This window comes from Rhipicephalus microplus, unplaced genomic scaffold, assembly GCF_043290135.1.
Source record: "Rhipicephalus microplus isolate Deutch F79 unplaced genomic scaffold, USDA_Rmic scaffold_38, whole genome shotgun sequence".
NCBI classification, from domain to species: domain Eukaryota; kingdom Metazoa; phylum Arthropoda; class Arachnida; order Ixodida; family Ixodidae; genus Rhipicephalus; species Rhipicephalus microplus.
In genome coordinates, this window is record NW_027464611.1 from 3406050 (window position 1) to 3478138 (window position 72089).

The 72089-nt window shown below is 44.4% G+C and overlaps 1 long non-coding RNA gene across 1 annotated transcript; it reads left to right on the forward strand.

Moving 5' to 3' along the window:
• The first annotated feature begins 23588 nt into the window (after positions 1-23588).
• Positions 23589-25496, forward strand: LOC142786895 (uncharacterized). Its single transcript, XR_012889202.1, has 3 exons — positions 23589-23730; positions 24642-24771; positions 24901-25496. It is a non-coding gene; the product is annotated as an uncharacterized LOC142786895 (long non-coding RNA).
• The last annotated feature ends 46593 nt before the right edge of the window (positions 25497-72089 follow it).

Genomic DNA, 72089 nt, shown 5'->3' on the forward strand with positions numbered 1-72089 from the left:
TATTACTTGAAGCCACTCAAAATTTTCAACAAGAAGCACTCTGTTTGATAAATGCGAGGGCTTATTTACATATTATCAGTGTTGGTTTGCACATGTATGCCTCCTTTTGTGTGAAATGTGATCCCGGCTGCGGCGGCTGCATTTCCGATGGAGGCGGAAATGTTGTAGGCCCGTGTGCTCTGATTTGGGTGCACGTTAAAGAACCCGAGGTGGTCGAAATTTCCGGACCCCTCCACTACGGCGTCTCTCATAATCATATAGTGGTTTTGGGACGTTAAACCCCACATATCAATCAATGAATTGTGTGAAATGTGGATGAATCGGTGAAATAAATTCAATCCCAACCATTTCCAGATAGTGTGACCGCAAAATATTTCAGCTGTAATGCTTTTGGAGTGTAGTCACTGGTGCAGGCTTCGAACAGTTTTTGTGCATGTTATCAAGCATAAAGGCTTGTTTTTGTTACAATTAGCTCTTTAAAAAAGTCAACCCTCATGATTCTTTCTTAGAACACTATCCACACCATTTGTGGTAAAATATCTGCAAGTTAATGTGGAATTCCTTACAGGTAGTTTGGAGCTAAGCAGTGAAAGAGTGTTGATGTAGAACTATGGTTAAATGATGTCGTCTTTTGTCCGGCACGTGACAGGTTTGGAGAAAAATTTTTTGTTGTAAAACAGAAGCAGGACACTATAAGCGACCTTTATAAATTACAAAAGTCTTGAGTCCATGGCCAAAAGAAAGGTACATGCCACGGCAGTGCATGCAGTCGGTCACTTTCTGGAGAAATCAGTATTATCTCAAATGTACTAAAAGGGAACAAAAGAAAGGAGAATGTATTAGCATTATTGTTAACAGGTATGGTGCATATCATTATTTTTGTTTTTCACTACAGTATTTTTGGGAAAACCTTTCTGAAAGCAGTTCACCACTTAAGAGGCATGACCACCTTTGACATTTTATTGAACTTGCATATTTTGTGTGAACACTTAAATTGAATTTGTTTTGAATTGAACATTTATCTGAAATTGAATTACAAGTGATAAAGTGCATGCGGTGAATACAAATACAGTAGAAGGTCTCAAAGTCGCAAGACTGCGTATGAGACCATCTAACAAAACGTTCATAAGAGATTCAATGCAATAGTAAACAGTGGTAGGAATACAAAAATAAGGATATGTAAAAATACAGATCAGTACAAATTAGTAAATATAAGATATACAAACTAGTAGATAAGCTCAAAGAAACAAATACAAAAATGCAACAACAACAACAATATCAAGCATCATGACAGTAAGGAATCAATTGAGATATGTACAATATAGATAAGCATGATACATACAGAAAAGGCAGATATGCACGAAAAAAAAACCACGAAAAAATGCAGTAACATACGATGTATATTATTAACCACTACGAATTTAGTCAGTGTGAATGCAAGCGTTTTTACAAACTCTCTGCGTTGTGGACACCTTTCCGTGTGGTCCGGACACATGTCAATATTGAAAAGCGTGGACTAATTGCGCAAATGTTGTGCTATGTGCATATGTGTGGCCTTGTGTTTGCTACAAAATATGCGATTTTAACTTTCGTGCAAGAGGAGTGGCTGGCGCTGCGCATTGGCACCAACCTCTCCCTATATACATTCACTTAAATATTCATAAGTGGTTACTGCTACTGCCACGTGGAATTAACGTTCCACATTTCACTTTCATATATGCTGTTTCTGAAGAAAGGTTCGCTTTGGTTGTACACCCCTGCATGAAATTCCTTTCTATAATGTACGATGAAAAGAAAAGGAGCAGGGTTGCAATGGCACAGATCAGATGTCAAAAGCTTATCCTACAAAAAGTCAATGCGATTGAAAGAAATTTCTGAAATATAAAACTAAAGTTGTTATGACCCACTTAACCTTAAATACTCCTGTAATTTTAAATTATAGCTGGTGGGTGGTTAAGAAAAGTGAGAAAACTGAAGTTCTGCTGATTGATACAGTCACGTCATTCTCTTGTTAATTTATGAAATCACCACTGTTAGGATAAACTCTTTGAATTAGCAAATCAGGATATTGGCCTCGGTTATACGCCGACACAGTATTCAGCAGTTCCATACGCATGTGGTACTGCATGTGTTGTGGTGCCTCTTTCATTCCAGGCTCTAAAGAAAGCAAAAAGTGAGCTGTGTCCAATAGCGGCTGGAAGGCAGACAGGGCGTTCCTTACATATGCTAACTCTTTGTTGACCCCTTCGAGTTCTTTTTCTACTGTTTTCCTTTTCCTTGAGGTCTTTAGTTGCTGAGATGTGGCAGGTGTGACTGTATGTGAAGGTGCAAGCGTGGATGCAAAAGTGGGAGTGAGTGTTTGTGCAGTTTTAAGTATAGGAGCAGGTGTGGAAGCTGGTGTGGCAGTCAGTGTGGTAACAGACATGGCAGCAGGTTCCCTAACAATTTTCTGAAACAAGTCCTGTGAAGGTGGAACGCAGTCATCTTCTGTATACCCAATGGAGTTCTCCTCGCACAACTCCTGCTGTTCAGCTGTATAAAAGCTGGTGTGCGTCCTGCATAGTTAGTAGTTCTTGTTATGAGAAAGTTGTGGCATAAAGCATGCACTTTATTAAAGGGGTTCTTACAGCCGAGGTTCCAATATGTCAACCATGAATCGCATACGCTCCATGCAAAGCCATGCTCTTCCTCTGGGTTTGGCAGCAGAGCCACTCTTGCTCTGGCCTTTGTACTCCTTGAGTTTTTTGCGGTATGTGTCTTTGAGGTTCCTCCAGTGATTCTGGAGCTCTTCCTCAGTAACTGATAAGTGAAGGCAACAGGAAAAAGTTCGGGCATCAGAAATCTTTACGCTCGAATGGTTATGCTTACGTTGTTATAGGAAATAAGCTAACAGTTCACACAGATTTTGTGGCTGCTGAGAACAAGAGCTAGTTTCCTTTTTAGCTTTATAAACAATAGGCTAGCAAGTCTTCGTCACTGAAGAATGAAAGCGACCCAACATTACTGCAGCATATGTGCTGCGAAAAGGCATCGGCAAAGACACATCGTAAGCATTTCTTTAGATGAACTTTGTCGCAGTTTAGATTTGAAACATTTTCGCATTTGTTTCGTCCCAGATAGCACGGGCCGACGTTACCCCACACAAATTGGAGAAACCACTGACGGTGCTATGTTTCCGGCACCCTCGGGCATACTTAAAAAAGCCAGGAATTTTTTTTTATTGGGGTTTACCCATTTAGTGAAACAGTGACAATTATTTGCCGAAACGCGGGAATATGGGCCGGACGTGTTTTCATACAATTTATTTGGCGTATCATACTCAAACGTTTTGGCCCGCTACAACATTCGCTTCAATGTTTGGGTATCAAAATTTAGAGCACGGTAGGCAACCGTAAAGGAGATAATGGATGTTTCGAGCACTCGCGGAAGCACTCTAAAAGTAATAACGAAAAGTGTTGCTAAACTCGAAAACCGTTAACGCACTGATGGTGAGCGAAACATGCAATTGACCTAGCTGAACAGTTGGTATGATGCTATATAGAAGAAATGATTCCAAAAGGGAACATACCATTGGGTTCGACGATTTGCAGTGCTTCTTGTATCTCCTACCATAGCCCAATTTTTTTCGTCCTTTTTCTGTACTAGTTGAGAGTAATATTCCATATAACAGGCCACTTTGCCACCTCTTCAATAAGCAACTCGTTGAAGGACGTGCACGGCATGTGGACATGAAGGCGGCAGCGGGCGCTTTCTGGTAGCAGACGCCCCGCGCGGGCACAAGGTGTGAAAGCATAGTGAAAGTTTCGCATACTGGGAACGCAATAATTACTCCGAAATGAAAGGTCGCACATGACATTCTTGCTTGTAATATCAATTTTATGGATGCACTAGCGCTCACAGTTTAGGTTATGGTAGTGGCATTTTAATTTTTTTTCACTGCGTTTAGGCCGCATCTGCTGCCACCGGGTGGCACGAACCTTTGAAGAGCCAGAACGTTCGGTTCACCCAATAGCCGCTTAAAACCGGCTTGACTTGGCTTAAAATGTATGAATAGACGGCGACAGAATCGCCGTGTTGGACATTTTTCGGGGACGTTTAGGTGGTGGGAACGAAAGGTCTAAAGTTTCTCACTAACTTGTGAGGATCTTTACCGTGCGGTGGGAATTCATCCGTGGTCTTTGCTTGAGCGGGAGTTGTATGCATTCGCGAGAACCACCTCTGCGCATGAATACGTGGTCTCGTTCTGTAATATCGCCCCGCCGCGGTGGTCTAGTGGCTAAGGTACTCGGCTGCTGACCCGCAGGTCGCGGGTTCAATTCCCGGCTGCGGCGGCTGCATTTCCGATGGAGGCGGAAATGTTGTAGGCCCGTGTGCTCAGATTTGGGCGCACGTTAAAGAACCCCAGGTGGTCAAAATTTCCGGAGCCCTCCACTACGGCGTCTCTCATAATCATATAGTGGTTTTGGGACGTTAAACCCCACAAATCAATCAATCAATCGTTCTGTAATACTGTCTATAAGCAATGTGGTAACGACTTGCCCGAGCATGAACACCGTGTGTTATGCTATTTGTGGATGTATGCCGTACGTGTATTTCTGGTAAGTGCGTGCGTTGTGCAAGGATCGATGTGTCGCTTGGGTGAAGTGTATGCGTGTGCCAAAACTTTCATTGAAGCTTCTTCTTGCGTAACTGCGTGAGACAGATACGAAATGCACAAGTTGGAAGCGATGGAATATTACCAGACGTTCGCACGACGTTATTTTCCAAGTGTCTTAAATATGCTGTCGCCGATTACGATAATCGGTTTTCTAAGCTATGTCTGTTCTTGTGGGTGTATACAAAGAAAAAAAAAGAAGTAAAATTGAAGATATGCTGGGAGCACTATAAATATTCGGTCAAAATTACCACCTTAAGCGTCTTCTTGAAATTAAACAGTGCCACAAGGCAGTCGTGCCTTGCGGTGAAGTGCACGTCGTGTATTGCGGTAAAGCTTACATATTGCGCGCGCTCGTGTGTAAATTGGAAATGTAGCACTGACATTGGGCCTCGTGTGTGCACCTAAACTGTACACGCGCTATCCTCTGCCTCATCAGTGACGGTGCGGCAGTCAGCATCGTCATCATCTTCAGCTTGTGTAACAAGCGCAGAACAATTTACCTAGTAAAATACATTTTGTGGCAGGCAATTCGCAAGGCATTCATATTTTAGTTCATTGCAGGATTAATTCAAGATTGTTAAATGGCACCTTCAAATAAACGAAACATGCATATGAGAGGCTTCAGTCATACTTCAAAATTTGTGCCATGCCTCAAATTAAAAAAGATTATAAAGGAAATATATATTAGGGCTGGGTGTAAATTACCATTCACAATTCAATTACCACTCGTAAATTAGAAACTTAGAAAATTTGTAGCTCATGTTTTCCTATCGATTAAGCACGAAAATAACTGTTGAAGAATGGTCTACAATTACTCACACAGTTTGCAAGAAATAAATCTTTGAAACCTATATCGTGCCAGAACTAAGTGCACGTGGTTAGAGGAAACTGGTTATGACCCGACATAATAGCGCATGTTCGAACGTCTTACATGGGCTGCTTGTTGGCAAAATGGGGTGGTAATTAGGTAAGTGCCTGCAGGGATCTGCACCAAGAGACGGAACCTGCTGCATCTTTTTCAAAAGTTTCATTATTTGTGTCAAGCATGCGCGCACTCTTCGTTGTTGTGTTCTTTCAGGGAGCAAGTATATGGCATACGCTTGAAATCCATACGTCACCCCTGCGATTTGGAGATGTCATCACAGTGGACATGAACGTGCAATGTAGTTGAAAACGTTGCTGGGCACCAAATTTGTTAACAATTTGAACCCGCTTATACTACAAAAGTTACCACGTGACTTCAGCCAAATAGTTTCTAACTGTTGTGGTTATTATCAGATATAAGTAATAATGAGCTAGTTGTGCTTGGACAACAGTCTTGCTTTACTGTATTAAAATACAGTAATTTAGTATCTGCATATAAAACTGACCACTTAGTTACTTTTTTTATTTGTGGTCCTATTTGTAACAGTTTACTTTAAAAATATTTCATACAAGGTGGTTAAGTTTTAAGTCCATACAGTGGGCAAATTTTATCAGCAGTACCGCGTGCTGTACAATCACTGTTACTTCTCCTAGAAAGCATGGTGTTCCACTATTCCGGTATGTCTCGGCTGGGCTTCTCGACCTCGACGACTGTACATGTCAAACAGTTTGCCAAGTGTAACTACTTACTCCCCCATAACTCTAAATTTTGTCGAGCCATAATAAATAATTGGCAGTAAGGACCAGTTACAATACCCTTTTTTATGAAGCGCTCAATAATCAGGAACCTAACAATTCTGTACATAAACGATGACAGCAACCACTTCTACACACAATGAATGATTCGATTGTACTAATAAAAGCATTAATATAATCAGACTCTTTTTTTGGAAAGTAAATACAATGCATAAATAGTCTTAAAAGTCCGTGCTTCAATATTGTAGCTAAACTATCACTGAAAGCCGGAGTCATTTACAAATGCCATGAGAATTCCCGGAGAGCGCTAGGTAGCTTGATATAAATTCTGTGCTCAGGGCTGGGCAGAGATGCCCGAAAAAGTATTCTGGAATACAGATATCGAAATGCGTGGTTTGGAAGCATAAAATACAGATACTGAAATAAATTTGTAATTCATGTGACAGGATATTTCAGAGATACGTTTGCAGAAAGACAAAAAAGTATTCCAGAATACATATACTAAAATACTTTTGTCTATGTCGGGGATAGTTATACTCCATACAAACATTTGTTATGTGCAGCATATTTAAAATGTGCAGCACATTGAAACTGAATTGATTTATTATATTTTCGCCATTCTCCGAGTGTCATTAAGGCATTACAAGGGATGCTTACACTGCACATAATTGTTAATAACCACATATTTACAGATATCAGTTGCAATAAAAAACTATGCCATATGAGAGCATCAGTCACACGCATTGTACACTGAAATCCGGAACTCAACAGCAACAGTATTATTTATGCTAGAAGGAGCATAAATAAAGCGAAGTGCTGGAACCATAAACAAACGAACTTCCAGTTGAAGTTTTAGTGTTTTCTAGAAACATCTTAGAAAAGGCAGAAAGAATTAAGAACAGACAAAACAAGGAATGCGAAAGGAAACTAGAAAAGACCTCTTTCGAATCGCTGTTTGGCCATGCTGGCGTTTTTCAGAAATGCTCTGCAGAAAGAAGTATCGTAGATGGCACACGGCACCAAACTCTTTGGGTGGTTTGTGGCTTCCGCAATAAGCTCCAGTTTTTCAAACGGGTGCTGCAAAAGAAAAGTGAAAAAAAACGAGAAAAATAAACACTACTCGTTCAATTGGCATGAGGAAATACATTTAAAAAATGGCGCCCATTGTGCAGTATACAATACTCCTCACAATGAAAATATCTGCGCTGGAATTCAATATAGCAGTATAACATTGTTGTCACGCTGAAGCAGGCCATCATTCAAACACATTCCAGTTCTGCCTGAAGGAGCACAATGGGATGCGGGTAGCAAAGCAACTAGCTCACTTTCAAGAAGGTAGGAGTCAGTTTCGCCCTCAGCAGAAATGTAGAAATGGTGGGTGCATATCTTGCCGTGGACTGCCCAGTTCACAGCAGAAATTTTTTTCCACATTGTCAACACGTCTGAGCTCATTTACGAAAAAAAAAGTAACGGGATACCCGTGTCCTGGTTAGTATCGCGATACATGCGATACACCGTAAAAGTATTTCACTACTGAGATACAAACACATTTTTGAAAAGTGCCTCGATACAGCTATACAGGCACTCAAAAGTATCTCTTAAATACTATTGCGATACTACCCAGCCCTGTGTGTGCCCCACTTGTAGAAAACAAATATCAAATATTGACATGTTGATTAGAGCTTGTGTGAAGTAGCCGAAGCATTTTTCATTAGATCTAACAACAAGTGCAAAAGTATTTCATGTAACACTCGTCTAGATGAAGAACATAAGGTATTAGAGGAGACATGAATCATTCTGTGTTGTAACACATGTGTACATGTGCACAGTTTTTATGAGTCAATATTATCTATATATGTTCTTTCCTTTTCCAAGTAAATTTCAGCTGTGAAATCAGCGCTGTGACCCTCTCTGACTGCTTCTAGCGTGTTTCTTTGTGAAATGTTCTACGATGAACACTCACCAATTTGCGTAACTCACTATTCTGCATCTTTTATTTACCTATGGAATCGGGGAACCTGTTGCGGTCTGACAGATTCCTTTTTTCCACCCCATAATCAAACATCAGCGCTTCGAACGCTACCCTAGCTTTTATTGCAGACGTCTGAGTACTTTCATAGTGCTCCACGTGTCAGAACCCAGAGAAATAAAACACCAACAAGCATGTGTGCATTGTGTAAAAGAAAAGAGAGTGAAAGAAAGCATAAAGTAAATTTTGCTGTACGGTTTCGTTGTTGCGACATTGTTAGTCGTTGTCAAGACAAGGTTGCATAAAATACGTAAGTACTCCTTTTTGCTAAAAAGTATATTTTAGACATGTACAAATGAGACGAGTATGCAAATCATTAGTAAATACAGCATTCTAGGTCAAGGTAATCTAATCCTATCCTAAATGGCCTGCCGGCTATAGCCATTATAATGAACTAGAATGTGCTCCAGTAAGCCAACTGGCTGGGCTGCCACGTCCTTGTTTTATATGAATGCCGCGAGATAGCGCCACCTTTACGTTTCCTAGCAGCATTGGCTGCACTGTTGGACTATCGCAGGTTCCTTCAAACTTGCAGCTGCAGTTGATTTTATTTGTGTGGTTGTGTTCTGGTTGTTCCAAAAACCAAACAGCCAACTTCCTCAGTGCCTGGGTCACAAGTTTTGTTTTGACCAGATACACATATTTTTTTCATATTTATCACATACACTCACAACATTATGAGTGTCTGTGCAAAATGTGTTCGTTTGTTTTATATGAGTGCCTCATATTTTATTTTTTTGCCGCTAAAGTGTTCTTTCCACCGCACATTTTTCCAAGCAGACATTATGGTCATGGAGTTTGCTTTTAATCTATGTAAAAAACCTGAAAAAATCATTAAATTTGAAAAATTAAATTGATAAACACCCTGTTGTGGCTTTGCTAGCAAGTATGTTAGGAAACAGACACATGTGCAGTATGGAAGTGTGCAATGTCACAGTCATTTACTGTCAAGAAACGTCACATACCTACGCTTGAAATACTTTTCTGACCTTCCAAGTTTCAACAGATGTGCCAATGACACATCACTTCTTTCCTAGCATGAAATGCTTTCAAGAGTCCACATCTATCAGGACCCCTGCCTGTGATCTTTTTCAGGTATTTATTCTGAACTGACATGCCCTAGTGATTGCATACTTTCACAACAATCTGTCAAATTTCTCCATACACTCTTAACAGCCTGTAAATTCACTCCTAACAGCATCCCCTCCACTCTTTCAGTATAGGCCAAAAGTGTGATTACTCACAATACCATGCTTGTGGAACATTACTATCGATGAATCTTACAATTGTTTGATGAAAAAAAATTAGGGGACCCTCAAGGTTTGAGTAGAACACAACAGTGATATCCTATCCCTAGTGCATACTCCAACCACCTAGTGCATACTTTTTGCAGGGCAACATTACCTGAAAAGTTTATACTGCAGATTATTACTACGTAATTAATGTTTAAAGTGGCTTGTGCTAGTAAGGGTTTCGCATATAGTTGCAGTCTACGTAAAGGATTTTTAAATGGTGGCTAAACGAGCTTGTTGATACGTACACATAGTTACTTTGATGAGCGCCAAGATGGGACACAGGATAGACCACGCAATACAGGTAATGGGTAGTATGCTTTAAACCACGAGCAACTATGTGCATGAAATGTTTTTAAACTTGATATGCACCCAGTACATGGTCCTAAGAGAATACTCCAGTAGCATCTGTGCCTTTAGTTATTCGTGGCTGGCTTTAAACAACGAAGTCATTATGATAATCACACGTTCTGATGGCCAGTGGCAATGCACATTTGTACCATGAAATACTGCGATATTACATGTTTTATTGTGAAGCGTGTATACAAGGCGTGTGTATTTGTAAAGCATGAAGTTATTTTTGAGCAGACACGTGGCTTTGTGGTGGAACGCCTGCTTGCCACACAAGCAGCTTGGCTTCTATTCTCACTCAGACCTAGAAGGTATCATTTGTTATTCTTTTATTTCCATCTTTTTATATCATGGACCAGATGTAAAGTGAACATGGAGAATTTCTTGCACCAAAAAAAATGCGAACACTGCAGCTGTACCGGTGGAATCACACTTGTCCAGAGCAGCGGAGCGCATGGCTCTTGTTAGCGACGGCTTCTATGTCACCTTAGCTACATGCTTCTGTTCACGCTTAAATTATCGCACAAAGGCCTAGCACGCCGTATGCCATGTTAGATATTCATACGGCGTCGGCATTAACATATTTCTGCAGAAAACAGCAACTGGAGCGGTCGGCTGGGTGTTTTAGACATGTGTGATTCGATCTGTAGAAATATTAAGTGATTTAACACTCCAAATTTAATTTTGTTGTGTTTGATTCAACAGTCATGATTTGCAAAACTGTATATGTTCTAAAAGTTTACTAATGTTTTAAAATGTTAAGTACACCAAAATAAAAGGAAAACTTGTGCAACAGTATGATACACATTATCCGCCCTGGCACATTGAACGAAAAAACTTTAGAAGTTGTATAGCGCAGCTGGCTACTCAGCTCAAGGAATGTGCTTGTACCAATGAATACTTACCCTTTCTTAACGGTTCTGTGAATTCCGAGGGCCTGATTATTTCCTACGCCTAACCAATTTTTTCAATGTACATTACTTTTATGTCACTGGAAAGCTCGTAATTCAGAGTGTCTAATCACGCATTGGCAACACAAAAAAGGCAATGAAACAGTTTTCACCAAACGTTGTTGCTGATGGAGTCTTATATGCAACACATGTTGAAAACAGTGGCCTACAGCTGTTCGCTGCATTGGTATCAAATTCTGCCATGACAAAGTGCATGAGCGAAGTGCTGGAGAGATGGTATGTGCATGCACTGTGGTTCAATGCAGGTTTTTTGTTGCTGTGGAGGAAGCTCCACTGCTGAGCATCAATTTCTTAACATTTTGATGGTTAATGGGATGAATGCATCCAACGTTTTTCTCAGTAAAACTTTCTCTGCCACTTTACGTTGCCATCAGCACAGTGCCTTCAAGCTGTGGTGTACCAGAAACATTAGGGAAACTGAGAAACTATATATTGCACATTTACAATGCATGGTATCAGTGATACGTTGAGCTTAAAATCTTTTATTCTGTTAATATTTTTTTTCAGCCGGTGTCATGTTGCATACCAGGTAGCTAAAGTTTCAAATTTACGGTATTCTTCTGTTCAGATTTTTTAGAGAATTTCAGCGTGCAACTATATATTTTCTTTCTAAATTGCAAAAATTATATCTGCCTAAAATCATTGTGGAAGTGCACTCGAATAAAAAATGAAGCAGTTCCTTGCATAGCCTAACAACATAGCACACACGCATAACTGTTTTTTCATGTTTGGTGGATGTCACAAAACAGCACATTCTTTGATATTTTTATCATTATGAGGAGACGCATGAGACCAAAAGCTGTGGCTAAGACACTGTTGCTAAAAGTTTGGGCCAAAGGAAAAATATGGCAAAACTGCTGCTTCATACAGGCAGGAAGCCAAAGAGAACACGAATATTCAAGATCATCAAATCTTGCAAGATATATGAGAAAACCAAATATGTCACACCTGAATAGAGTTCACGAATATGATGCAGCGTTTGTAAACGCACTTACAGCGTTCAGTGCATTGACACCACGTCGAAGTGGCTTGCCATGATTCATTACCACAATTTTAATTATTTGGGAAAATGCAGGCTTAACTGAGATGTTCGCTCTTATCCATTGCAGATACAAGACAAGACATGCATAGACACAGCTTCGTTTAATGTGAATAAAAAGCAATATTCTCTTGTTTCTTTATGTTCATATGAATGCGTGCACTCATCTATGCCTGCTGTTTTCTCCTTGTTTTCGAAGAGTTTCAATATTATCGATACCTACCGACAAGACAGACACAAGCTGAGAGGGTACGTGTATGTGAAGACCTTGGGACAGAGCCGCTAGACTCAATGCCACAGGAAGAGGCGCAGAATTGTGTAGCAAATCTGAAATTAAGATTCACTGCAATTTTTTTCCCACAGTTTTAGAAGTGTTCCTCTGTACTGCTTCCATTGGGCATTTTTGAGCAAGAAATTTGGCAGCAGAATTACAGCTTAGTGCCCTTATGAGACGACGTGACACGTGTTGCTCCACTTATTCAAAGATGCTTCATGGGTCGATGAGCCACATGCGTCCCACTTTTTTCTCATAAATTGATGGCCATATTTTAGTGAAGATTGTGTCACACTATTTTTAGGCATGAAGTTCTGCAATTTTCTGTTATTATGTGAATAATATTGATGAGCTCACGAAGGGTAAGTTAAACTGCATATTAAGCAAAATTGAAAGTGAGAATGCAATATATATACTATATAATTTTAAGCCAGATTAACGATTGTCTGAGCTGCAGCAGGCAACGTGCAGAAATTCTCCAGAACTCGATACTAAGCTTTTGCCACCAAGCGGTGCAATGGCACAGCTGCTGTGATTTTCAGACACCATTTCAAAATACATATACAACTCAAATTCCTCAAGGGAAAGGGAACTTGACTTTATCATACTTCTGCATGTTTCCAAATAAAGAAAGATCTATTTACACTTCCTGGCCAGTTAATTGCTGTACCCCTAAATAGACATAAAAGTGAAAGCCATAACATTTGGTAGTCTAACAATAGATCTAGGGATTTCAACATCACACCAATGTGATTTAGCATAAGCTGTAAAAGCTTATTCAATCAGTCATACATTGTTACCCTTTATGCCAGTTTTGACGCGATAGTTTTAAAAATCTCGTGGGCATCGTTGATTGTGAGTGATAAACCTTGTGAGCAACCGGAAAAATCAAGAGAGATCCAAATATAATAAGTAATAAAAAATTTCCCAGTTTGCGGGAGGATCAAGCCCAGGCCGTTTGCATGGCAAGCAGGCCATCTACCGCACAGCCACATAACTGCTTGGAAATTAAGGAAAACAACTTCATCTGCTTGAAAATGCACTGAAAATAACGTTAGGCTTTGCGAACACATGTGTCCTGTATACTGCCTTCACAATTCAATATGTAATATCACAGTAATATTTCTTGATACAAGTGTGCATTGTAATCAGGCATCAGAACATGTGATTATCTTAAGGACTTCATAGTTAAAAGGTGGCCAGCCATAACAAAACGCACACATTTTGCTACACATATTTCCTTCAGACCAGATAGTGAGTGCAAACCAAGTTCGGAAAGATTTCATGCACCAAGTGTTTGAAGTACGCACTAGGGCCAGGGTATCGTTATCGTGTTCAATTCTTGAAAGTGAACCTTAAGGGTCACCCCATTTTTCTTTTTTAAGTGATGGAAACAAAGCATTATTCTAACCATGGATATTTTTATGCCAGCAATTAGACAAGTAGGTTAGCTCTGTGAGCCATTTTTTGCGTTTATATCAGGTTTATTTGACTCAAGGAAAGCAATATTATTTTCAAAAGACACTGTATGCCAAACACCTGACATGGTGTCTATTGTTGGACATTAATCTCCAGGTATCCTCGGCCCTCCCTCTTTCCCTCGTTGAAGGGCCTGTTTTTTGTTTGAGAAAAGGTGGCAACCCTGGTGACCGCAAAGTGTGAAAACAGTATAAAAATATTGAAGCAGGTTGTGTAGACAACAATCTACAGACAGTGAGTGGCATAGAGAATTGACTTGGCTGTCTTCAATGTGTGTGGGGGGGGGGGGGCATAAAAAAAGCTGCTACAGGGCCAAAACAGATGCCTTAATTGCAGTGGCAACTATGCAAAGGGCAGCTGGAAAGTTTACTTAAATCTTCCAAACATGAGCGTCTTGAATTCGCTGTAGTTTTATTTCGAACGAATTAGGACTTGAAAAAAAAAGAAAACCTGGTCTTCATATATTGGAAAGAGGCACATATTGCAAGAAGGCTGTTGATAAACCAGGAACAAGTTTAACCATGCCTTCATGTCAATTGTGAGCACACAATACATACAGCAGTTATACTTTTGATAAGCACACCTTGATGTGACCGAGGTTAGGGGCACAGGCTTTCAGCCAGGTGCCGGGGAAGGAGACACCTTTGAGAGGCTTCTTGACGACAGAAACACACGATTTATTTACATATTTACAGGCGTAAAAAACACAAGGCGTCGAGATGCGCTTTTACAGGAGACAGGACTGATCGTAACAAAGGCCACAGAGAGAGCCCTGAGCGCACACGCGACGCGCTTTCCATATCCTCGGTCCGTGCATGCGACTCTCCTCAAACACGAACTGTCTGTCCCAGCAATGCTGATGCGTGTTTCCTGCAGCACACCCAGACACCTCTTGCGTTTCTGCTGGACGCGTACCACATTTGGCTGGTGCGCCAATGAGCGTCTATTGCAGACTTGGTCCTTGCACTGCGACTCATAACATCTGAATGGATACTGGCAAGCTATCTGGCACCTCCAAACCTGTGCAGCTTTAAAAGACGGGTCCCATCTGCAATGAACCACTTCTTATCAGCAGAAGGAAAGAAAACAAGCATACTTCTTGGTCTTTTTTTTTGCTTACCCGAGGCAATATTCAAACCAGCGAACGTACAATTGAAAGCTGAGCATAATAACTCTTCAGCTATTTACGCACGGTGACAGAAGAAATCATAGCCCTAAATAGTAAATAGTATAGGGGGTGGGAAAGGCAAGGGAGGATGCAAAGGAGAGAGTAAAAAAGAAGATGGGAGAACCATTAGAAAGAGGAGAAAGAGACAAAGAGAAGGGGAGAAACCAATTGCGTAGAGAGAGCAAAATAGACAAATATATTAACTAAAACAAGCAGGCTTGTGCAAATATTCGAATGCTTCGAATATTTGAAGGAACAGTACTGTATTCAAACTCGCTTCGACTCGATTTTAAATTATTGAAAATATTGAAGTATTTGCAATGAAGAAATAGTTAACATTGATCTGCACAACGTTCTGTAAAGGTGATTTGACTGCAGCATGGAGTGCTATGCCGTGAAAGCACCTAACCAAGGGAATTCGCACTGCCGCAAAACCTCTGCAAAGTTTAAAGGGCACTGCACCACTTATTGAATATGGTCGGAAAATCCCGGCCAATCGGTAGTCAGGACTCCTGAGAACACGTGAGCCAAATATTGCTGCGCAGTACGAGGCCAGAATTTCTCGATAAATGTTCAAGTTCACCTGAAAATTGCTTTCCTTTAAGTTGACAAATTGCGCTACAAGCTCAAAAATTACCCATCACAGCCATTGTATCAGCGTTTGGCTGATTCGAGCTTGGCACGTTGGACGTTAATGGGGCCAGGCTCACTTGGACTATGATCGAGTCGTGAGTTTAAGTGAGCACAGCTGAGTAATATTACATGAGTTTGAGTTAGAGTGAGTGTGGCTAAAGAAAATTTTAATGAGCTTGAATCCGAGTGAGGAAAATATTTGCGAGGCTGAGGTGGTGAGCCCTAAGCTCCACGTGTATTTCTTGGGTCAGCCTTAGTGAGCACCACATTTTATTTCTGACCTATGTTCCTATATACGACGGGTCCCAACCAAAAATCGCTCCTGCCACTGCGATCAGAGCGAAAACTTTCCAACATGTTGGAAGCTTGCCGTGGACCGCTGCGGCGGGAGTGAACTCCCCTTTTTTTTTCGCTGCGAGCGAATTCGCAGCCTGAAAATCGCAACATTTTGTGTCATGTGAAACGGCCTTAACGCAACGGCACGAAATGCAGCTGGTCGTTTTTCGCGCCAGTTGCCGTCGGGCCGCGCCGACGGACGCTGATCGCGCCTGACGTCAGGTTATAGCCCGCTCGCGTTTTGCTAACGTAGCGTCACTGGGCACAGCATGCGCGCGAGTCAACGCTACATTGAAGTATATTATGCCCTTCATGATGCGCTCGCTTCCGTTGTGTTAGCTCCACATATACCAAATTTAGTGTTACATGACGTCAATAGATGACGAACTGTATGACTGGTGCAAACATAATAATACTGACACGCGTGTCATGTAAAAACATGACAACATACCACGCTCATAGCGTGCTCGCAGCCGTTTCGCTTGCTCCACATATACTAACTTTGGTGTCACGTGACGTTAATAGATTACGAAGGTAAACGAAACATCCAAACATGATAATCATGACACAGAAGTCATGTACAGCATCATTTTCCTCCACCTCGTAACGTTGTGCTGATTTTAAAGTGACATTTCAACATCGTGCTTCGCATATCACCGATCCCCACTGTGCGTGGGATCTGCCAATTTTTATTCTCCTTTTGTCCTCTTAGCAATTCCCTAAATATTGCATAAGATGAGCCCGTATTACTCTCGACGCCACCGCATAATAAAAAAGCAGTAAAATATAGAACGCCCGACAAACCAAAAAAGCGAAACATGGTCTTTTACGGTACAAAACTTATCTTGCGCTCTTACTGTCACATGTACGTATAAAAAGAACATGGGGTGGAACAGGCATTGTAACAAGAATGCAAATGGAAGAAGCCTTATCAATGCAATTAACCTGCACCTTAAGCAAGACGTTCGTGAAAGGCGCAGCCATAGAAGCGCCAGTTCCCTGCCCCAAAGGGAGACTGATGCTGGGCTCCTTATGTAGACTGTTGTAACCCGCTGTGATGCCCCATATTTGTTGGTCTGGCAGCGGGCACTGTCCTAAATTCGTTACTGCGCAAGACTCTCGACCAGAGTCGTAAAGGCTGTCATTTGAAGCTTTTGCTATCCACGTTGCGTGATGCAGCGTGGCATTCAGATGTGTAGATTAGCGATGCGCAGTGGCGTCCAGTGGTGTATTATCTTCCGAGTGACGATACCAGGAGCCTCAATATGCTGGACCTGTAAACACCTGCACTATAAGCAAAACATTCGTGAACGACGCAGCCGTAGCAGCGCCGGTTACACACCCAATGATGATCATAGAAACCAATTTACGTTCGTGGCAATCAACCACAAAGGGTTTACCATTGATACGGCGTAGGTTTGCGCCAAAACTGCTAATGCAGCCCAGCAGGTTGCCATTGCCTTGGCTCTCTGAGATCACCGTCATGTAAGTATATTTAGTGATTACAGAACTGCCATTCGTGCTTTAAGTGTCAGAGCTGTGTGCGAAGAAGCCAAAAACATTCTCGGTGAGAGGTCGCTTACAATCCTACCCTTACATGGTTCCTGGCTGATAAGGGATACATGGACGGAGGGAGTTGGCTCAATGAGTGTACCCACTCTTGGGTGCGAGAATTAGCTGTCCTCGGCCATGGAGGGCCTTTGGGCCAACCTGGAGATTTGATAAACAGGTATCAGCCATTCACATACAAAGAAATTGTCTAGCATTTTGCTATGGATGGGTGCAAATTTTCACCTCTCCACAGAAAGTTCCACACAGGCGCGGATATTGCGGGTGCTTAAAACGGAAACCTACACCAACCCTGCCTTTCTGTACAAGCTTTCTCCTGAGGTTTATTTTACTAAATCTTGTACAAAATGTGGCGGTTTAGCTCCCTTACACTACATACTCAGGGCGTGCCCTTTGGTACACGGAACCGATACAACATAGTCCAGCAAGGGGTAATCTGCTCTGCGGAGTACGGCCATCACATCACAACTTTGGGCTGTACAGAAGGCCAACGGTGCGGTGGTAGGTCTAAGCCTTACTTTGCCGCCGTGGGAGCGGTCCGCCGTGTGGTAGGGCGTGCGCCTTTGGACTTTCAGAATAAAGGTTTGCCTAACCCAAAGAGCACCAGTCAGGTATTGCAGTCGTACTGCATCTGTCACTTTCTACGTCATTGCGAATGACAAGATCCTCCTGGGTCATGATGCTATACGTGCATCGTTCATAAACATTGTCGGTGCTTCCATGACTTGTGCCCAAGTCGACGTGCAACCTGATCTTCCGGCCAAGGGGCCTTGTAAATTGCGTCAACTGTTCATTCATGAACTGGGTTGTGTGCGTGGCTGTGTGCATGAAGTGGTGCGTCGTAGTGATGTGTGGCCAGTTATTACTAAGCTTCAACGCTCTTGTGTTCTGTTCCTTGAGCAAGTTTCTGCAAGAGAGGGCCTATTATGAAATCATGGGGTACTCCAATATTGATATACATGGTTTTCGAATTAGGACCAGAAATGACATTACCTGCCTTCGGGTATTTATGTAGTTTCGCAGCAAAAGTAAGGCTGGTCCAGTTATTCCTAATGATTCAAGTTTTGAAACAACATGTTATGACCTAATTTCTCAAGAGTCTTTCTTAGGTCTATAAATGATGAAGCAGCGTACGCCCCTAATATTCGCAAATTTTAGTTGATGTTTTCGTGCATTAGGAGCGAGTTCAGCCAAAAACCCTGTGCGGAAGCCGTACTGAAATGGCGAGACATTACTAAGTTTTGTAAGGTGAAAAGTTTTTCAATAGGTTTTTGAATTACTTCCCTGAAAAATGGTAATACACAGCTACGGCGGTAGTCGGAGATTGAAGAGCAGTCACCCTTTCTGAAAGCTGGTGTGATCCTGCCTTGTTTGAGCTCAAGAAACTGCCAGATTTGAACAAGAAGTTCATTATTACCTCAAAGCTATCGAGAAAGGTGCGACTAACTTTCCGTGGTAGGGGTGCAATTTATCGATGCCAGCACCGGTTATCTTCGTGTTGCTTATAGCACCTAAAAGTTCTTGAGCAGTGGTTGAAAATAAGAAAGATTGGGGGACGTGGTTTCATATAGGGCTATCGTGAAGCGTAATGTTGTTCTTTGCTGAAGAAAACGTCCATGAACGCATTAGCAATTTCTTCGGCGTTTTTAGGCATTATTCCGTCAAGAATGATTTTGGATATTGCTTCACAATTACTTGTCCTTTACAAAAATGAATAAACGAATTTCGATGTCTTTTTGATGCCATTACCACAGTCAGAAATTTTGTTTTCTTACCAGGTCTTTTTTGCTCGTGTGAAGTTTGTAGAAATATTATTAAAGAATTTTTTTAGCCAAGAAGACCGATTCTTGTTGAATGATGGTTGACGATTGTTTTTTTTTTGCAAAGATTGTTTTTTTTTCGCAACAATGCCAGTAGTATATCCGTTATTCATGGATAACAAGGTTACGAATTTTCTTTTTTGCATTTGACAATAAGTGAAAGACGATATAAACAGCATTTGAGGATATAAATGAATAGTGGATGTGCCTTCTCAGCATCATGCGTACAAAACTTAGAATCACCATTAGACACGTCTTCAACTAATAATGGTTTATGCACGGCGTACTTGGTGTACGTCATTTTTTTGGGTGGCCGGGGTCTAGTGAAAGTTTAGAAATATGGGATAGTGGTTGGGGTTGTCAGTCATTAGAACACCTGACAATGATGAAAATGCCAAATTTGATAGAGCGTGATAAATCAAAATACGTATGCTGACTTTGGGAGGCCAGGTTAGTATTTCATTCAAGTATTCGTAATCAGAGCTGTTGTAACAGTTAGCATAATGCAGATCGCTAGAAGTACACGTGCAAGGAGGTTTATATTGATGTCGCTTATAATTATTACATTTTTTTTCATCCGCTAATATTCCCACGACATTAAAACAGGCGGAGCAGAAATCTTATTTTGATGAAGCAGGTGATCGATATATGCAACTAGTTATGAGGTTTATGTTGTCACTGTTGAGAAAGTCATACGTTAGTTCAATGCAAACATTGTCGCAAATAATCACGCTTAGAGTAGGATACATTCTTCTTCTGCAAGGAACATTCTATATTGAAATATACACATAGCAACAAGAAATTTTAGCAGCCTGTTGCGCGCTAGCGAATGTATTTGGACACTTGGGGTATGTAGGATTTCATTGCAGCTTGAGGAACCCTTGCTTGACTCATGAAGTTTAGACGTTTCAAAAGGACTGAGAAAAGCGTAATGTCGAACGGTGCAAAGGTTTCCTGTAAACGAAACAAAACTCGCATGAAATACAGCAGCACTCCAAAACCAATGCAAGTTAGGATGTTCTGACCAAAACTCGCGATATTGTCAGTTGATATCTTTAGTTGAAAGCGTGTCCAGGGATGCTAACTTATGCGAAGAAGTACATGGTCTACTCTGGTAAAGCTTTCATAGCCTACCTCAACATTGCGCACCTCTTAAAGCGAACACAGCGTTGTAAAAAGAAGTATTTTTATCGCTCATCTGAACCGTTGAAGTAGGTATACACGAATATAAATATGTGTAAATATAAAAACATTTGTTCAACTTTATAAATGTAGTTTACCATGCCCATCTTTGTAATCACAAGTTGATTGATATGTGGGGTTTAACGTCCCAAAAACACCATATGATTATGAGGGACGCCGTAGTGAATGGCACCAGAAATTTCAACCACCTGGAGTGCTTTATCGTTCATCCAAATTTGAGCACACAAGACTAAAGCATGTTCACCTCCGTCGAAAATGCAGGCGCCGCAGCCGGGATTCGATCCCCCGATCTGCGGGTCAGCAGCCGAGTACCTTAGCCACTAGACCACCACGGCGTTTCTCTTTGTAATCAGGGCCACGCTGCACTAATATTGGTGGAACACCTCGATTGGGGCCCGGCATCCTTCCGCTCTGTCAAGGCGTCAAACATTATCTTTTAGTTTCAGTTTCAGTTTCAGTTTTATTGAGCATTTTCTTCACAGAGTTGCGAAAAAGAAAACGCAAGGATAGGAGCAAAAAGCTGCTATATTAGCAGCTTGACGAGGCTCCTACCCCTTTAACTGTGGACATGTTAGCTGTCTCACCAGAAGGCCCGTTTCACATCGGCAACAAACTGTCTATGCTGACTTGTAATGAGATACATTTATTGGCATAAACATATGAGTCTGCTTAGTATTCCTGTCACTTGTCCCGTCACATAGCGTTGTCACTAGCAATACCAATGTGCCACTGTATGACTCAACGAATATCTGGTTACTGCATGCCAGTCGAGTGCAATTTGCCCTCCCATATGTTGTCTCATTTGCTTATTCGAGACAATTCTTACGTCTGTTCACCAGTTAGTCATGATCCTGGTGATAAATATCTCTCTATTGATGACTAAGATTGGCTTATAATATTGATGGTAACTTGGTTTTCACAATCGCAATTACGCCAAATCTGGTGCTGACGTGGTGAACTAGTCCGAAGTGGGTATGATCAGCCAATGATATACCCTGGTATTCATAACATGACACCACATGAAATGTTTATTCTTGTTATGTTATGCAGTAGTGACTCATACGTGAGTCTCGTCCTTGTAGATTGTGGGTTTCGCTATCATTATATTGTAATAGTAGTGTTTGTGGTTGAACGTACCGAAACCAAGTATTGACTTTGAGAGACATCGTAGGAGGACTCGAAAATTTCGATTACCTGGGGATCTTTAACGTGCTCCTGAATCGAAGTACACAGTCCTAAAACATTTGGCATTCAGTACCGTTTTATATTTTCCATTTGTACTACGATCTTGCTACAAGGTTGTCAGACATTACCGACCTTTGTCGGTATGATAAAGAATTTAGACATTCACCTCTAGCTTTCTGGCTTAATCTGATTTTTTGCAATGCCATTATATTAAAAAAAACAGGCATATAACGAGCGATCATGTACAATAAGTATGATGAGCGATTGTTTCTCTTTTTCTTGGTTTATGTTGCGTATGATTCGGCTTGTTGATGGGTTCTTCATTTTAGCAATAATATCCGACCTGAAAGCAGTGCTTGGCTTGCTGCTAAATTTGAAGCTCTATATGTGAATGTATATGTGGGCTGGAAAGTATACTAATCAAAATCTGTGTATCTAAGGCACTTTATGGGCACCCGTATCTACGTGCTGCCGTCAGAGAGCAGGTGTTCTTGCGGCACCCTACGCCAAGTCCTTGGTGGTACTCGTCTAATGTGAATCGAGTGCATACTGTGTGCTTATCAGAGAGGTTGACCACACTGGCGTCTGAATTCTAACTTATTGCTGCACATAAGATCGAGACTTACGCTATAACTCGAGTGTGACGGTTATTATTATAGATACATAACAACTCTTTCGAGTTGGTCTGGACCTGTTGGGCCCTTTTCCACTCTCCACAGCCGGAAATAATTGGATTGCGTTTGCCACAGACTACGCGACGCTGTACGTAATCATACGAGCGCTCCGACCAGTTGCGCTACGGACGTTGCGGACTTTCTGCTGTACGACATGATATTAGTACATGGTGCTCCCGTTCATTATCCTATTGCATTATCTCTTCTCCCGTCCCGACGAAAGCGCTGGAAGCTAAAAAGGGATGGGTGGCAGGGCAAAGAAACTACTGCGCCTCGTGACCTTGAGCACCTTTTATTTTCTTAGAATGTGCGACTTCTCAGTGTAATCGCGTGCGCACGCATTGAAAAGTAATGGCCTCCCGCGGCTATCTCGGCAACTTGATCTTTCGGTCACAGACGCTCAGACAATTATTCGATCACGATCAACGGGCCAATGCCAGTGGTAGCTTTTCTGCGACACGAGCTATTTAACGTTATCGCATTAATTCGTCAGATTACCTTAAAAAAAGCTGGCAGATCCCACGTACAGTGGGAATCAATGATATGAAGAACACGAATAAGAAAGGTTCATATGCGAGTGTAAAATCAGCCCAACTGGTGGTAAATGATGCTGTACATGACTTCCGTGTCATGATTATCAGGTTTGGATGAGTCGTTAACATTCTTCATCTATTCACGTCACGTGATACTAAATTTAGTATATGTGGAGCTAACGAAACGGCTGCGAGCAAAGCTATGAGCGTGGTATGTTGTCATGTTTTTACATGACACGTGTGTCAGTATTATCATGTTTGCACCACTCATATATTTCGTCATCCATTTACGGCACGTAACATCAAATTTGCTATATGTGCAGCTAACAAAATGGCCACGAGCACATCATGAAGTGCCCAATATACCTAAATCACGGCTGGACTCGACTCCTTCCCCGGCGCTCCCCTTACGGCCTTCGCATTGGGGGTTTTGCTGCCTGCCGGCGCAAGTTCGGGGTGGCGCTGCTAGACCACTGTTGCTCCGCCGCCTCCAAGCGCGTTCACGGGTGCAGTGTGCGCGCCACAGCGCTATGGCCATAGAGAAAGAAGAAGACAAGAGCGGACACTCTGCGAAACCTGGCCTCAGGAAGTGCGTCACGACTACGTAACGAACTAGTGCTCTCACCAAACGTCAGAGGGCGCAAGCGCAAAAAATAACAGTTATAATCAATGCAACAGAATTGTTTTTACAAAATAATAATTATACGCCCAAATTTGGTATGTTCTTTACACATAAAAACAATTTATTCAACACACCTTACGCGATTATTTTTCTTCAGCCGTACTGTCATAAACACCATCTACCCAGCGACAAGCCCATGCATGACTGACAGCGAGAAGCTTTCGTCGCTTTCGTCAACGTCGGCTGCGTCGGCGTTTTCGTGCGTGAGATAACAGGTGAGGCACGTTTTCAAGCGAAGCTTGTTGAATGACATGTTGTTGGCCTTGTTGGGTCATTTTTTCAGAAAACGGTTACACTTGCGCGAATAAGACACCATGCAACAAACATAGAAAGATGCACACACACACGTTGCGCTTCGAGTGTGTGAGTTTGTTTCTTACGTGGCGTCTCATTCACGCACTTGTAACCTTTTTCTGAAGCTTGTAAGGACTGGGAGGTTCGCTAAAAAGAAAGTTTGTGGCTCTATGCGGCGGCTAGACGGGAACGTTGTGCAACGTATGCAGTATAGCAAAGGCGGCACGGCGTCAAGCCGAGGCGACGCGTGCTGCGTCTGCCACGGACGCGACCGTATGTGCGCTGAGCATAGCTGGGCAGCTAGGTCATAGGCTCGGTGCAAAATATTCAGAAGCATTCGCTGGGCCTCGCATGCTTCACGACGCGTTTCCCGAAGGCTCGGAACACGAATAATTCTTGGTGTGCCGGAGGCAAATCTGGACTAGCCAAGTGGCCATCATCTTCGTTTTTTCGCTACCCTTGTGCCACTAGTGCAAGCTGCTCACAAATTTTTTTGACGTTTCCAATATAATTTTACCGCATAAATTTCAACTACGATTTTTCTTCCCAAGGTACTGCTGATACTGCGTACGTACGAAGGTGTTCTAAAGTTCCCAGGCCGCGATACCATTGCATTACAAGGGATAGCGGCCTGAAAACTTCTGAAGATCTTTGTACGTGGTCTTGACGTATATCTTTGCAAGTCAGAGTTTTATGGGTTAGAGATGTATCACTGATTTTGTATTGTGCATCGATTAGCTAATCATTCAAAGGGGTTTGTTGGTACACCTATGACGTGCACATATTTTTTTCGTAATTTGACAGCGAAGCATCCACTTACTAACATTTTCAGACCGCGCTGACGCCATGCCGTCCGGCGGTCCAAGCTACGGCAGCTACTGCTGTGTATCGTGGTGCTTCAACAATGGCAGAACCCACAAGAAGCCTGGGACGAGTTTCTTCCGCATACCACGGGATGGCAGGTGTGTTAAAGCTTTTGTATGGTTTGCATGTCTTTAGGCTTACTGTTCGTACTTGCTCAGTGAGGGTAACAATAAAAAATCACTATTCAAGCACTTCCCCTTTCAGCTGAAAGTTCATTGCCAATGCAGGATGAAAGCATGGATGCAGTATGCTGGACGCGATGATCTCCTTAGTAAGCCGGCCAGCCTACTGTACGCAACGTACAGGGTTTGTAGCGACCATTTTACTGCTCAAAGTTTCATGGACCCTGGGCACACAAGGCTTACAAGAATGGCTGTTCCCAGTGTGCAACCAGCTGCACCATGTAAGTGATTGACTGAAACTCAAATATGTGCAATAGCAGCCACTTGTATTGAATCAGTGGCGAAACTTAACCGTGAAGATCTTTGTAGCCGATGGAGAAGCCTCACTATAGAAGTAACACTTGGAAAGTCTTAAATTTTGTGAATTGTGGGATATTACCTTCCTAACAGCAGCTTTACATTTCTGTCGTTTTTTGATGCTCTTGACCTGCGCAACTTGTTTTAAAAGACTTTAAAGGGCTATTTCACGTCATCTTCAAGCCTGAGTGCACATGTGCGTATACCTTTCATCAGTGAAAGCTGGCACTGTTAATTCCAAAAATCACAAATTACTTGTTTCCTAGTTGGCGCCTTCTCTTTTCTTCCACGTTCGACCAATTTATGCGTTTGAAAGAGCTGTTTAAGTTTCCCATGCTGTAAAAATGTTTGCACCCAAAAGGGTGTAAAAAGGGTGCTTTTACGAGAAAGCACCCTTTGCAACACCCTTTAACACCCATAAATGGTCGATCGAAAAAAAAGCACCCATCTGTTTGGGTGCTTGCCTCAATAGCACCCTAAAATAGGCTCTAAGGTGCTTTTGTGCCTGAGAAGGGTGTAGGTGCTGATTCATCAGATGGAATATGCAGCACAAGAACACATAATTATAATATTTGGGATTTTACGTTTTAAAAACCTCGATATGATTATGAGGGTCGTCGTAGTGGAAAGCTGCAGAGATTTTCACCATTTGGTGTTCTTTAATGAGCGCTCATATCGCACAGTGCAAAGGCTTCTATCTTTTCGCCTCCGCCTTAATTCGACTGCCACGGCCGGCATCGAACCCGCGACCTTCGGATTGGCGGCCGAGCAGCGCAGCTACTGCACGAATATGTGGACCTTGCGTTAAATGACGGCCTAATTGACTTAGAATGTGTGAAGGTGCTCTCCGAATACAGCATAATGTCAGCAGAAGCAAGTCGCGTTTCATCTATAATGACAATTAACTGCAATCCATGTTACGAAAGCTTTCCTTAGCGTTGGTTATAAGCTGCATGTTTGCTATACATTATATACACACAAATAATGTTCGCCCGAGTATGGGTGTGTGTGAGTGTAAGCGCGATTGTGTGTACACCCGTGCATGTGTGCGTGCGCGTGTATGTGCGAGTCCGTGCTTGTGTTAAGCGTGCCTGTGCACATGTGTACGCCCATGCATGCGTGCGTTTATGGTCGCGTGTGTGTGTGGCCGTATGTGTGTATACGTGTATGTGTGTGCGCCTGTGAATAAGTATGCGTGTGTATCAGCCCGTGCACCCTCGAATTTCGTTTGTGTGTGTGTGTGTGCGGGGGGGGGAGGCACTGCTTCTTATTGTTTAAGGTCCCACACCTGTTCAGACTGGAAGTCTATATGGGAGCTGGCTTAAGGAATGGCGGTGGTCAACGCACTGTACACGGACTATTCAGTACATAGAAAACAGCTGCACATTTTCGTGCCTGATCGTTGCTTACGAAGTTGCTGTGGTAGCTGATTACGTACGCTGAGGTGCTTCTACGCTCGAACACGTGGGTTATGAACAATTCCCACGGAAAGCTGTCACTGCTCTTATGCACAACCATCGTCGGTGCACGCGACAGACAGTCAGCATCAGTGTGTTTGCGTCCTGACTTGTGAATGACTGTAACGTCAAATTCTTGCAGCCGAAGGCTCCAGCGTGCTAGACGACCAGAAGGGTCTTTGATGTTGGCGAGCCAGCATAAAGAGTGGTGGTCGCTAACTACCCTGAATGGTCGACCGTATAAATAAGGGCGAAACTTTGTTATAGCACAATCAACAGCTAAGCATTCTTTTTTTGTTGCAGAGTAGTTTTTCTCTGCAGATGATAGTGTTCGACTTGCATAGGCAATCACGCGCTCTACGCCATTTTGCCATTGAACCAGTACAGCTCCAAGTCCGACGTTGCTGGTATCCGTGTGTAGCTTTGTGGCAGCGTTATCGTCAAAGTGACCGAGTACAGGTGGGGCTTGGAGATGGTTTCGTAGCGCGTCAAAGGCGTGATGCTGATCATGACCCCAAACAAACGGTACGCCGTCTTTCGTAAGTTCATTTAGCGGTTCAGCGATTTTAGAAAAGCCTTTGACGAAGCGTCTGTAATATGCGCAGAGTCCCAGAAATCGGCGGAGGTCACGCTTGTTCGTTGGGACAGGAAATGCGGCAACAGCTTTCGTTTTCTCAGGGTCTGGGTGTATACCGGCGTGGCTGACGACGTGACCAAGAAATTTTAGTTCCTCGAATGCAAAGTGGCATTTCTCAGGTTTGAGAGAAAGTCCAGCTGTTCGAATCGCCTGAAGAACTGCCTGCAAGCGCTGGACGTGCTGCTCAAACGTGTCCGAGAAGACGAACACATCGTCAAGGTAGACAAGACACGATTGCCATTTTAGCCCAGAAAGAACCGTGTCCATCATTCTTTGAAAAGTAGCTGGTGCCGAGCATAAGCCGAAGGGAAGGACCTTAAACTCGTAGAGTCCGTCAGGAGTAATGAAGGCGGTCTTTTCGCGGTCGCGCTCATCAACAGATATTTGCCAATAGCCGCTGCGTAGATCCATGGAAGAAAAGTAACGAGCATTGCGAATGCGGTCCAGCGAGTCGTCTATTCGTGGTGAAGGATACACGTCTTTCTTCGTGATCTTATTCAACTTTCGGTAGTCGACGCAAAATCGCAGAGTACCATCTTTTATCTTTACTAACACAACAGGGGACGCCCAAGGACTGGTCGACGGCTGGATGACATCGTCCTTGAGCATCTGCTGGACCTGTTGGCGTATAATGTCTTGTTCTTTTTGTGAGACCCTGTAGGCATGCTGTCGAATGGGTCTCTCGGTAGGCTCGGTGATGATACGGTGCTTGGCAAGCGGCGTTTGGCTAACTTTCGAAGTCGTAGCGAAGCAGTCCCGAAATGAGCCGAGTAGCTTCAAAAGACGTTCCCGTTGTGCAGACGGTAGACTCTGGTTCACGTCGAGAGTGCTTGCAATGTCATGGCGGAATCGTCGCACGACGAAAGAGCAGATAATGTTGAGGGACCAGGGACGTTGGCAATATCCTCAAGGTATGCGATCGCAGTGTGTTTGGTAAGATGGCGATACTCCTCGCTGAAATTCGTGACGAATAGGCAAGCCTGCTTTCTAGTGGGCTGAACAATACCTCGGGCAACGCAGATTTGTTGTGCAAAAAGTAGGGACAAATTTCCTTCTGCAATTACAGCATCGGGGACGTCTTGGTCGCATTCAACGTTGATAAAAAGGCTGCTGCGGGGAGGCAGAGTAACAGATTCGGAAGATACACGTAGGGCAGCCTTCGATGAGCGGGCGTTTTCCGGTTCAGGATGAAACGGGTCCTCGAACGACACCTGCAAGTCTCTTAGGTCAATAATTGCGCCGTGTTCGCGAAGAAAGTCCAGCCCCAAAATGAGTGGACGGGAGCACACAGGTAATACGAGGAAAGACCCTGTGAACGTCGAAGCACGGACTCGAACACGGGCTGTGCACATTCCAGTCGGCGTGACGAGGTGGCCCCCTGCCGTGCGCAACGGCGGTCCTTGCCAAGGGGTAGTTACCTTCCTCAGTTGGGATGCTAGGGTGCTGCTCATAACCGAATAATCGGCGCCGGTGTCGACGAGGGCAGTGACGACGTGATTATCGACGTGTACGGTGATGTCGGCAGAAACAGTCTGATGACTTTCGGAAACGACTGGAAAGTCAGAACGGTCTTCGTCGGGTCTTTGCGTCGAAGGAGGCTCTTTGACAGTTCGTTGGGACGCGGCTTCACCCCCAGGAGCCGCGGTTTCTAGTTTCCCCTGTGGGGACTCGGTGACCGGCCTCTGAAAGGAGCAAAAGATGACGAGGGAATGCTAGGTGACGTGGGGCGGCGAGGTGATGGTGATCTTGAAATGGGGCGTTGACCAAGGCGAGGAGCTTGCTGGCCCGTAAGGTACGCTTCGATGTCGCGGGGACGCTCACCGTAACGCGGGCACCGAGCATCAGGGTGAAAGCCACGGAGACCAAGTTGGCGGTACTGGCAGTTACGGTAGACGTGACCCGCTTCGCCACAGTGGTAGCAGAGGGGACGGTTATCGGACGTACGCCACACGCTGGCCTTTGTGGCGTTCTGCCGCGATCCAGACGGACGATAAGTCGGTGCACTTGGAAACCTTGAGGTGGGTGGCGGAGTCGAAGAGGTGCCCTGGAATCGATGGCTAGCCTGATCCATTCTCCCCATGGTGGGATCAGGGCCATGTGGTGCAGGAGATCGCAGAGCCGCTGCATAAGTCAGTACAGGGGCCTCAGGCCTTGTTGGCACGAGTGGGGTGACCAACTGTCGGATCTCATTTCGGATTATGTCTGTGAGAGCATTTACGGGTGGTTGGGGTCCCGCTGCTTGGAGTTGGCGCAGCTCGTCCCGCACGACGCTTCTTATGAACTCAGCGAGGGCATGCCTCTCGCTGTCAGCCCCGATAAAGCATGCAGCAGGGGTCACGTCGTGGCGTTCATACTGTGCCGACCTATACTGGAGAGTACGCTCCATTGTGGTTGCCTCATTTATGAATTCTGCCACACTCGTCGGTGGATTGCGCACGAGTCCGGCGAAGAGTTGCTCTTTTACCCCACGCATTAAATGCCGCACCTTCTTTTCCTCGGACATTGCAGGGTCAGCACGCTTGAAGAGTCGCAGCATGTCCTCGACAAACATCGAAACTCTCTCGTTGGGTCGTTGGTTACGAGACGAGATAGCCTGCTCTGCTCTCTCCTTCCTTTCAGTGCTGCGGTACGCATCACGAAACTGTCGGCTGAACTCATGCCACGTCGCAAAGGAACCCTCGTGGTTTTCGTACCACGTTTTGGCAGAGTCTTCTAATGCAAAGTAAACTCTCCGCAGCTTGCGAGCTTCATCCCATTCGTTGATGTTGGCAACTCGATTGAAGTGGTCAAGCCAGTCGTCAACAGCTTCGTAAATGTCTCCATGAAATGAGCGTGGTGTTTGCGGCGCTTGAAAAACATGCGGGAGAAAAGAATAGGCGTCGTTGGTTTGACTCGCCTGGTTGTTAGTTGAAGTTGCCATGTCTTCTTGAGAGAGGGGACCGTACTCGGGAGATAGTCCTCGCAGGCAGCGACTGCTTCTTGCCGTGGGAGCTGTAGCTGTCTCCAAGTAGCTCGGTGTGTCGGCTGAAAATCTGCAGCCGAGGCGCATTTACCCAGCACCTCCACCAGTGCCGCGAACGTAATGACAGACAGCGACGAAACGACGTCTTACTTGCCCTCAGACCAGGACGCAAAAGCCCTCTTCTTTCTTCACTTCTCAGGGATTCCACTTACAGTTGATGGCTCATACCCATTACCTGTGACAATATTAACAACGTTTAACAAGAACGTGCCCTGCTTTTGCTACAGGTGCTTAGCTAGCTCATTGGGTAACCATGTGGAATTATGTGCTGATCATGTGGTCAGCAAAAAGTTTGTTATAACAACCTCGGCACGTTTCGTGGTGCGTGACAAGCCTTCTAAACATCCGCGACTGTGGATTGATTTGTTCCAGCTTCGACTACGCATTCAGTGTTTGCGGCACCATACGCGGAAGTGCCAGACACAGACAATGCAAAAAGAAATTCCTCTGGAAAAAGGTGTAGCGATGCTCTCTCGCTAATGCCACCGAGGACAAAATAATTATCGTTTCTGGGCATTCCATGGCGCACTTTGTTTTCCGCGAGTTTTGCTTCACTATTTTTCGCCCACTGCAATCGCATTCCGTCAAAATACTCATGGAACCCGAGGCTGGTAAATAACCTGCGTCGCTGTGCGACTGGCTGGAAGGAGAGTTGCCATTTACAAGGAGTCATTCCGCGAGGAACGGCCGTCCACCGTATGCGCCATAGCGTTTGCTCTTCGGCGCGGTCCTGGCGGGTTTCCTGCTCCTCCCCCCCCCCGCTCACCCCGGCCAGCGTTGCTCCCACAACGGCGGCGTAGATAAGCGAATAGTTGCGTCACCGAACACCTGCGTCGACAGCTGCGGCGCCGCCGCGGGGCTTTAGCCGCCGCCAGTGCCTCCTCCTTCTCTCTCTCAACGTCGCTCTCTCTGTCTCATCGTCTTTCAAATGCGTTGCGTTGGTCTGGGGTCTTGGTCGCTGTGTGTTTTCTAGCGAACAGGCGCATATTCAATGGTGGTCATGCATGACACCGTGTTCGAAGTGACGCTCGGATTAAGGAATATTCATGGAGTGGCGGACACGGACAACGTGGGCCTCTAAACGGTGAGTGTACTGTTTTCGTAAATAGTAATCATACAGCGCTAGCTGGGCGCCTGCAGCAGCTCTGCCGAAGTAGGCTGCCAGCCATTTACAACAGCATGCGTTCGCGGGCCTGTTGCAGATGCCCGATTAAACGTGTGACTTAACGAGTTCACACTGCTATGCGCGATGTTGTGTAAGTACCTGCATCACTCAAACAGTGAGTGATGTGATCACTTAACAAGGGCGGGATTAGTTGCTGATCGCACATTGTCTCTACACTGCACAAAGTGATTGATATTGTTTTAAGATGTGCTTTGGGCTACATCGTAATAACATTTCTATTAATACTCAAATGTGCAACGTGCTTCTGTAGGTGTAAGCGCAAAAAAAGAAAGAAAAAGAAAAAAATTATGTACAGAGGCGCACTGTACGAGATGGCTTTTTTTTTGCTTAAAGACGGTATAGTTGGAGGTGCTGATATGCCGCGACGTTCCCAGCACGTGCGCCTCGGTCTTTTAAGCTATTTAGGACAAGTGCCACCAGCAACAGGGAAAGATCTAGCAGACTTCCAAAGGCGCGTTGTTGTGGCCATCGCCGTGCGTTTTCCCTCGTTTCTGTTTGCTGTTTTCGTGCTTCACTTTCATCTGCGATAATGTTCGGCGTTATAACAGAATCGAGAGAATATACGTGACGGTGGGAGCTATGTGCGGTAGCTCTGGCATAATCCATGGCTTATACAACATAGGCGGCGTCCGCGCGCGTAGGTGTCGTTCGAGCGCTCTTACTTGCGTGATTGTGTTTAACTGAGTATTTAGGCACGGGTTACGTTTGTAAATCCCGTAGTCAATAATCGCTAATAGCGTGCCCCTGATTGCCATCAGAGGATGGGCTTGGTTGTCGAAATATGCCAGACGCTTTTTCTGAAAGCAAGCTTTGAATTTTTTTTTTAAAAAGAAGTACTTTCATACGTGCAAGGCAGTGCCTATTGCAGGCCCGCAACTCTTTAAAAACTGGACGAGCTATCACATCTTTTATCAAATTACAATGAATTAAGATGATTGAATTATGAATGACGAATTTCTGTGCTAGATTAGGTGCACAAAACACATGTTCGCAGCCCTACGTCTAGAAAGCAGGCGAATAGGAAGCACAGCGTCAAATTTGGATTAGATTCCATTGACGGAGTGTCTTGTGAGAGTATAAAGAACGAGAAAATTGTTCATTTTTGATGCCCTTATAGAGGCAGTCAGAATTGCACTGATTGGTGACTTGTAACAATTCCTCAGATTGTTAGAGGCGTGATTAAAGTCAGTAAATCTTTTACTTTTTTTTGCAGACCTCTTCGCTAGTGCCACGCGCAAGAAAATTTGTTCTCATGTAAAAGAGAAAGCAGAGATGTCTTCACTGTTTTTACATGAAGAGGTAAGTTTCTTGTGCATTTTGATTAATGTTACATGTTCTGAACGTTGTACTTTAGGAATTGTTTTTCACACTGGCTCACTACCCTAGAAGGAATTTGATTCTTAGGGGAGTTCAGGCTTTCGTAAGTGCCATTTTTGAGCTGTAGTCTTACACTTCACCTCATTTCGGGAATTTGCTGTATGCTGGAAAACTCTTATCTTTATCATACGAAATTATTGGAATGTATGGGTTGTATGCTTCGAGTTCAGTGTAATGTCAATTACACGCCATTTCGAAGGATACACACTACACATTCTTTATATATGGTGCTGCCAGAACAGCACAAACATCCTTTTATGAGAAGTCATATTTGCTCTTATTACAGGATGAGAGGGTGCCGCTGACGTCCTGCGTAGTCTACCCCCCGGCCCCAGCCTAGAGCAAGCCTACTTCCTGAACCTCCACATGGATAACCGAAAAATCTTCCGTGTCAGTAATGACGAAGAAGGAGTGACTGCACTGATGAGTTGATTTTTTTTATTTTAAACATTGTCTACGGCCGCAAGGCCTTTAACATCCACCGTGATTGAGCGGTTTTTTCTCGGCGTGAGTTATGGGTTTATCAAAGAAGTTGTTCAGGCAGTACGACGCTGAAAACTTTAGTGCCACAATGCCTGAACATCTTTTTCTAGTGTGGTCATGGTAGATGAACAAACATTGTTATTTGTGTAAGTTATTTTGCCTAAATATAGCTGGACCATTCCATGCCAAACGTCCCAGCCACTTTGGCGACCATCTGAATTGTATTTGAAAAAAAAAGGTGCTGACTTACTGCGTTGAAAACAGTGAACTGCTAGAATATTTCAGCGAGAAAAAAAGTTTTGTTCATCTGGCTGGCTTATAACTTCCTGGCATAATGCCGTCTGTGTGCTGTTTGTCGAAAATTTCGTTTTAAAACTACCGCTTATTTTTTCTAAAGCAAATTCGGTCTACCTGTTAAGTAAATGTGCTTCTGTAAGGTATTTGAAACTCAATAATAATAGTGCAATTTTTTTGCCACATTCGCTTCCAAGAATAAAGCCAAGTGTGTTATGTTTGCATTTTTTATTGCAATATAGCACTTTGTATGAGTATCTGAGCAGTGAATACTTACTCCACAGAAGGTATATTTTGAGAAAAAAATATCTTTAGACCTCTCAAGCTGCTGAAATATACGAGAAAATATCACGAATTTCACAAAATTGTGATTTTTGTCCGTATAGAGATGCAATTTGCTCCATGTTGTGATACAATGAAAACTCATCATTATACCTAAATTGTAAGAAAATGAAACTTTTCTGTAATAAAAATCTTATCGCAAAAAGGACATTAAAGAGCGCTGTCAACTGAATTTTATTGAAGGTGCTACGAGCGTTTTTATACTGAGCACAAGACCAGGGCTCATCTGCAACAACACATGTGTGACCATGACAAAATAATTTTAACCGAGAAAAGAATACTCTTTTTCGGAAAAGATAAGTGAAGGTGTACTGATGCATCGATCCTTGGCCTTCCTGATAAAGAGTTCTAAAATCTCTCATTTTTCGGCTTGCTTTTTTTTCAAAAACCGTGTTTTATGAAACCTAGGACTACACTTACATTCTTTACGGTGCCCGGCCATGAGACTACTATAGCCCTTCTTAACATTTAAAGCATGCTGTCTTGCTTGATCATTGAAGCATTCCCCAGTTTGTCGTATGTTTACTTTTCCACAAGTTAGCGGCATCTTATACACATTAGATTGGCATTCAGGAAACCTATTCTAGTGACGAATGGTGCAAGACTGACTATTCCTGTTGCTGTAAGTACATGCACTTTTGAAAGCTTGCAAGGGGTGGAAAACAACAATGTCATATCTGCTGGCTCTTTTCCTAAAATTGTGAGACACCTTATGTACGTAGTACCGTGTGACATGCAAAGGTGATTAATCATTCTCTTTTTCTTTTGGTCTTGTTTCCTTTAACTTTACTTTCTGCAGGAGGGTTTTGCAAACAAGTGTGATGATGCTGTTGGGGTATTGGCTGGTGCTATCAGCGCAGGAGTGCTAAGAATGTTCTGCCTTTTCATAGTGGGCATTCAAAATTATTAGAAAGAGGAATTGATACCTCATGTACTCAGGCCGCCCTTCTGAAGTCATGTTAGCACAAGGGTGAGGTCAGGTTTAAAAACCAGATTAAAAGACTAAAATATGCTGGGTATCCCAAAAGAATCATCACACCCGTTTGCAAAACCCTCCTGCAGAAAGTAAAGTTAAAGAAGACAGGACCAACAAAAAACAATGACCAAAACCTTTGCATGTTATACCACATCATGTGTCTCACAATTAAAAAAATAGCCAGCAGATATGATATTAGCGTGTTGTTTTCCACCCGTTGCAAGCTTTCAAAAGTGTGTGTACTAAACAGCAACAGGAATAGTCAATCTTGCCCCATTCGTCACGAGAATAGGTTTACTTAATGCAAATTTAACGTTTGTAGAAGTATTTTTTATCAGGTAAACCAATGATCAGTGCATCACTACACGTTCACTTATCCTTTCCGAGAGGGAGTATTCTTTTCACAGTTAAGATTATTTTGTAGTGCTCACACGTGTCGTCGCCCATGAACACGGTTCTTGTACTCCGTATAAAAGCGCTCGTAGCACATTCATTATATTCAGTTGACAGTCAGTGATCTTTCCTGTCCTTTCTGTCTCTTCCTAAAGTTGTCGCGCTGTGACTAGCACACAACAACGATGAACCAACTCTCCCAAATTAAGCTCTTGTTACGTAACACGTAGACGGAGTTTTGTATGGAAAGAAGGAGCGGTGCTTTTAAAATAAAATTTTTCACATACAACACCTAGACGGCATTCCAGGAAGTTCAGAGGGCAGCCACGTGACCAAATATTTTTCCTCTCCTAAATATTCCAGAAGTTCACTATTTTCAATGCAGCACGAGTTTTTCGAATACATTTGAGATGGTTGCCAAAATGGCTAGGACATTTGGCATAAAGTGACCCAGCTGTGTCATTAGCCATAATTATGCATTACCTCTTTTGTTTTTTGTGTGTTTTGACTCAGTTTTGTGTTCGTTTTTTGTGTTTCTGATCATTGTATTGGTTTCTTAAGTATTCGCTAAAGTTATATGTGCGAAAACCCGTATATGTTTGCATGTACATCATTTCTCATAACCAATTGTTATACATCCAAGAATACAAAGCTTAATCCACGGTGATTGTATACATTTGAAAACACTATCCATATATATTTTTGTGTGCATCACTTCTTGGGAACGATTGTGTACATGAAGGCGTATATAGTGAAATCATGGTGATTGTATATATTTGAAAGAATCATAAGTATATATTTGCCTGTATTTCATTCCTATTAACCGATTGTGTACATGAAGGAGTATTAAACTGGAAACCACTGGGATTGTAGATACTTGAAAGAATTATAGAGATATATTAGCGTATATTTCATTTGTAGTCTCTATGTACTTGAAGCAGTATACTAAACTGAAACCAGTGTAATTGTATGTTTCAAAGAATTGTCAATGAAGTGAAACTGAATAAATATAATAAACATTTGAGGTGTTGCATGTGTAGTGTACGTATACGTGAACGTATATCTGGTGAAAAAGTTGTGTGGCAGAAGAAAAGTTTATGTTTTATTTGCCTATTAAATAAACGCAATATGCAAGGGCAGCAAGGCTTCATTTTCTGTAACGCGCATTATGCATATACTGTGAAGTATATATAGATCCAGCACAAGTTCATACACGATAGTACGCGTTTATATTTTTGCCCAGACGCAATGAATGGAGCTCGACAGGTGGCGCACCATTGATAATCAGGACCACTTTCTTCAAGTAGTGTGTAATAAGTGCATGCCGATATCTATTAGTGCAGTTTAAAAGAATACTGGCACCCCTGCCATGGGCACTCAACACCCTTGTGCACCCTTCTCGCACCCTCCTCAGAGGGTGCTAAAAAAGTGATGGACATCGAAGGCACCCTTCCTTAAGGGTGTTTTTGTAACACCCTACAGTTTTTTTACATGTACACCCTATTCTAAGGGTGCATGAAAAAGCACCCTTTTTAGAAGGTGCTGAATTAACACCCTTAGGGTGTCGTCCACGGGACAAGCTCATTTACACCCTTCTGGGTGTGAAAATTTTTATTGTGTACAAGCTTTGTAACCTGTACCAACTGCACATATATGCAGGTTCTCTGAGCGTCGCTTCAAGTAGTGACTGTGACATGGCTGCAGAAGCTGCACTGCAAGGTGCGGATGAGCTTCAGTTTGTGTTATTTTAAGCCTCTTACGGATACATTGTCGTAATTTCATTTCTTCAGGACCTGCGGTAGAGGCTTCAAAAAGCGGCTCCCACACATTGAGGTGCCCCGATGAACAGGGTGCGTTCAGTGTCGCGATTTCTTTTTTTACCGAAATTGACTATTGACCAAACCTCTGCAGGTGGCAGCTCCCTTGTAGCTGGTGAAAGAAGTTCCGCTGACTTCGTCTTGCCGGAGAAAACCTTAACCAGTCATTCAGCTGTCACAAAAGGAACTTGTGTGACCGGTAAGTTGTATGTTCACTTCAACACCAGAGTGGATTGATATAAAGACTTCCGCAGGCCGCTCGCAAGATTGTTCCGACAGCACTGTCCGAGGCACTGAGCAAGCTTCACAAAACCCTCCAGAAGACGTCTCCGCTAACAGCTCCACGCCTGAGTGCCCTAGAGAAAATGGTGACTATGCTTTTATCGCAGCTGTTTTTAATGTGCTATTTTATGTTTAGGACATTCTGAGGAAACTATCCTCAAAAGGACACTACGTTTGCACTTACAAAATGTAAGGGTGGGCTCTCAGTGATTTTTATTTTTTTGTGCATTGTCAACATTGTGAATGGTGTGTTTTTAGGTAGTGGTGCTCGTATGGGATTAGTTGTTCTTCGCTTTTACATCCATTTTTTTGTTTATTGCAGTGCGTTCCTGTGTGCCAGCGACAATGTCTCAATTAATGAAGTACAAGCAAACCATTAAACATCTGCAAGCCAAAGTAGCAGCACAGCGGAAAACTATCAAAAGACTGCGGACACAGCCTCACCAAGCACCGTCATCGAATTCAAAGGCCCTTGAAGTTATCCGACCACACGTCACCGAGGACGTTTTTAAACTTCTTTCTGCACATGTTCGCTTGACGCCCAAACGCAAGGGCAAGCGGTTTTCCGTGTGGTTCAAGAAATTTGGTCTTCACTTAAACTCCGCGAGCATACCGCGAGGTCCGCGAGCATACCGATTTCTGGCTCCATAATTTTCTTTGCCCTCCCGGCGTTCATTAAGGAGGTGGCTAACTAATGTAAAGATGACTCCAGGCATAATTCCAGGAATCCTTTCTTCCATTGCAACAAATACTCAAGCTTGGAATGAACGGGACCGAGTGTGCGCTTTAGTTTTCGACGAAATAGCACTCAAAAACAATTTGTACTATGATGCTGCAAGAGACATTGTCCAGGGTTTTACAGATGATGGCACTCATCGCACTTCAACCATCGCTGATCGAGCACTGGTTTTTCTTCTTGTTGGCGTTTCGAGAAAGTGGGTTCAACCGGTTGCTTTTACTATAGGGCACACATCAACACCATCACCTGTTATGCATATCTTGCTGGTGTCACTTGTTTTGGAGCTTAGGAGCATTAATATTGCAGTGAAAGCAGTCATTTGTGACCAGGGCAGTTCAAATGTAAGTCTCGCTAACCAACTAAGAGTGACTCTAGCAAAGCCTTTTTTTGAAGTTAATGGTGAGCGGGTATATTACATTTTTGATGTTCCGCATTTAATTAAAACAATGCGCAATAATGTCCAAGCACACAAGTTATACATTGGGGATGACATCGTTAACTGGTCGCACATTGTAAGCCTTTACCAATCCTCACAAGAGTTGCGGTTGCGATTGGCTCCAACGTTGACTGAACGGCACGTTCATCAGAAACTTTTTTCTAATATGAAGGTCAGCAGAGCAACTCAGGTCCTCAGTGCATCAGTTTCGATTGCTATCACGGCATTGGTGTATGCGAAGGTGCTGCCTGCCTCGGCCATCACTACAGCTCAATTTTGTGATCGTATGGAGAGGATTTTCGATGCCTTGAACAGCTCGAGTAAAAAAAGAACTTTGCAAAAGCTGCGGCATGCAATCATGAAAAATGATTCAGAGCTGATTGACTTCCTCCGAGGCCAGCTTCCCTGGATTGCATCATGGCAGTTTGTTGGCAGACGTCAACCACAAACCATCGTAGGTTGGCAAATTACAATTCAGGCAATTTGTCAACTATGGGACGACCTCTCCAAAAATTACAATTTTGAATACCTGTTAACACGCAGGCTTCAACAGGATCCTCTGGAGAACATATTTGGCCACATTAGGCAAAAACAGGGTTGCAACACCAACCCCAATGTAGCACAATTTATTTGTGGCCTGAAGCACATCTGCATAAGAAAACTCTTCAAGCTGCCAGAATACGGAAATGTTGAGGATGATGAATGTGACCTCCTCCAGGAGCAGCTCTCGCCATTCTCCCTCACCAGTGCGTCTCTTGTGGATAATGAGGAGTGTGCACAGCCACAGCCTGACGACTTTCCCGCTCTAGACGATCTCTCTGAACTTGCGACAAACGTTCACTCCCATATTATCGATGACTCCGCTGCATATTATGTAGCTGGTTTTCTCATCAAACACTTCCTTCGGAATGCATGTGATGGTTGCAGTTGCCCACAGTTACTGAAAGACGACAGTGAGACGCTTAAGGGTATCCACCAGTATTTCACAATGCTCAAAGCATACCACGTCCCCAGCGAACTTTTTGGGAATCTCACTGCGCCATCAGAAGCAGCCTTTGCATACGTACAACAACTTGAATCTCACTTTCTTGCCATAATTGAGGCCACTGCACATCACCTGAAAGTGTGCGATGTTTTGTATCACCATCTGTCAAGTGTTGGCGATTTTCATTTCTGCTCTGCTGGGTGTCGCGCGAAGTTTCTGAAAATGTTTTGCCGGGTTCGTTTATGTTGGCATGTGCGTTTTGGGAACCGAAACTTAGATAGGGTTAGGTTCCAGTCTTCAATCTCAGGCATACAGTTGACAAGTTCAAAGGTTAGCAATTAGCGGCGGGTTTACACTAAAGTATTTGAGTTGAGCCGAATCCTGCAATAGCTTTGTTATGTTATTACTTCGTTACAGCAGACTTCATTATGGTCTTATATGCTTATATTCAGCTCAACTGGACTAGCCACTCCTTTGTTGCGTACATTGTTTAGGTTACCCGCTATGAGGAGTAGGGACACTGTGTATTCGCTCGAAGTGATTTGTATAACCTTAAAAAGAATGTTGGGTATCCTGTCTGTATTTTTGTAGCAAATGCGGGCGAACTGTACACTTTACTGTGGCTCGCTTGGTCACTGTGTATGCTTTATCTCTCCAGCTCAAGTAATATATCTATAACAAAACCGCTTGTTGAAATGTCTTCGAGTGGGTAAGGAACACAGTATGAAGTGGGCACGGTTCACGTTATCACGCTTTTCGTATTTTAGCTTCTCATCAACCTCCTCATCTCGCCCATCAAAATTTTCAAAAGAATACTCAAACTTGTAGCGTTTGATGGGGCTGCGGACGCTGCCATTTTATTTTTATATAGCTTGTGAGTGAGAACGTACGATGTAGAGCCTTTGTGAAAAATAATGAGCCAAAGTGGTTTCCTTCTGCTATTTATTAGCCTCTTAATACCGCTCTCGTAGCACCAATTAAGGTCCACAATTCTGGATAAGTGATGACTACAACATATTTTAGCTCGCAAGCGTCACAGCAACACCCAGACGCAAATCGCTTGGGATCTTAAGTTTTTGATGAAGGCGACGCATAAGAAGAGCCGCAAGACCTGCCAGTGTTGTAGCATAAAGCTTGTCTTTCACGAAGTGAGCAAGCTGCAAAGACCTACCTTTCTGAGGACAAGCAGGCATCAAGTCTGCTTTTTTTCATTTTGGACTAGCTGTTCTTAAGCACAGCCAGCACACTGCACCTTTGCCTTTCTGCTATATTGTGTCGTGTGGTTTCTGTGTGCTCTTTTTTTATATGCATTATTTCGGTTAACCCCAGGCGTGATTCGCGACTTCATTGCTGTGTATATGTCACTTCTTCCTTCTTCATCAGCATTGTGCGCTGTGTTTTTGCCATAGATCCTTACTTACCCACTGGCCCGGTGTGTCATACTTCACCAGCTTCTCGGCTTCTGCCAACTCAAGCGATGTGTGCGTTGTCTGTGTTCTCTCTATATTTGTTACAATTTATTTGTAAGGCGAGATGCATTTGTTGTCTACCTTTGTCATATTGTGCTTTTTATATTCTCAGACTCTACCTTGCCTTTGAATAAAACATTACGGATACTCTGTCTCTTTGACTGATATATACAGTGATCACTCGTTCCAAAAGAAAAACACAAGCGCGATGAATAAAACTGTAGTGAATTATCATTACCTGCATCTCTTTTTATTAAAACTTAATCGAAATAAAAATACGTCACGACCGATTCGCACGAACAACTGAACAAAACAAAACAGGGAATCGCTAAATCAAAACGACCTACAAAAACTATCCATTTGGGCGATGAATAGTGGTCTGAAATCATGAACTTTTGTCATAGCCAAACGTCGGTTATGCAAAGTAATTCAAAATTTGCGCCAGTGAAACCGAAACAGGAAGCGCACGCCACTTGCTCTCACCAACCACTAGGTGTGTTAGGGTCGATTGGGCCACTGGGGTCTACGGGAGTGTCCACTCTTAACCTTTATTTCTATATGCTATGGCCATCATAGCAGCGCTGAGTACGAGTAACAGAACCAACTGTGGCGCCTGAATTCTTGAAGATGAACGTTTTATTCACACAATACAGCTCGGTCGTTGCGTGTGATGAGGTTAAAATGGTATAGTCGACCTCTGAGAGCACTGCTTACCCAGTCGCAACCATTCCGGCAGCTTTCCCGGATTTTCGCACACGCGTGTTGTCACAAGAAACAGTAATCCATTACAGCGCACAAAATTCAGAGAGAAAAAGCAATACTTATTTTGTCGTAAGGTGGACTAGAACTTCCCGTAGGTAGACGGCGATGACTCCGCTTTCCGTTTCGTCAGCTGTCGAGGAGCCGAGGTGGCCGAGGGGCCACGCGCTGCAGGTTTTTACGCGGCCTCTTCGTAGCCGGGACCATATACGAAGGATACTGATCGAAGACCGTGGGCGCGGCTCCTGGACGCAGTTTCCGGATACGATATCCGAGAACATAGTCATTTTCCGTGAAGTGTTTGCTGCACACTACAGTCGATGCGGACTTGTCATTGATGACGAGGTTTTCACGTGAAACATTTTTCCTCCACTTCGAACACAATTCCTCATCGCTAAGAAATTGGTGGTACGACACATCCGGTGTCCTCCGTTGCTGTGACTTACACAGCGGCACGCAACATTAAACCATAGCTACGCTAGTGCAGTTAGCGTGCCTGAGTGTGTCTGATGCATTGTTTACCCGAGGCCACCGAACGCAGTCAAGAAAAGTCGCAGTCGGCGACGCGGGGAGCCGGCGTAGCTTACAGTGAGGTGGTGCTGCCCTCTACGCGTCAGAAAAAAATATATGTGCAGCGCCGGTATTCAGAAGGCCGTAAGACGCGTGCGGAAGGAGCGTCGAGTCCGGCCGTGCCTAAATGTAGCACTGACGCGCGCGCACGCTGGGCAAAGCGACGCTACGTTAGCGAAACGACGCTACAACTTTATATTTTGACGCCAGGTGCGACCAGCGTCCGTCGACGCGGCCGGACGGCAATCGGCGTGAAATGCACCATGATGCATTTCGCGCCGATGCGTACCCGGACCACACTGCGTCTCCCTCTTTTCGTGGCTTTTCATGGCTGAAACGCGCATGTGTCCAAACAGCGCGGCGCGCCCCTGCGAGTGTATGGTAGGACCAGTGCCTGGCGTGGCAACGCCGGCGTGACGCGTCGAAATGAACGACGGCAAGCACGCGCACCGCGTCACGTCGAAATGTATTGGCGCCTTGATTGTGGCATGTAGTCGTGTTCTGACATGACACACATCTGACGATTATCATGTTTGCACCAGTCACATACCTTTGTCATTCATTGACGTCACGTAATACCAAATTTGGCATATGTGAAGCTAGCGAAACGGCCGCAAGGGCATGAATATTGTGAATGTAGTCATATGGTTACATGACACGCATGTCGTGATTATCAAATTTGGATGTGTCATTTACCTATGTCGTCCATTCACCTCGTGTAATACTCAATTTTGTACATATGAAGATAGTGAAACTGCCGCGAGCGCATCATGCGCGTAGCATGTATTCACATTGTTTCGTGACTCGCATCTAATGTTTATCATGTTTGCACCAGTATCATACCTTCGTCATCCATTAACGTTTCGCAATACCAAATGTCGTATAAATGAAGCTTATATGTGGTATAAGTGAAGTATATGTGGTATAAGTGAAGGACCCGTCAAATACATAGGAAGCGGACGTGTCGATAGTGGTGTGCGCCTCCATGGATGACCGCGCACCAGCTAATGAGCAATCTAAAATCACTGAAAAATCAACGTCCTGAAGGGCGCAGACCAAGCACTTGTGACACGCTCTTTTTTTCCTATTTATTTGTGGTATGTGGTGTGCTTTTAAATTGTGCGCCTTTAATGTCACCAACATTATTTGAAGGGGGTGTGCGAATGGTCTCCGAAACAATGACAACGACGTCTAAGTAATGTGGATCAGGAGAAAGCGTACTAGCACCACCTCTTCAAAAACTGGGCTTGCAATCATCACAAGCTGATCTTCTTTCATTTTGAGCCTCTACACTGGGTTTCAGCCACAGAGTGTTTTATCCACCATTAGGGATACATCACTGCGACTAAACGATTTTCTTGCTAAATTATGGTCTCACAATTTTTCTTTTCCTTTAGCAAATTTGCAATTGGCACTTCAAATCATAATTAAATAACTAAAGTATTTCAGGAATGAAGGAAAGTATTGGGCGAATTCACCATATAATCGGCCAATCCCCTCCTTTGGGTATGTCACAAACGAGCCCTCAAAAAAGAGCGTGCCGCTGAGTCCTGGCGGCAGTGACGGTGCCGGGCGCCGGAGGGTTGCCTCAAGGCCAACGATAAAGAAAACAAGCATCCAAAGGCTTCCCGGGTGTGCCCTCTCTCCCCCTCAGAAGCGTAGTTTCGTGGAACAACCTCCTCACATCGGCCGCCAAGCAAACCCTGGAAAGATATGGAAGGAAAGGGGCGTGGTGATGTAGAGTTGCGTCACGTGTCACGGACGGCCCTCGAAACGTCTCGCCCTTTCCCCAGCCTTGGCTGTGCATCACCCAGACGAAACGATTGGAATTTTCTGGAATCTAGCGCGAAAGGTATTTAAGCGAGCAGCAGAGAAGGGAGATCGTGAGAAGACAGCTTACGCCTGTGTGCGTAGGCAGGAGATGAAGGAAATTTTGCGCAAGTGTGCGTAGAGTCATTCCGCCGTGTCATGTCGGCGAAGGCTTTTGTCATCAGTGACAAAGCAGGGGATGAAGCGGTTTTCGCCTGAAGGGGGAAGGCTGGCGTTACCATCAGAAGAATAGTGTGAAAGTACCGCCAAAGAACGAAGACACGTCCTGCAATAGCAACGCGTGGGAAGCCGACGTGTTACCGGCGAAGAAGTTTCGTGCTTGTAGTGGGGCCAAACAAAGACGCGAGGTTTCCTGAAAGAGAAACTTCGGGGGCAGCGGATCGATAACAGCGCTGGACTTTGAGTGAGTGATTCTTAGAAGAGTATCATTCACACTTTGTTCTAAAGACTTCGGACTTTGGAAGGAGTTTGGAAGTTTTCGAACTGTTCAGTCTCTAAGTGCCTTGGTTTTTCAATGCATGTGACCTCATTGTAGCGCGTATTTTTGTTTGTGTTCGTTGTTTCGAGCATAACTGCTTGTACTGTGTAGTAGTGGTTTGATTGGTAACATATCGTATTCAACTGTTGTCGAGTGCGCATATTTGTGTATCGCTTGATCTGCCATACATGAGAATAGAGTTTTGTTTTAGTTATCGACTCTCAGCTCCGACTCGTTCTTTGAACCACAGCCGGCGTCCGCTGGCACGCCAAATAGGACCACTTCGAAATTGTTCATGCTTTCGTGTTGCAGTTCGGGGGGGGGGGGGTGGGGGTTGATAATTCGGCCTTTGGAATTAGCTCGGCCATCGCCTCCCTAATTAACGGAACCTGACACAGAGTGCAAGCCATTTGCAGAAGAAAATAATAACAACAACAACAAAAACAACGCACGGCGCAAGATATTGACGTGCAAGTGGCTGAATGAAAAATCGCCACGGTGATTCTAGGAGCCAATAGCTGGGCACTATGATACTCCAGCTCCACCAATCACTTGCTGAATCGGCAACCCAGCAATCTCCAATGAGAAGCCATTGAGTTGGCCCGAGGACTGCCAGGGCTGTCGGAAAAGGGCTCTTGGTGGGTTCCGGGAAAAGCAGGGGGGAGGCAGCCCGCCAGCGTTACGGTCGTGGTTTGCCCCGAGTGCCTAGAAGAGGTCAAGAGACGGAGTGGCCTGTTTCGCTTGACCTCAAGCTTCGACGTTCTACGGAGCCAGCGGGAAGCCACCGCGGCCACCAGGTCCACTGTAGGGTGTTAGCCTGCGTGCTCGGCAGTGGCCTCTGGTCCACGCATCCGAGAAGACTGCCCTATTTCGTCGGCCCTGTCTTCTGCACCTCCTGCTCCGTCAGCGCCTACACCTGTGCATTGCCTTGCTGTTCACCGGATTTCTGCTGTACCGACATTCCCGTGTTTCACCTTCTCTACACAGACGAGCCCCACATAAGCTCTAAGCCTCCATCGGTGAAATGGTGTTGTAATAGGACTCAGCATGTTCGTTGCCTTGCCAGGGTATTTAGTGTTGTATCGTGTTGTGTTCCCGTGTAGCATTATTGTCGTGTGTATATTTTTGTTTGTGTTTTTTTTTTCATATTGCGTGAAGAAAACAGAAAACAGCCTCACCTTTTTCAATGAAACCGTGGCTGTCCTTGACGCAACGTCTACTTAATAAAAATCCAGCGGCTTGACGCGGCCCTGGCACGACAAAAGGGAATGGAGCAAACTCGTATTAGCTCGCGCTGGGCCTCCCGTCGTAGAGCTCTAGATAGACAGGAGGGTGCGGAACCCTATGCGGTGCTCCCACCCTCCCCACGCAGGATTGCCCAATAAAGTCTATATATATACATATATATATATATATATATATATATATATATATATATATATATATATATATATATTCGTATAGGAAAGAAGACGCACGTACGAAGTTATTTTATTGACGTTTCGGCCGTGGGTCCGGCCTTCATCAGAATACAGTTTATGGCACGAGTGCTGTTTATATACATGTGCATATCAGTAAGATACAAATGTCAAAACCGACATGAAAGGCTATATTTGGGCATATATATATATATATATATATATATATATATATATATATATGCAAGTCACACAATATAAAGAGCACCTAATCTACAAGTAAAAAGATATTGCTTCCATGCGCGAGCACGTTGTTTACAAATAAAAGATGAAACGCATAAAAGATAAAGCACATAACATGAAGAGTAGTCCGACCGGTAAAAACAAGAGAAGAAAAAACTATAAAATACTAATGAATATGACAAAGACGTTACAAAGCTTCTGCGTAATCAACGGATACAGACAATGTAGTGCGACTTGCTGAGCAAGGTTGAAAAAAGTTGGACAGGGTGATGCAAGTTACGCAGAAAGGCAACTAAGTTTTCCTACGTTTTCATTCAGACCAGATGCGACGGCGTTGAACTTATAGATGAGGAATGATTCACGGGCTTCTCTATCATAATTTGTGCGGAAACCAGATTCTAGTAATGTGACTTGTAGGTTTTCAAAAGAGTGGCCAGGGAGGTGCACGTGTCTTGAAATGGGCAAGTGAGGCAAGGTGTTAGCATGAGATTTATGGTTGTTAAAACGCAGTCTAAAAGGCCCTTCTGTTTGACCAATGTACTGTATTTCACAAAGCGCACATTCTATCATGTATATCACGTTCTTAGAATCGCAGTCAAGATTTCCTTTGATTTTTAAGGAAAAGTTGGAACCAGTACTGGTGACCTGTTGGCATGTGCGCATGTAAGGGCATACTTTGCATCGCGGTTTCTGGCGAAGATGGCACCCGATCGTGTCAGGACTGTTTGCTTTCGATGATGATGACGATGAGAGTATGTCTCGAATAGTTTTAGCTTTGCGATACACTGCTTTAGGTGGTTCGGTGAAAATGTTTCTTAAGCGTTCACTTTGCATTAGAATATTGTGGTGCTTTCTCAGCACATTCAAAACACGCATCTATAAGTTCAACGCCGTCGCATCTGGTCTGAATGAAAACGTAGGAAAACTTAGTTGCCTTTCTGCGTAACTTGTATCACCCTGTCCAACTTTTTTCAACCTTGCTCAGCAAGTCGCACTACATTGTCTGTATCCGTTGATTACGTAGAAGCTTTGTAACGTCTTTGTCATTTTCATTAGTATTTTATAGTTTTTTTCTTCTCTTGTTTTTACCGGTCGGACTACTCTTCATGTTATGTGCTTTATCTTTTATGCGTTTCATCTTTTATTTGTAAACAACGTGCTCGCGCATGGAAGCAATATCTTTTTACTCGTAGATTAGGTGCTCTTTATATTGTGTGACTTGCATATATATATATATATATATATATATATGCCCATATATAGCCTTTCATGTCGGTTTTGACATTTGTATCTTACTGATATGCACATGTATATAAACAGCACTCGTGCCATAAACTGTATTCTGAAGAAGGCCGGACCCACGGCCGAAACGTCAATAAAATAACTTTGTACGTGCGTCTTCTTTCCTATACGAATAATATTTCCCGGACCCAGCATCACTTTTGTTTTTGGTATACTGAAACAATGGCTCCGGAGCAGACCACGTCGAAGCACATTTACTGGAGGTACCCAAAGAATGTACCATCTATGACTGTCGTAGGAGACTCTCAGACGAAGCACATTCATCAGTACTTCGATCCAGCGCTGGCTGATACTCCAGCATTTGTGTCCCAGTGTGGTGCCTTAATCACTGACGTGCCAGCTCTATTAGATTTTGTGCCTCGGAACACCACTAGAATCGTCCTACACGTAGATACCAACGACCTACTTCGAGTCTCAGCACAGGAAGCTTTCGACAGCTACTGTAAGGCTATCAACCATATTGCCAAGGAACGACCCGAAGTCACTTTGATCTACGCCACCCTCATCCTACCAAGGACCAGAAACCGCCGACGATGGCACCCCAGTGAAACTTTCGTGCGTTGCTTCAACCGTGAAGCGTGTTATTTCAACGCTCTGCTAAAGAATTTGTGTCGCCGCTCTCGACTCGTATCTTTCCTGGATCACGGCTTCGAATGGTTGCCTTCGCACCGCGTACTGGCCGCTGATGGCTTGCATCCTAATTTTGAAGGGGTTTCGCTCATGGAGAGCCATATTCGGCACATTTGTTACAAGCCATCCAGCGCTAGGTCCCACTCCTGGTTGGACAGTGTGCCCACCGATCCCCCTCAGCATCACGCAAGGAGGCCTACCGTTGTGCGCGAGTCGTCTGACACAGCACTGGTGACTGGCCAAGCAAGAAGTTGTGCTTCCCCTCAGAAGCCACCATCGCCCCACGAGCGAGTGACGCAGGACTATCGCAACAAGGTTTCTTTCAAAAGTTGCCCGACAGACTCTGCTACGAGAGGTTCGTCAATTGGACCTTCGCATTCAGCAAAGGACCCTCCAGATCCCTCAGCCAGTGGTCACCGCTACAAGCTTCGCAGCCATACCCAAACCGTGCGACAGGGACCTGCTGATTGACTACAGACTTTGTCACCCGGTAAAAACACTTCTTGCATCTGTTCAAAAGAATTTTTAAGGTTACGGAAAGTTGTAGAAAAACGTGTTCGCAACGACCTACATGTATATACTTTGAACACCTACTTAACTGCGTCTGTTGCACCTAAGGGTCTACGTATCATTGTGAAACCAGCCCTATCTAACATGTCTCAGCAAAATATAGATAGGTGGGACGACATATTAAGAAATGCTTCACTACAACTCACTCGAGCTACCCTGGATCATTATCGTTCTTCAAGCGAAAATATCTTGCACCAACGAAATCAAATGTCAGCAAATTTAAGCCTCTCGTCTAATGAATCCGCCGCACTAGAGGCATTCGCATATAAAAATCATCGTGAAATTTACGCATTGAAAGTCAAGAAAATGTCGCGTAACGGTGTTTGGTGCCCTAGCCAGAACAATGCATGCAATTACGTCCCTTTGCTAACGAATCCGGTACAAGCTTACCCCGATACTTCTTTTTCACCTTCCATTAACAAACATATCGTCAAGGAGCAGAACAATATAGTAAATATTTCGGACATTGTACTAACTGCTGAGGAGCGCAGTGTTCTGTGCCGCGGTCTTAATTTCTGTCCTGCCACAGGCGGACACAGTGAATTTCAATTGCTGAAAGACTTGGATAATTTTGCCCGCAACTTACGCTTGCGCGAGTTTTTTCATGACCGGCAAAATACAAATAGTTCCACCAACGCATTACCTTCTGGAAAACGTTGGGTACCTCCCTCACAACGAGACAGATGCTTAGATATGTATATCAAAGCTGCACAACGAGACGTACTACAGTCGTATCGAAAGCAAACGCCGTTTCGCCGTAACCTAACCACCAGTGAAATGAAAGCATTAAATGCCTTGTCCTGTCGCAATGACATCGTCATCAAGCCTGCAGACAAAGGTGGGGCTGTTGTCGTAATGAACAAGTCTGATTATGAAGCAGAGGCCCAAAGACAGGTCGCAGACACGAGTTTTACAAGCGTCTGGATCACGACCCCACTGAACAATTTAAATCTCTTGTCCAGAGCACTTTGCTAGAGCTTCGGGAAAACAAAAAGATGCCTGACAATGCGATTCATTCTCTTATTCCCCTAAGTCTTGTTCCTGGTCGTTTTTACCTTTTGCCTAAAATACACAAGATAAACAACCCCGGCCGTCCCATTATTTCAGGTATAGGTACTGTCACAGAAAAATTGTCCAGCTATGTCGATTCTCTGATCAGTAGTATCCCAGCATCGCTTCCATCTTACGTAAGGGACACTACCGACTTTGTTTCTGGTATAATTGATCTGATTGTTCCTCAAGGTTCCTTTTTGGTCACGCTAGACGTAGCGTCTTTATACACCAACATTCCGCATGTAGACGGAATAGCGGCAGTCGCCACGTCCTATGAAGCAGCATCACCGGGTAAATTTATCGACAGCAACACATTAGCAGTATTGCTCGGGCTCATTTTAGAGCTAAATAACTTTCAATTTGAAGGGCAACACTATGTTCAAGTTAGCGGCACGTCAATGGGTACGCGTATTGGACCCAACTACGCCAATATATTCATGGGCCAGCTTGAAAGTGAATTTTTGCAAACCCGCGCGCTGAAACCTTTTTTTTTATAAACGTTACATTGATGACATTTTCCTTATTTGGCCGCATAGTGAACAGGAGTTGCTTTCCTTCATATCTGACTTTAATGATGCCCATCCATTAATATCATTTTCTCATACCTATTCCACATCAACTCTTAGTTTTCTTGATGTAAGCATTTCGTTTGTAAATGATAAGCTATCCACTGCTCTATACAGGAAGCCTACAGACCGGCAACAGTATTTGCACTTTGACAGTAGCCACGTGAAACATTGCAAAACTAGCATCCCTTACAGTCAGGCCTTACGCTTTAAAAAAATCTGCTCAGAGCAATCAGAGTTTCAAAAAAATTGCAGAACACTAAAGGATGCTCTAGTCAAACAAAAATATCCGCCGCAATTAATCGATGACGCAATAAAACGTGCCGACATGCATCATCGTAGAATGCTGTTGTGCGCTGCTAAAAACTCGACTCCCTCACCGCAGAAAAACTTAGTCCTTACCCATTCTGCGTTAGTTCCGCGTGTTTCGAATGTGCTGAGAAAGCACCACAATATTCTAATGCAAAGTGAACGCTTAAGAAACTTTTTCACCGAACCACCTAAAGCAGTGTATCGCAAAGCTAAAACTATTCGAGACATACTCTCATCGTCATCATCATCGAAAGCAAACATTCCTGACACGATCGGGTGCAATCCTTGCCAGAAACCGCGATGCAAAGTATGCCCTTACATGCGCACATGCCAACAGGTCACCAGTACTGGTTCCAACTTTTCCTTAAAAATCAAAGGCAATCTTGACTGCGATTCTAAGAACATGATATACATGACAGAATGTGTGCTATGTGAAATACAGTACATTGGTCAAACAGAAGGGCCTTTTAGACTGCGTTTTAACAACCATAAATCTCATGCTAACACCTTGCCCCACTTGCCCATTTCAAGACGCGTGCACCTCCCTGGCCACTCTTTTGAAAACCTACAAGTCACATTACTAGAATCTGGTTTCCGCACAAATTATGATAGAGAAGCCCGTGAATCATTCCTCATCTATAAGTTCAACGCCGTCGCATCTGGTCTGAATGAAAACGTAGGAAAACTTAGTTGCCTTTCTGCGTAACTTGTATCACCCTGTCCAACTTTTTTCAACCTTGCTCATCAAGTCGCACTACATTGTCTGTATCCGTTGATTACGTAGAAGCTTTGTAACGTCTTTGTCATTTTCATTAGTATTTTATAGTTTTTTTCTTCTCTTGTTTTTACCGGTCGGACTACTCTTCATGTTATGTGCTTTATCTTTTATGCGTTTCATCTTTTATTTGTAAACAACGTGCTCACGCATGGAAGCAATATCTTTTTACTCGTAGATTAGGTGCTCTTTATATTGTGTGACTTGCATATATATATATATATATATATATATGCCCATATATAGCCTTTCATGTCGGTTTTGACATTTGTATCTTACTGATATGCACATGTATATAAACAGCACTCGTGCCATAAACTGTATTCTGAAGAAGGCCGGACACACGGCCGAAACGTCAATAAAATAACTTCGTACGTGCGTCTTCCTTCCTATACGAATAATATTTCCCGGACCCAACATCACTTTTGTTTTTGGTATATATATATATATATATATATATATATATATATATATATATATATATATATATATATATATATATATATATATATATATATATATATATGGTCTTCTCCTGTCGTACTAGTGAAAAAAAAGGATGGCTCGGTACGGTTTTGCATTGATTACAGATCACTGAACAAAATCACTCGTAAGGACGTCTACCAATGCCTCGCATTGACGACGCTCTTGATACTTTACAAGGTGCCGAGTACTTTTCAAGTCTTGACTTGCGCTCCGGTTATTGGCAGATTTCAATGCACGAGTCTGATAAAGAGAAGACTGCGTTTGCTACGCCAGATGGGCTCTTTGAATTCAATGTAATGCCTTTCGGCCTGTGCAATGCCCCAGCCACATTCGAACGGATGATAGACACGGTACTGCGGGGATTAAAATAGAAGACCTGCCTTTGCTACCTGGACGACATTGTCATTTTTTCGTCGAGCTTCTCACACCACCTGGAACGGCTAGACGAAGTCCTCACGTGTTTAGCTAAGGCTGGTCTCCAGCTCAACACTAAGAAGTGTCGGTTTGACAGTCACAGCATCAAGGTATTAGGTCACGTCGTCAGTAAACATGGCGTTGAGCCCGATCCCGACAAGGTTGCCGCGGTGCTGCACTTTCCTACACCAACCACACAGAAAGACCTCCGCAGCTTCCTTGGCTTAGCGTCGTATTTCCGCCGCTTTGTACGTGATTTCGCTACTATTGCGGCTCCTCTGCACCAACTTCTGACCACGAGCGCACCCTTTGTTTGGTCGGATAACTGCGAAGCTGCTTTTCACACCCTCAGGCGATGCCTCACATCACGGCCAGTGCTTCGCCATTTCGACCCTGCAGCACCTACTGTGCTACACACTGACGCAAGTGGACTTGGCATCGGTGCTGTCCTTCTTCAGCGGAACCACGCTTCCGAAGAACAAGTCGTGGCCTACGTGAGCCGTACTTTGTCACATGCTGAGCGAAACTACAGCATCACTGAGCAAGAATGTCTCGCCATCGTGTGGTCCATACAAAAGTTTCGTCCTTACTTATACGGCCGGCATTTCACAATAGTGACTGACCATCATGCTCTGTGTTGGTTATCGTCTCTCAAAAATTTGTCGGGACGCCTTGGCCGTTGGGTACTACGATTGCAAGAGTATGACTACAGCGTCACATATAGGTCGGGCCGAGAGCACCAAGATGCCGACGCTTTGTCCCGTTGCCCGCTCTCGCAAAGCGCCGAAGTGTCACCTTCCATCTGTTCGTCACCGCCCGCCAAAGTGACCAAACAGACGGCTGCTCCTTCGAAACAGTTAGTTGCCTCGGCGGACCTTCTTTCGTCCACAGATCTCGCCTCGCTCCAACATGCCGATACCTACTGCCGCACAATCATCGATCGGCTCACTGGCTTATCGCGTGCTCCAAACAGCCGCCTAAAACGACAACTTGCCCGTTTCAAGCTTCAAGAGGGAACATTATGTCGGCAAATTTACCATCCTCTAGGTAACCAATGGGTTCCCGTCATTCCTCGCTCACTTCGTCTGGAAGTTCTACAAGCGTTTCATGACGATGCGACAGCTGGCCACTTAGGGTTCCACAAGACCTACGACCGCCTCAGGACTCGCTGCTTTTGGCCTGGCCTCTCCACTTCTGTCGCCAAGTACGTCGCTTCCTGCGCGTCATGCCAGCGCCGAAAACGTACCACGTCTCTTCCCGCAGGGCCACTGCAACCACTGCCGTGCCCGTCCACTCCCTTTGAATTTGTGGGCATAGGCTTATACGGACCTCTTCCGCTTACGTCAGCCGGTCACCGCTGGATTGTTACTGCCGTAGACCACCTTACTCGCTACGCGGAGACGGCAGCTCTTTCATCTGGTGCTACCTCTGAAGTAGCCGATTTTTTCCTTCGCGCCATTATTTTACGACATGGCGCACCGCGTGTGCTCCTTAGTGACCGTGGCAACACATTTCTTTCACATGTCCTTGCTGAAGTCTTAAAGGCCTCTAACACTATCCACAAAACCACATCAGCGTATCACCCAGAAACTAATGGTCTCACTGAGCGTTTTCACCGAACTTTGTCCGACATGATCTCTATGTACGTGCAACCAGATCACAAAAACTGGGACACAATACTTGCTTTTGTCACGTTCGCATATAACACTGCCATACAGCGTACAACGAATTTCAGCCCTTTTTTTCTCGTGTATGGCCGTGTACCGACTTTTGTTCTGGACACCACCTTTTTGTCCACATCTTCCAATCCATCTTCATCTCTCCCGGAAGAGTTCGCCGCTCGCGTCGCCCGTTGCCGTGAAATCGCCCGTGCCAACACTACTACCATTCAGGACAAGAGAAAAAACGACCTTGATGCGAAGCGTCGAGTTGTTGTGTTCCGCCCAGGCGACGAAGTCCTTTTGTGGACACCTGTTCGTGTACCTGGGCTCTGCGAAAAATTCCTTCACCGGTATCTCGGTCCATACACCATCCTGGAACGAACATCTGAAGTCAACTATCGCGTTGCTCCTGTCAACGCGGCTTCTGATCGTCGTCGCCGCCACACCGAGATCGCCCACGTCTCTCGACTGAAACGATATATTCGGCGTCCCAACCCTTTCTAACTTGCTGCCCTCTTTCGCGAAGGGGGGAAAATAGTGTGAGCGCTGACTATGTACTTCATCTTCATCTGTATGACCAAACCATTGTAGTGATCATCATCGTATGTCACGCGGGCTGGCTCTCTGGCTCGTGCGTCTGGATTAAGAAAGGATAACCTGGTTGCTGCCGTACCGGACGTGGTCTCATAATATATATATATATACTTAATAAAAAACCACATCACACTTTTTCACATTCCTTTCTCTCCCCGTCCACCGTGTGGGGTTGTTGAGGTGACCTCAGATACGGACAGTTACCACGACAAACTTTTCTCCTCATTTCCCTCTCATTTAAATCTACTTCGAGGGGGCGAGGGCGCGGGCAATCGAAAACCGACACTTTGGGGTGCAGCGAACCATCTAGTGAGCATTGTTGAAATCACTGGAGAGGCGACCTCGAGTGCGACCACAGAAGTGTTCAGGCCACACTGTTGTACACGCCACCGACATAGGACAAGCCGCGACCAGAAGGAGCAAGCTCATAGAAATTCCACAATCCCCTGCTAAATGGCGTCAGATGTAAATATGAAGCAGCAGGTGGTAACGCTTACAGTCGCAGGGGCGTTGACTCTTGCGCTCATTGCGGCGTTGCGCCGGTGAGAAACCTAGGTAGACGCAAAGCCCGCAGAGATGAACCGGTGTTTTCTGCTGAAACAAGCGAGTTGCTGCTAATGGGCATTCAGAGACAGAAGTCTCATACTGTAGACAAAGACCTGCCGTCGTCTTTTAGTTAGAGCGCACTCTGCGATTTTTAATTCTTGATCGAGGAATAGCAAAAATCTGCCAGCGGCACTACTTTGGAGGTCCAGATCCCGTGCCTATATAAATGAGGTGCCCAGTGAACGGTTGTGAAGCGTGGTCAGTCGCTTGTTTTCAATAAAGAAACTCGTTAGCATACACTGCCTGCGTTGGCGTTGTTAAGCGAGAGAGGGGGGCTGCGCAGGAGAGAGATAGGGGACACGCACGCCCAAGGGGGACGTAACCACCACGAGGAAGGGTGCCTAGAGGATAGAGAGGGGAAAGGAGCGTTTGCCTTCCATAGAATCAATATGCAGACTCTAGAGTAAAAGCTGCCCATAGGGCCCATGTATCAAAGACTGTAGCCACTCGGCTGCTGCCATGATGCAACACTACCATTCTCACTGCATCCTTCAATAATTTCTGGCCCTTTTTCTTCTGTTCCGCGGATCTCTGTTGGATCACAGTAAGATACTGTCTCATATAGTCGACTTGTTGGCTCGTGCAGTCAAAAAACACCGACGACGAGGCACAAGCAAGCCGGCGGAATCAGCCGCCCGTGCACGTCCCTGTTCCTAAAGGGGTCCCGAAACACTTTTTGAGCATGATCAGAAAATACTGCCGATCGGTAGTAGAGGCTACCGACAACACGCGAGCCAAATATTTAGCGCAGCATGCGATCTAGAAGTCACAATGAATTATCAAAATCAGCTAAAAATCGCTTTCTCTTTGTTCAAAACGTCTGCAATCCTCGTTTCATCCGCGCCCCCATCGTCCAAGGAAGGGCGCTTTTGTGTTGGGAAGATGACATCCGGCGACTGGCGAAGCAGCTGCGGTGCCGCTATGTCTTCCTTACACCTGTACCGAAAGGAGAAACGTGTAGAAGAAAATGAAATGACCTCGAGAGGGGACGGGGTACCCCGCAAGAATTTGGACTGCAACGGAATGGGCACTTGACGTGCAGCCAGCAAGAAGTGCTGTCGTCGATGTCGCGAGTCTCGCGTAGGCAGCGAGCATGTGTGACCCGCGCAACGTATTGAGACGGCTGCAATACCGGGAACACTCGTCGTCTTCTAAGCTGGCGAGATCTTCAGCGGCACCCCGTCAACTCTCCAACGTCTACCAAGAGCTGGCGTAGTCCGTATGGAACTTTTTTTTGTGACTTTTCTTAAACTGTTATTTTAGTATAACCAGCTTTCAAATAATGGTAGTTGTGTGCGCTGCGTCGCACTTAGAAATTCAGAAGCGCAAGCCTGAAATTTTCTCGTAAATTTTATTGGTATCTCTTGTTATTTGATCTTGTTGTAATTTTATTAACATTCCACGTATGTGTGTTTTGTATCTACCAGTTGTAGTGTCGGTTTAGAGCATTTCTTGTTTTGTAGCTGTTCTTTTCCATCGTGCGAACTTTTATTGTTTCCTCTTAAGTCGATTTTTGTAACATTCTGCCATTGCCCTTGTTTTATCTAAATGTTTGTTTTTGTGTAATCAAATCTCTGTAACACCTCTATGAGTGCGTCGGTCAGGCCCTTACATCACCACACGGTCACCCCTGCACGGTTTGACCGACCTGAAAATAAATTGTAAATGTGGCACTTAGAGGCCTTTCAGGCGTCGCAGGCCGAAGCGTAAAGTGGAAGCCTGCGAGTCTGCCGCACGTCGATGTTAGATCGGCGGGGCCTCACCAAAAGTGTGTGACACTCTTACCTCAACAAATCCCACAATAGGCCCAAATAACCACTCGTAGTAAGCCCATCTATCAGTCATTGGCTGATTTGAACATGAGGTGCTCGATCGTTACAGAGATCGCCGCGCGAGGCCGTCACTTTCCACGCGTGCACGCACGATCGCACTGACAAAGCCACCTATTCAAAAAACAAAAAAGTGCTCAAGGTCACAAGGTGAACATGATGTTTTTTTTGTTTTCCCCTCCCATTCCTCGCTGCTTAGCTTCCAGCGCTTTCGTCGGGATGAGAGAAGAGAGAACGCGATTGCAGCGCGCGAGAAATCTCTGTAACTCCGCTCATACTAGACGGACTCTTAAAATTTCTGCGACATTGAATTTGAGAGGGTATACTTTTTTAATTAAATTAATTCTTTGATTACTCAGAAAAGAGTCTCAGGGCCCCTTTAAATGTTGATACGGTACGAAGATGGTAGCACCATCTAGCACACAAACCTGCAAATGCTTTTTCCTTGTGGAGCAAATTACATAAACGACCATGATCTGTTTTGTAAAAGCAGTTGATAGAAGTATCACGCAACTTAGGTTTGTTTATTATACGTGAGACCACTTGTTCTTTATTCATATTTCGAGAATTCGAGTGTTTTGATCGGATATACTACAGATTTTTTCAAGTATTCGAATGACAACAATGACAACTTCGAAGATGTTACCGCTTTGGTGGTTATATTTTTCCGGCCCAGCCTTCCCTCTGGAGTCTCTATGTTAACCCTACGACGCCGTCAGACGCTGCTGGCATCGGAGTTGCGAAGCGAGAGAGGGGGAGCGTGGAATAGGAGAGAGGGGCAGGTGACACACATGCGTAGTGAAGCTAGTACGCCACCGAATCGCGCTCGCTGATAAGATACTTCGCATCTAAAAAACTTGAGGAAGTTTGGCTGATCATGCACTCCGCTGTATTGACTTCAGCCTTGTACAACCAGTAGAAGCTAGCCTCCTCATCATCTTGTTTTAAACTACGGAAATTGTGTTATTATTTATATGCCTAATCTGGATGTCTAAGATTTATAGCATAGTGTTTCTCCTGTGGCACGTGTACGTGCATACCATAAGTGATGGTGTTTGGGTGTATACGTAATGGCTTGACGCAGTACGGCAAGGCTATGTAATGGTATTCATGTCAGCCATGTTAGTCACGTATTGATACTATTCTTTGTCAATCATGTTATACATCTGACTAAGTAGGCTACCACGAGAGCAGCCGGGGGCAAGTGGTAAGATGGTAAGTGAACGTTCATTTAGTGTAAAAGGAGATGCTTGACATTGTGAATTTGCATAATTTACATTTATACCGCAAAAACTCATCAAGAACACAGATAATCAAGATACACTTGGTATGTGTGTGTATTTATGGCCTTGTTGTTGCTGCTTCGAGGCTAGGAAGGTTCGTTGTACGAAATACTATATACCGCAAACCAGGCCCATAGCCGCGGCATTTTTTTTTGTTTTTTTTTGGGGGGGGGGCACTTTTCAAGGGCTTGAAAACTTGTTTGCAATAGCTATTCTGGATCTAACTACGCACTACCCCCCCCCCCCCATCTCCCACTGCACGAATCCCGGGCCGCAGGGAGCAAGGGCACCCCGCTCTGGCTCAGAGCCGGCCACGAACCAACAGCGTGCAGGTATAGTGATGAGCTGTAGTGATATTTGTAAATATTAGCATCCTTAGCTAGGATGAAGCGCATAATGTAAAATCGAGGGAACATTTCGGCATCAAGGTACGAAACTTACCCATCATCATAAGTGAAGCGGATATGGGAGATTCAGCATCTTGTGTAGCACGTTTGTCTTTAACAATGGCCTTTCTTGAGCAGTTTTTCATGTCGTAGTACTGCTTAAAAATAAGGAATAGATTATTTTATTTAAGATATGGAAGGAGAGGTCATGCGCAGTGTTCGTTAAACCAATTCCTGTTCACCACTGTAGGAGCAAAGGAGAAAGCGCGACAGAGAGAGAGAGGCTGATTGATTGATTGATTTGATTGATTTGTGGGGTTTAACGTCCCAAAACCACCATATGATTATGAGAGACGCCGTAGTGAAGGGCTCCGGAAATTTCGACCACCTGGGGTTCTTTAACGTGCGCCCAAATCTGAGCACACGGGCCTACAACATTTCCGCCTCCATCGGAAATGCAGCCGCCGCAGCCGGGAATCGAACCCGCGACCTGCGGGTCAGCAGCCGAGTACCTTAGCCACTAGACCACCATGGCGGGGTAGAGAGAGAGAGGTATAAGGCCGGCTAGGTGCAGGTAATTGTGCTGTATTAAGTTATCGTGTAGACGTCCTGCTGTGCAATGAGCCGATGTGTTCCACGCCAAACGTATAGGAATACACTAAAAGACCCAATAAATAATATTGTTGTGATTTGTGTATGGTATACTCGTTCATTTGCACCCAAAGATATGTTTCCACAGTGAAGACGGTCCGTTACTCCAAACAACATACGGTATGGTTAGATGCAATTCGTTCACCAACACATTGCTGGTACACGGAAACGATCGTCCCTACAGTGCACGGCAGGTACATTGCGTAGGATATTACAAAGCTATTGGTGTACTATCAAACACACATACGTAGCCGAGGCGCCTACCTTTCCCGACATCTAGGCAGTGAAAGTGGGAGGCGGTACACGGCAACATTGATTGCTATTACCAATGCTGGCAACCGCAAAAAGTGTTTAGCACTGAAATCGCAGCCCCACGCAACGCCATATACAGAAACCTCACTCTATAACCAACCTAAAATAGAGTACCCAATTATGCACAAGCCCCCATATACATTGAATACTTTTGCTCTCTCTAACCCCTCTTTCTTGCCCCTACTTCCCCACCCCCAGCGCTGGGTAGCAAACCAGATGCCAATATCTGGTTAACCTCCCGGCCTTTCCTTTCTCACTCACTCACTACTTGGGAATAAACAAATAAGCACTTCCAAATGTTTCATGCATGACACTGGTGAATCTGAAAACGCGACCGAAATAACCCTCGCAAAACTAATTACGAGTAGCCAGCCGGGAAATCATAACAATAAAATTTAATTATTCAAAATAAATACTCAAAATTTTTTATGAGACGAGTGTCGGAGCTGAGAAATATAGAATAAGCCTTGTCGAATAAAATGATAATCATTTCTCAGCCACCGCAAGAATATTATTTTCAATTTAAAACTGAAATAAAAAAGAAACTCATAAAAGTGAATGTTTCAATGAAATGTAGAACGTCTCCATATCCCTGCTCTACAGAGATAAGTCTGAAAAGAGATACGTATCCACCAGTAACCTCTGAAATAAATCTTTGTTTTATGTACTCTATATAAGGGTCGACAATGATTTTATAGCTATGCTCACGAGCTATTTGCGGAAGTCCCAATCGTAAATGAAATGACAACGTGTATCTCCTGTGTCACACGGGCGCGCAAAAAGTCTTTATTAAGCGGTCTTTTACGAAGTTGAAAGACTTTTAACAAATAGGTGTTGCGGTGCACACACACGGCAGCAACGATCTCCTTTTAGTGTTTTCGTTCGAAGACGCTAGCGAAAGCGTGGCGCTAGCACTTCAAAAAGAAGCAATGAAAACCAAATGATGTATCACGACGTACCAATTAAAGACTTGTTGCACCGCTCGTTTCTTCAAGTAAATTTAAGAATAAGAGATGAAGAAACACCAATGTGAAAGTTTGTTGCACTAGTTAAGGAAGCATTACCATAACTAGCGACCTGCACAAGTCCGTCTGGCACCACTGGGCTTTTATTTACCGTATTTGTTTTTCGCTGCTCTCGACTGCTCTCGACACGTTACGGGCGACCGTACGGAAGAAAGAGCGAGGATCTCAAGCCTCACGGCCTGCCTTCTCGCTCTGGAAAGCGAGGCAGACACTGCAAAAGCCGCCAAGGAGAGGATCAAGCAGCAACTGCTGTTCAGCAATTCCTTGCTGTGCGCACTGGAGCTGTCGGAGAAGGCCTGCGATCGATCGATCTGGGCCTTCAAACGAAACGAGAGGTGGTTCGAGGGAACTGTACCTCACCTCGGTGAGCAGAACTTCAAGCAGTCATTTCGAGTGTACCCGTTCACCTTTCGTTTCATTGTGGAGAGCTTGCGCAGTGAGCTCGAAAGACAGTGCACCAGCATGCGTGAAACCATCACTCCTGAGAAGCGAGTCGGCATTGCCCTATACAAGCTTGACCACTTGAACGACGGGCAAACACACGACTGCCACGCTTTCCTCGCTTGTGCAAAACGGCGCGGCGCGAGACCGAGCGTCACCACGTCATATTGCCGGCGCGTTGTAGCTGCTTACGAGAGTAGAAAAGGAAATAACCATTACAGAGTTCATTACACCTTCTGCAGGATATGAAATTTGTTTTTACAAAGAGTTTTGGTGACAGAAAAATAAGCATTCGCTCTTTTTTTCCCACCACTCGAAAATTACTGGCGCCCGCCCACTGGTTTCGAGGCTACTCATTCGCAGCCGTAAAAGAGATCGACGAACTCCGTTTACGAAAAAGACCACTTCTGAAAAAGAGTTCGCTCTGTGCCATGTGTCTGCTGTCAAGAACTCCTTTTCGGAAAAATACCGCTTACTTAAAAGAATTTTAAGTGCCCGTGTGACTGGGGTATAAAAGCTGGTGGACTCATTAACACTTTAAATAGGCTCAGAAGAGTACAATATCACAATGACACTAACAATCTTGAACAGACGGTGGTGAAAAAGTTGACAAAATGAAGACCTTGAGAAATGTCAAAGGTAGTTGTGGTATGACGTCATCGACGTCTTTCCCCCCTCTGAATTCATCAGATAACAATAACGAAGTATGTGCTTTATTCCATCATACACTAAGCAATTCACTGCTGTATACGTTAGATGTCATGAAAGTTTAGAGTTTATACGTTGTTTCTTCTTCATTTGTTTAGATATGCACTGAGCACAATTACATCATTTTCATGTTTTTGGTATGTAAAGCGATATAGTGTAGAAATGACGACTTGTGGTCTAATAATACTCGTTTTCATCCTCTCTTGTTCAGAGGCTTTAAGTCGCACCACCACCATGACAGCATATAAAAATTATTTCTAGCAGTAGAATCTCACAAATGAATTCGACTGAAGCAGTTTGTACGAAGTCGAAATTTACAAGACAAGCATAGGTATTGTTTCACTTGCTTGAGATGGGTGTGAGCCTAACAATAAAAAGTTTTAAAACATTATATGTCAAGTATGAAGTCTTTTTAGTTCCTCAAATTCAGCAAAAGCGAGGCCGAAAAAGAGTCTGCTAGGAAAACTGGCAAGTATATAAATAAAAAAGCGAATGAGCAGAGAACAATCTTTTGCGTTCACTTCACAAAAAAAATTCTAAGTTTGACAAATTGTTAACGGTATTGACAGAAATATTGCGGTTACCCCGTCAAGTTAGTTTCTTTTTCTTCATTGTTTGAAAAGGAAGTTTAGGTACACAGTGCTAATTGCACAATTCTGCTAATATATTTTCTTCCTTGCCTGCTTTCTCAAGATTTCCCGTTTTTGTTTGAATGGGAAGCAGAGAATAAAGAAAAAAAACATCTATGAACCGTCTCACGTGTTCATGTAAGGCACCCTATTTGTTGATGGCTTTCATTCTTCCACGGAGACCTTGACCCAGTGCGTCATCAATATAAAGTGTATTAAGAACCTTGTCTAGGTACAGAGGATGAAGTGCTTGTCTCAGGCATTGGGAACGGTAGAAGTACTGTGCATTAAACGTGACTGTATTATGAGTTTCAGTTTTGTACTATCTTTCTACCTAAACTAGCCTCAAGTATGGTATGCCACGCGAGAAGGTAAATCCCATACATAAAAAAAAAACTGTCAAACAGACCAGACAAGGTGGTCGTATGCTAAAAGTGAAGTAACTGTGACCGAAAGCAGAATCATTTCAACGTTGTTTAAATATGGCAATGATCCATATAAACTTTTTGTTTTGTAACTGAAGTAAAGTTTTTATTGAAAGGAAATAAGAAACTATGGATATGTTTCAAAAGTAGCAATTCTTTCAAACCATATTATTGATACAACAAACTAGTCGAAAAGAAGCAGTTACCTCTCGCGAGATCGATCATTCTTACATATATATATTGTTACGTTTGAAAGAGACTGGTAGACGTTAAAAGGGGCCGTTTATTAGGTCGTGAGGGGCAGCTCAGAAGCGGCCGAATGGTTAAAGATCCTACCAATCCTCTTCTTTCTTTCTCGCTCTGGGCCAAAAGTTCGTTCACCGTATACGCTTCTTTGTCTTCGTGTATGTGCGCAACATTCCTCTCCGCGCAGACGAAGACCGCCAGACGAGTCAGTCGAGTTGTCGTGGCGTGTACAGTTTCAGGCGGGCAACATGAACCAATTGAGTTTTGGCAGCTCGTGGACCACTCACCGTGAGACAAGCTATTGCATAGTTGACCTCTGTAAGTCTGTCGGCAATGACTAAAGGTTCATCTTAAGTGGCCAAAAACTTTTCTCGTAACCCGCGCTTGCACATCGGAGTCCACAACCACACCAGATCACCACGGCGATAAATCACTGGTCGATGGTGAATGTCATAGCGTGCCTTCGCTTTGTCTTGCGATGCCAATGTGCGTAGTCGAGCTATGCGACGCGCCTCTTCGGCGAGGCAGAGAGTCTCGGCGACAGTGACGTTGTCGTGATCACAGAAAGGTAATACTGTGTCGATTGTGTGCCGGCGCGAACGTGCATAAAGCGAAAAGAATGGGCTATAGCCTGTAATTTCATGCTTCGCGGTGTTGAACGCGTAAGTAATGAACGGGAGTACGTCGTCCCAGTTCTTGTGGTCGCATGAGACATACATAGACAACATGTTGATAATGGTGCGGTTGGTACGCTCCGTCAGCCCATTAGTTTGGGGGTGGTATGGTGTCAAGTGACGCAGGTGGGATTCACATAAACGAAGTAGCTCCTCCACGACATCCGCTGTGAATTGTCGTCCACGATCGCTGATAATCAGGCGAAGTGGCCCGTGACGGAGGATGACGTACTGTAACAAATACGACGAGACTTCACTAGCAGTTGCGGAGGGGACGGCCGCCGTCTTGGAGTAGCTTGCGTGGTAGTCGGCGCAAACAATTATCCATCGGTTGCCCTTAGCTTATTTCGGAAAGGGGCCTAGAAAGTCAATCCCCACTTGTTCGAAAGGTGCGCTTAGAGTAGGCATCGGCTGTAAAGGACCAGCTGGACCAGTTGATGGACGTTTCTGACGCTGACATTGCATGCAGCTTGCCACATAACTCTCAACGGACTTTTGCATACCAGGCCAATAACAGCGCTCTTTAGTCCGGTGAAGCATCCGTGCCAAACCTAAATGTCCAGATGTAGGGTCGTCGTGCATGACACTCATAATAACTGTTCGCAGGCTCTCCGGGACAACTAGAAGGAAACGCGCGCCACTGCTGGAGAGGTTCCTTTTGAACAACAGTCCATCACGCATACAGAAACAGCATGCACTAGTGGAAGCGGATGCAGCGGGAAATAGTGGTGCTAGTTTAGCGTCCTTCCGCTGTTCTGCTCTGAAACTGGGATAGTCCGGGAACGTAGGCGACACAGACGCTACAAGCTGGTCAAGATCATCGAATTCACAGTCCGTTGTGCTAAGTGGCATACATGAAAGACAGTCCGCGTCAGCATGGCGACGACCACTCTCGTAAGTAACGGTAAAACTGTATTCTTATAGCCGGAGTGCCCAGCGCGCAAGGCGGCCACAAGGGTCGCGAAGGTTGACAAGCCAACACAACGAATGGTGGTTGGTTACGACTGTGAATGAGCGTCCGTACAGGTAAGACCTAAACCGCTGAATTACAAATAATACCGCCAGGCATTCTTGTTTCGTAACAGTGTAGTTTTGTTCCGGCCTGCTTAGGGAGCGACTTGCGTATGCGATGACGTGTTCGCGGTCGCCGTAGCGTTGTACTAGGACGGCTCCAACACCTATGCCACTAGCATCCGTATGAAGCTCTGTCGGAGCAGAAGGACTGAAGTGCTGAAGGACGGGTCGTGACGTCAGCAAAAACTTCAATCGACGGAATGAAGAATCGCACTCCGGAGTCAACTCAAAGCAACTGTCCTTTCGTAAGGGGCATGTGAGGGGATACGCAACGTCGGCAAACTTTGTAATAGAGTGGCGGAAGTACGAATAAAGCCCCAGGAAACTACGAAGCTCCTTGACGGAACGCGCTGCATTGAACGCCTCAACTGCTGCTGTCTTCTGGGGGTCAGGGCGGATGCCATCCTTGTCAACGAGATGCCCGAGCACAAACGTCTGGCGGTGTCCGAAGTGGCATTTGTTCGAGTTTAAAATTAGGCCAGCATTTCGGATGCAGTTAAAAACAGTATCTAGACGAGAGTTGTGTTCACTGAACGTGCGGCCAAAGATGACGACGTCGTCAAGGTAGCACATGCAGATGTTCCACTTCAAGCCACGCAGAATAGTGTCCATAAACCTTTCGAACGTTGCCGGTGCATTGCACAGTCCAAATGGCATCACGTTGAATTCAAAGAGCCCATCAGGGGTTACAAAGGCAGTCTTTTCCTTGTCCTCTGGGTGCATCGGAATTCGCCAATAACCGGATCTAAAGTTTACGCCGGAAAAATAAGAGGCCGAATGTAAGCAGTCTGTTGCGTCCTCTATACGGGGCAGTGGCTATACGTCCTTTTTAGTCACAGCATTCAGTCAGCGATAGTCGATGCGAAATCTCCAAGATCCATCTTTCTTCTTAACAAGGATTACCGGTGCTGCCCACGGACTGGCTGGCTCTTGTACCACTTTCTTTTGCATCATTTCCTGCACTTGGTCGATGATAATTTGTCTTTCTGACGGGGAAACACGATATTGTTTTTCACCGAATAGGACTTGCCGCGCCAGTGTGGACGGTATGGCACGTTCTAGACAGGGGGATAGGGATTACTTTGCCCTTCTGCGCAAAGTCAAATACCGAAACATGCTTCGACAGCACATTCATTAAAGTTCGGCACTCGCTTGAGCTAGGCGACTTATTTATCGTTGCCATAAGCGCCCCGTCTAAATTGTGACAACCAGTTCCGTCACGTTCTTCCGGCACGTCTATGAGCTCGACCACAGATAAGGTCGCGTTTTCTTTGCTGACCGCGGCTAACTTAAAACCATTGGGTAGTGTCACGGGCTCACAGAAACAGTTTACAGTCCATAGGCCAGTTCGTCCGCCATCTATCAACACCATAACAATGGGGAACCAACACATTCTTCTTCACAAAGTTTATGTGCATTGGTTCTACGCTTGCATCGAAGCTGTCAGAATCAACGTCGCGACAAACAACAGGAACACGTACGGCAGACAACTCAGGTATGAACGTATCGCCACACACACACAGCGTATTTTGATCATTCGCTGGAGTTTCCAGATGATCTGACGGCATCTGGCCACTCACAAAGACTTTCCCCGTGCGACAGTCTGCAGTGGCAGCACATTCTCGCAAGAAGTCCATGCCGAGAATGACATCATGTGTCGACCAAGGGATAATCGCAAACTCTGTCATTATCATAATGCCTCCCAAAAATACTTCAGCACTGCCCACACCAATAGAGCGCAACGGCTCTCCACTCACCCCACAGAACGTCGAAGTTTCGTCTCAGGTAAAAACAACTTTCCGCCCTAACAAGTCTTCGAAAAAAGCACTCATAACGGAAATCGTTGCACCTGTGTCCACCAAGCCCATCACAGGCACATAATTCACGAAAACGCGCACTTTGTTTTTAAACATACACACAGGAGGTATTTCTGTCAGTAGCACGTTTCCAGCTACTTCACCCCCATTGGCCGCGCTGGCTAGTTTTCCGGTGGCGAAGAGGGCGCTTTGCGACGCAGCGGTGAAGGAGAACGATAAGCACGAGGTCGCGGTGGGGGCGTTAAACCTCTGTCAGATTCCGGGGAGTTGTTGCGGAAGTTCCTGGGCCAATAGTTGTCATCAGGTGGTATGTGCGCCGGCCGCCGGACACCATGAGGCTGTTCGAAGGGTCGTGAAAAGTCGTATGGTTGGTGATACCGAGGGGTCACCCGACGGTTGCCAAATCGCGATATGTGGCCTGGCACCCCGTACGAATAGCACACCAGCCGAAGTCGAAACGTTGGTCGCTCGTCGTTGAATCGAGCGTCATCATTTGTTCTTGTGTAACGGATGTACTGGTTGGGTACGTCGTAACGAGACTTCGGGTGTCGAGGAGGCATGCGCTGAGAGCGTCGGTCATACCGCGACGCCGGAAATCTGGTTGTCATCCTTGACTGTGGTGCTGGGCTGTACTCCACAGTTGCCGCGCTCATCGTCGGTTGCCAAGGGGTCAAAGGAGGCACACCCATAGCCTCACGTGGCAGACACAACTCGTGATGCTCAGCTGTCGAACACGACGTTTCTCGGTGGGACCGTTCGTCACGAACAATCTGTCGAATGGTAGAAAAAAGGTCGAAGCCAGGATTCATGTCCACTCTGGCAACAGTTGTAACGTTAGCCAGCCGACCAAACTTGGACGCGATTCGACGCATCTTGAGCGTTTCAAACGTTCGGCATTGCTGAATGACGTCTGACACAAAACTGAGGCTTTCTTTTCCAATTAGAAAATAATACACGTCTTCAGCAGTCCCTTTGAGCAGATGCCCAACTTTGTCCTCTTCCGACATGGTAGCACAGACCACCTTGCACACAACATTTCTTCAATGTAAGTGGTGCATGCCTCAACTGGTAGCTGTGCCCGCTGCGACAGTGTTTGCTCAGCCCACTTTCTAGCAACCGAGTCGCCGAAACACACCCTGAGCTCTTCAACAAAAAGATCCCACGTCGTGAGTGCGTCCTCGTGGTTCTCGTACCATACCAGTGCTGTGTCGGTCAGGGAGAACACTACGTTGGCTAGCATAGTGGCTGCATCCCAACCGTTAGACTTGCCCACACGTTTGTGCTTGGTGAGCCAGGCGTCGACATCTTCTTCGGCTTTTCCTCCGAAGGGCGGTGGAACTCGGCAGTACGGAAGCGGGCCAGACGGTGCCGTCCTGGAAACGCCTGCTTCTTCGGGCATGTCGAAGTCACTCATGGCAGATGGTGGGAGACCGGCAAGTCGACGGCTTCGTCGAAGCTGTGGCAGTGATCGTTCCGTAGTTGAAGCGCTTACCCAGCTTCTCCACCACTCTGTTATGTTTGAAAGAGACTGGTAGACGTTGAAAGGGGCCGTTTATTAGGTCGTGAGGGGCAGCTCAGAAGCGGCCGACTGGTTAAAGATCCTCCTGATCCTCTTCTTTCTTTCTCGCTCTGGGCCACAAGTGCGTTTGTTTGTTTGTTTGTTTGTTTGTAGCCTCTAATCCATGGCTCGTACTCACTCTGGGGGATTGGCCAAGAGAACATATAGTCTCATACGGACGATGACTGCATTATTGCTTGCAACGAAAAAAAGGGGGGGAGAGTTGTATAGTGAAGACAGTATGTTAAAAAAAAGAAAGAAACCAAAGGTTTAGATAGTGAGAAAAAAGAATCAACAAAAAAGTAGACACTAATAGCCATAACTTGATTTTGGGAGCCGACCAGACAGCTGGTTTTGCCAAACCCGATTAATTTTGTATGTCACGGATTTATCAAGATTTGAAAAATTACTTTTCGACGCGGTTTTTTTTGAGTACCTGTTAACGTGGGCTTTATGTTGAAAAACGTTTAGAGTCTTGAATGATATTACACACCGCATCGAATGCATCTCTGTGGCGATTTCCCGAAACAGAGGCACCAAAACATAGTACATTTTCTGTGGTTAAATTTAAACCTAGCTTCGCAAACGGAATATCTAAAAGTCGTTTTCTAATTAATGCATAGTTACGACATGAGCCAAAATAATGTTCCTTAGTTTCTGATTCTTCGCAAACGTGCGTTCACCGTATACGCTTCTTTGTCTTCGTGCATGTGCGCAACAATATGAAGATTTTTATTTCATCTGGAAATTTGGTCGTTTACATTAAATACCTAGCGTTAAGAATTATGTTCGCATAAATATTTAGGCAATAGCACAGGGTGTAGGCGGCACTACATAGTAAGTAAGAAATGAAAAACAAACTCTAATGCCTTTATAACAGTAAATAAAAGTTATAGATTCCTACTTCCTCTCCTATTTGATTCGGTGAAAGCCATTCGCAAGTGCCTCCGTGGGAAGAGGTGGCTTTGACATAAGCATTGTTTATGCAGTGTGAAAAGCTGTTAGTCCAACAAAATGGCCACCTTCGCTAACGCGCCATAATTATAGCCGTCGCTACAGCGCGGGCATTTTAGTGCTACCTCTTGGTGTCTTCGGTGGCCCGGTAAGCTGTCACTCTCACCTATTCTTGTATATCGCAGGCACAGTTCACCTTTTCATCAAATTGCTCATTTTAACTTGGAACTTTAGAAGGCGATGTGCTTCCCAATTGTGTATTTATCGCAGGTATCACGCAGTTATGAACATGATGCCGTGCATCCAGCCTTCACAAAGTACTATGTATGGCTCAATACTTCGCTTGAGCATTTTGTTTCAAAGTGACGAGTAGATGTGTCGCGTTCGATTTTATGAATATGTATCACGACGAGAACGCCTTCTTCAATGCTCAGTGGACTAATAAAAAACGCTGATGCGTTAGGAAAGAAAGAAAAAAAAACACTGACGTTTTTGCTGAACATAAAGCAATTTGCGACGCAATGGTAGATGATGAAAAGTTAAGAAACTGAAGTGTACCTCACAAGAAATGTGCTCTGACTTCCTTGCCTCACGAATCAATATAAGACCACAGATACTTGCAATTGGTGTAGTCTCGAAAACGACCAATGCGACAGGAATTTCTCTTAGGCATTAACTTTATTCTTTTGCATTAGAATATTTTGTTACCGTGGGGATTCACAGTAGGCTATTATGTAGCAGCGGGATAAGTGGAGTACCACACAAGCCTCTAAAAAGAATATTCATATTAGATTGCATAAGAAATAAAATACCTGATAAATCTTCAGAATAAAGGAGGTACACCACATCTGGTAGCGGCACAATGTAGTGATCATTGGCTGAAAGTAAACGTTGTCAACCTGATTAACAATCCGAGCCATTAACAAGTTCAAGACGTAGCATGGAAGAATTGAAACAATATGACAGTTAAGATGCAAATCATGCTGAGAGTTCTCAAGTACAGTTTTTTTCTCAGAGGAAATAGTACTTCTGCCTAACACAGTGGCCCATATGATTGGAAATGGCGCCAGTAAAATAGTTTGCCTGAAAAAAAAACATTTTCAGTAAATTAAGAGAGCAACAAAAGGGTACACGCGAATATTCTTTAACATTAGGACAAATAATGCACAGTTGCACATTACTATGTATGACACTCTACGATGAAGAGAATACGAGAAGATAAATATAACAGCTTTACTTTGGGTAGGTTGTGGCATAATATTAAGACAAGCACAATAAGGACGACACTTATCAGAAGCCGAATGCAATGATTAGTCAGAATTCGAATGCAATAACAAAACGCCCAAATGCTGTATTTAAATTCGAACGGCACTACGAAAAATTAATTTAAATAGTATGATGTACGAGTCGAAATAAATGTTGCAGTTGGCAAATCAGATGACAGTTTGTGGTGTTCTAGAGTAGTTTGAAAATCTTACAGCGATTTACCTAATCCGCATATTGTTTGAAGAATGCAGTGGGAATACCACTATGGCTGGTCACTTTTTCTAGAGCATACAAACAATATTATGGCGCAACAAAGCAAAATCACAAGAAAGGCCACGGTACAGAGTGATTGTGCCAGTAATGTGCCAGAATAGAGTGATTGTGCGTTTCAGGAGCTTCGCTCCTAAATAGCGGCGCTCCTTAGATTCACGCTAAGTCTGCCGTTGTCCATCGATGGCGACGGCGCTGATGATGATGAAAAACAAGTGCATTCTGAACCAAAGAGTCTCATTTTGCCGCTAAGGCACAGCACATGCAAGGTACCCGCTACACCTTATGACGATGAGGATGAAGCACCCACTATGGCACAATACCATTCATCATTCTGCTAATAAGCGATATATACATGCCACTCACCTGTAAGGCATTGTGTGTGATTTGTGCTGCAGCTGACGATTATGAAGAATAAGCGTGTTCCAGAAAGCACTATCTCTTTCTGCCATGGGTGAACATGAACGTGAAGGTGTTGGCGCCCGTGAAGCTGCAGCCACACGGAAACGTCAGCAGGCTGATGTAGAGTGAAGGGCTCGAGCAGCTGCAATGATAGGGCAGCGCTCGGTCGGTTACCCGAATTATGACATGGAGCTCAACCGACTCGCCATCGTTTAGTCCGTGGGTATGCTGCGATTTTTTTCCTGTATTAGTGGTTTTTTTCGCGTTTCGAAATCAGTTATAAAGCACACAATCAAACCAAAAGTTCTCTTTTAGTGACAGCTTTTAAGCATCTGTGTCTGTGTAGAGCAGTGTTGCTGTTCGTGTTGCCGTCACTATTAACAGCGTAATCGATATGAAAAAATGAACAAAACTGCGCAAGATTGAGTGGGATTGTAACACAGGCGTAGCAGTCGAGAATCTTTCACAAAGCCGGCCTGGTTGAAACAGATTTACAAAAGCAGGCGTCATGTTGGCCAACAAATTGCAAAAAGCCATGTAATATGGCTGGAAGCGCAGTGGGATAGCAATAAGCTATCACGCAATGCTGATCTTGCAACGAATGTGTGGTTGAAATATTTGCACCCACTGCAAGTTGCTAAGCCGTTAGTCTTTATCTTCATGAGCCATAAGCAGGATCAGGCAAGGCTAGATTTCTTTGAAGTTCACATACAGCTTACGGATTTCTAGCGGGTGCTTCACTTATCCACAAAAACACAAAGCAGTGCGTAGTAGTCGTTCCACATCACGAAAATGAGAATATATGTCGTAGTACCTGTCTTGCGC